General features: G+C 57.6%; 4 protein-coding genes across 21 annotated transcripts; 3 read left to right on the top strand and 1 right to left on the bottom strand.

The window, feature by feature from the left end:
* The first annotated feature begins 346 nt into the window (after window positions 1-346).
* ZNF512B (zinc finger protein 512B) lies at window positions 347-11198 on the top strand. 7 transcript variants are annotated; one of them, XM_032461624.1, is made up of 16 exons: window positions 347-404; window positions 2344-2469; window positions 2735-2877; window positions 3189-3317; window positions 3436-4076; window positions 4182-4408; window positions 4508-4579; window positions 4679-4825; window positions 4939-5228; window positions 5440-5538; window positions 5620-5790; window positions 6035-6229; window positions 6410-6511; window positions 6813-6875; window positions 7380-7478; window positions 7727-11198. In XM_032461624.1, exons 2-16 carry the CDS (start codon window positions 2346-2348, stop codon window positions 7973-7975), a joined length of 2751 nt encoding a protein of 916 aa, XP_032317515.1. In that variant the 5' UTR covers window positions 347-404; window positions 2344-2345; the 3' UTR covers window positions 7976-11198. The 7 variants fall into 7 exon arrangements, with proteins under 7 accessions (XP_032317515.1, XP_032317517.1, XP_032317516.1 ...); XM_032461626.1 differs by lacking the exon at window positions 347-404 and adding an exon at window positions 500-704; XM_032461625.1 differs by lacking the exon at window positions 347-404 and adding an exon at window positions 796-1995.
* A 152-nt stretch (window positions 11199-11350) lies between these two features.
* On the top strand, window positions 11351-23352 carry UCKL1 (uridine-cytidine kinase 1 like 1). Of its 11 annotated transcripts, none has more exons than XM_032461632.1 (15): window positions 11356-11513; window positions 17204-17391; window positions 17690-17796; window positions 18013-18183; window positions 18261-18332; window positions 19261-19450; window positions 19541-19602; window positions 21403-21422; window positions 22004-22102; window positions 22170-22263; window positions 22356-22418; window positions 22496-22618; window positions 22751-22858; window positions 22924-23080; window positions 23161-23352. In XM_032461632.1, exons 1-15 carry the CDS (start codon window positions 11401-11403, stop codon window positions 23238-23240), a joined length of 1647 nt encoding a protein of 548 aa, XP_032317523.1. In that variant the 5' UTR covers window positions 11356-11400; the 3' UTR covers window positions 23241-23352. The 11 variants fall into 11 exon arrangements, 10 of the variants coding, with proteins under 10 accessions (XP_032317530.1, XP_032317523.1, XP_032317524.1 ...); XM_032461633.1 differs by lacking the exon at window positions 21403-21422 and adding an exon at window positions 20212-20228; XM_032461629.1 differs by having other exon boundaries at window positions 17201-17391.
* Window positions 23353-24508: 1156 nt separating this feature from the next.
* LOC116658030 lies at window positions 24509-27625 on the top strand. The gene is made up of 3 exons (XM_032462336.1): window positions 24509-24598; window positions 25365-25501; window positions 26278-27625. The coding sequence occupies exons 1-3, from the start codon at window positions 24509-24511 to the stop codon at window positions 26927-26929; spliced, it is 879 nt and encodes a 292-aa protein (XP_032318227.1). The 3' UTR covers window positions 26930-27625.
* A 1271-nt stretch (window positions 27626-28896) lies between these two features.
* Window positions 28897-58898, bottom strand: DNAJC5 (DnaJ heat shock protein family (Hsp40) member C5). 2 transcript variants are annotated; one of them, XR_004313038.1, is made up of 6 exons: window positions 58647-58898; window positions 34763-34880; window positions 33932-34145; window positions 33380-33551; window positions 33223-33296; window positions 28897-32963 (listed from the first exon to the last, which is right to left on the bottom strand). XR_004313038.1 is itself a non-coding variant. In XM_032461622.1 (5 exons), exons 2-5 carry the CDS (start codon window positions 34867-34869, stop codon window positions 32860-32862), a joined length of 597 nt encoding a protein of 198 aa, XP_032317513.1. In that variant the 5' UTR covers window positions 34870-34880; window positions 58647-58881; the 3' UTR covers window positions 28897-32859. The 2 variants fall into 2 exon arrangements, 1 of the variants encoding a protein (XP_032317513.1); XM_032461622.1 differs by lacking the exon at window positions 33223-33296 and having other exon boundaries at window positions 58647-58881.
* Window positions 58899-60948: the final 2050 nt, after the last annotated feature.

Here is a 60948-nt window from a genome sequence, read left to right as displayed (position 1 = left end):
CAGTTCCTGCGCGCTGGGCTTAGGGGGCAGTACCCAGCGCCTTATCGTGCCTCAGTTTACCCCATTGCCTGGAAAACGCCTCCTGCCCTGCGAGCGGCACAACTGGCCACCATGCACTGGTGGCTCAGCACATGCAGGCAACGGATCGGGAGCCGGGCGAGCGGGCTAGCCCTTTGGGCCCCCTCCCCCGACCCGTCTCTCCCCGTCGCGGAGCGGCTGCAGGAATACCGCGAGAGTTCGCCCCCTCCCCCCCACAGTAAAACTGTCAAAGGTGGGAGGGGCGGGAGCGCGCATGTGCGCAGCGCGGCGCGCAGCCTGCGCCGCCCGGACCCCGCGCCCTGCGCCCCGGCCCGGCCCGGCCCGGCCCCGGCCCCTGCCCGGCCCTGGCCCGCTGCGCGCCGCAGGTAAGCGCCCGGCCGCGCCCCCAGCCGCGCCCCCAGGCCGCCTCCGCGCCGGCCGCGCCCCCGACCCTGACCCCGAGCGCAGGTCGTGGGGCCGAGCCCGGGGCCCCAGCCTGCCGCCCCCGCCGCGCCCGTACCCCAGCTCCGCGCCCCGCGCCCGGCGCCGGCGCCGCGTCCCTGCCTCCTCCTTCTCCAGAAAAAGTCGCCATTTTGGTTCACTGCCTCTGGGCCCCCCCACCCCAAAGGCGCCCGCGATCGGCCCTTCCGGAGCCAGGCCGGGCCCGCACGCGGCACAGGTGACAGGTGGGTGGTGAGGCCAGTCTCCAGGTGTGCGTCCCCTGGCCCGCCTCATCTGCGCGCCCAGGCTTGGGCTGGGGTCCCGGGGCCGAGCGGCCTTGGCCGCGGTCCCGCTGCCAGCGTCGCCTGCTGTCAGCGCGTGGCACCCCTTCCCCCCAGCCCTTCGGCGAGGGTCCCACCTCTACGACCCTGCTGGGCCCTCTGGGAGGGTGGAAGTCCTTTCTCTTTTTGGTGCGCCAGTCACAGGGTCTAGATAGAAGGAGGGTCTCTGACTCCTAGTCCAGCCTCTGCCCCAGGCCCGGGAACTCTGAATTCTCCACCTAAGCTGGAGAAAGACTGGAAAGGTGGGCTCAGCAGGCACCCTCAGCCCCCGCGGCTGGGGTCGTCACGGGGCTGGGGTGACTGATGCTAGCATGTCACCTCAGAAGCAGCAGTGTGAGGACTTCAAAGAAGTTTGTTTCGACCCCTCTAGACCTCCCCCAGGCTCAGGGTATAGGCATCTCCATGGCCGTGGGCAGTAACTTTCCTGATCTCTGCCCAGATGGCCCCTGGACCCTCCTAGGCACACCAGCTCCTTCCCATCCCCTCTGATATGTTAGTTGGAAACCACCAGGGGAGGGGTCACCTGCCCACAGAACCCCCACCACTACTACCTTCTTCAGTGAACTCAGAGTCCCCCAGCTCTCAGGGTGTAGGGACCCCAGCAGAACAGGCCCACAGAGGCCCAGCCTGGGGCAGTGGAATGTTCCCTGTGGCCAGTGGCTGGTGGTCTATGGAGTGGTGCTTGGGGGGCCTGTAGATTGGGGATGGAGAGTCTCTTGAGGGTGGAAATGAGGAGGAGGTCAGCCAGGTGGAGGGTGGCTGAGGGGTCCAGTGTGAGGCCTCCTTCTGGTGGGAGGGCCCCCAGCTGGAAACAGGGCCGAGAAGAGGGTCAGGTAGGGTGATGCAGCTGGCACAGGGACTAGAACCAGGTGCTGCGGGGTCCTTGGTCTGCTCCCCCTGGAGGGGTGTGTGTGCAGTTGGAGAGTGGGCTGGGGCCCTCAGGGCCCACCTTGGCTGCCTTCCATCTGTGTTCTGGGGAGAAGGATGCAAGGGTACCCGCTCTTGTCCAGGGGCATTGCCTTGGGTCTGGGTGGGGCTGTGGGGGAAGGTGTCCCAAGGTACCGGGCCAGCACAGCCTATAGGCCAACAGCCACACCGGTGTAATAATTGGCCCCCAGAGGGGTATTATTGGCCTCCCTCCTCCAGGGCACCGCACCTCTCCCGGGGCCACCCACAGCCCAGCACTAGGTAGGAGGTACGTGATTCTCTGATTCTCGCACTCTCCGGGATTGTGTGTCCTGGAGACAGAGGGAGTCCCGTGGGGCTGGTGAGGGTCTCAGAAGAGGGTTAGATTTTTCCAAGCTGACGGTATCTCCTGGGTCATCTGGGTCTGGGGAGACTTTGGCTGGGCAGCCCCTTCCCTAAACCAGAAGTACCCCTCACTCCATCACCTGCTTCCCTTGTGGCCAAAAGCACAGGTAGGTCGGCTCCCCTTCCTTGGGCCAAAGAGTGGACCTACCTGGGGGCAGGATTCAAGAGCAGCCCATTTCAAGTCCTGAGTTGGGCCTCATGGGCCTCATAGGTCTGTTCACTTGCTCTGCAGAGATGACCGATCCTTTTTGTGTTGGAGGAGGCCGCCGGCTTCCAGGGTCCAGCAAGACTGGACCTGGGAAGGATGGCAGCCGGAACGAGGTCCGACTTCCCATGCTCCACGACCCTCCAAAGCTAGGTAAGAAGAGTCAGGCCAGGTGGTCATGGGCAGCGGGGCTGGGTCTGCACCTCCGTGGATGTCAGCTTCTAGGTGCCCAGCTGGCCGCCTGGGCTCCTAAGAAGCTTCCCAGGGTGGAGGCAGCCCAGGGTCCTGGGTTCTTATCCTTGGCTGCCTGTGGCCTCCTGCCCCCCATGCCCTAGCTCCAGGCTTGACTAGCCCCCTGGGTGGCTAATGAGGCTGTGGGGAATGCAGCCTCTGAGCCTCGGTGTGTTGTGTGCTGCAGGGCTGCCGATGGTCCGGGGTGGGCAGACGGTGCCCAGTCAGGGCCCACTCTGCCTTGACTCGGGAAGTTCAGCCAGCGACAGGACAGAAGGGAAGAAAAAGGGGCGTCCAAAAGCCGAGAGCCAGGCCCTCCGAGACATTCCTGTGAGCTCCCTGAGGGCTGGGTGGGGCTCCTGGGGGGTCTGCCTGGCACGCCCGCTGCCTCGCCTCCTGCACGAGCAGCAGTGAGCCCTCAGCCTACATCAGCCGGCCGCTCTGTGTGTCAGGGCTTCAGGGCAGAGCCTGGGGCCTAGTGGATCGTGTCTGTGGGGCTCAAGGAACAGTCTGGTGCACTGAGGCTCCTCAGGGGGCCTGCCTCCTACTGTAATCCAGGGTTGCAGGGCTCTGGCCTGGGGAGGGCGCTGCAGAGGCCTGGGCAGCTGTGGGGTCAGCAGCCTGGCCTCTCCCACGCCCAGCTCTCCCTGATGAACCAGTGGAAAGATGAGTTCAAGGCGCACTCGAGGGTGAAGTGTCCAAACTCTGGGTGCTGGCTGGAGTTCCCCAGCATCTACGGGCTCAAGTACCATTACCAGCGGTGCCGAGGGGTAAGGGCTGCGGCTGGGGAAGAGGAGGCCTGGGGCCTGCCCTGCCCTGGCTGTGGGCTCAGGGGTGTCTGGGCAGAGGCCTGGGCACCCCACCCCACACCTGCCCTCTCCATCCCAGGGTGCCATCTCAGAAAGGCTCACCTTTCCCTGCCCCTTCTGTGAGGCCGCATTCACCTCCAAGACCCAGCTAGAGAAGCACCGGATTTGGAACCACATGGACCGGCCTCTGCCTGCCCCCAAGCCTGGGCCAGTTAGCCGGCCGGTCACCGTCAGTCGGCCCGTTGGGGTCAGCAAGCCCATTGGAGTGAGCAAACCTGTCACTATCAGCAAGCCTATCGGCATCAGCAAGCCAGTGACGGTCAGCCGACCTGTGACAGTCACCAAGCCAGTGACGGTCAGCCGGCCTGTGCCAGCCACTAAGCCAGTGACGGTCAGCCGGCCCATGCCAGTCAACAAGCCTATACCTGTCACCAAGTCTGTGCCAATCGCCAAGCCAGTGACAGTCACCAAACCGGTGCCAGTCACCAAACCGGTGACCATCAACAAGCCAGTGCCGATGACAAAGCTCGTGACAGTTACAAAACCCATGCCGGTCACAAAGCCGGTGACGGTCAGCAGGCCCATTGTGGTCAGTAAGCCAGTGACGGTCAGCAGACCTATTGCCATCAGCAGACACACACCGCCCTGCAAGATGGTGCTGCTGACCAAGTCTGAGAACAAGGCTCCTCGAGCCGCGGGGAGGAGCAGCGGTAAGAAAAGGTACGGGGGCTCCTACTGAGTTGGGGTTGGTGCCTCCAGCTGCAGCCTGGGGGTCACAGGGCCCAGAGTGGACTCTCCTGTCCCTCACCTCCCTGCTCCCTGCAGGGCTGCAGATGGCCTGGATGCCTGCCCCATTCCACCCAAGCAGGCGAGGCCGGAGAACGGGGAGTATGGCCCAGCCACCACCGGCCAGAGCTCGGCCCTCCAGCAGAGCACAGAATCCAGCAGCAGCCCCCTTTCTCTGGGCAGCAGGCCCTTGGGAGGCAAGGAGGCGCTAAGGGCCTCGGGCTCTGTGTCCCCGCCTGAGGAGGGTGCGGAGCGCACAAAGCACAGTAAGATGAGGGCGGGGGCCAGTGGCTGGGACAGGGGCGGTGCCTCCCGATGGTTATTTGACCAGAGTCTTGGTCCCTGTTTTCTCTCCCCCGAGTCAGGAAGGAAACAGAAAACACCCAAGAAGTTTACAGGGGAGCAGCCGTCCATCTCAGGGACTTTCGGACTCAAAGGTGAGGCCTCAGGCCAGCCAGGCATCTGCGGGGTTCAGCACATGTACAGGTGTGCCGGCACCCTTGGCCCACACCTGCTCCACCTACATGTGCACACAGGCCTAGCCAAGGCGGAAGACAAATCCCGCATTCACCGTGCCAAGAAGCAGGAGGGGCCGGGCCCCGAGGACATGCGGAAGAAGGTGCCGGCCCCCACCAGCGCTGTCAGCAAGGAGGTGCCGGCCCCTGTGGCCCACCCAGCCCCAGGTGGGGGCTGCCATGTGGTGGGGCCCAGGCCAGGTCTCGACTGTGGGGCAGATCCTGAACCACAGGGACGGAGGCTGAGTGTGGGCCCTGAGGCTCTGGCTCTGACCCTACAGGTGGCCCTGAGGAGCAGTGGCAACGAGCCATCCACGAACGAGGTGAGGCTGTCTGTCCCACCTGCAATGTGGTCACCCGAAAGACCCTCGTGGGGCTCAAAAAGCACATGGAAGTGTGCCAGAAGGTAAGGCTGCCCCCAGAGTGCCGGGAGGGGGCACCCCGGGGCCAGCTTCTCACAGGTGGGTCCTGGCTGCAGCTGCAGGATGCACTTAAGTGCCAGCACTGCCGGAAGCAGTTCAAGTCCAAGGCCGGCCTCAACTACCACACCATGGCTGAGCACAGCGCCAAGGTACACCAGTGGGCCCAGCTGCCTTCCAGCCCCGCCCACTGACCGCTGTTTTCCGACCCACCCACCTGCCCAGCACTGACCACTCACCTCTCGTCAGCACACCACTGCAGGGCTTAGTGGCTCCCATACCTGACCGGGGATGCCCGTGCCCCAGCCGCGGGACAGGGGTCCTGTGGGGGCAGGGGGCACTGAGGCTGGGCCTGCCCCCTAGCCCTCGGATGCCGAGGCCTCAGAGGGGAGCGAGCAGGAGGAGCGGGAGCGGCTGCGGAAAGTGCTGAAGCAGATGGGGCGGCTGCGCTGTCCGCAGGAGGTCAGTGGGCAGCCCGGGTGTGGGCACCGTGTAGGATGCGGCCGACCCTCACTGGCCACTTACCTGACCCCGGAACCCTAGGGCTGCGGGGCCGCCTTCTCCAGCCTCATGGGCTACCAGTACCACCAGCGACGCTGCGGGAAACCGCCCTGTGAGGTGGAGAGCCCCTCCTTCCCCTGCGCCCACTGCGGCAAGACCTACCGCTCCAAGGCTGGCCACGACTACCACGTGCGCTCAGAGCACATGGCCCCGGTGAGCGGCCGCAGCCCGGCTCCCCCATCCCTCGGGCACTGGGCAGACATGTCCATCTGCTGCCTACTGCGTTTGCAGTCCCTTCCCTTCCTGCCAGCCACCTGTACCGGGGCAGTGAGCCTGGATGGGCCCCCGTGTCCCCAGCATGCTTGCTCATGTGTTCCCTCTCTGTGGCATGTGCCCCCAGTCCCCACACCTCCAAGCGCGTGGCTCCTGTGGCTCACCTGGCCTCCTCACCCTGCAGCCCCCTGAGGAGCCCGAGGACAAGCCCTCCGAGGCTGAGGACCTGTTGGGTGTCGAGCGGACCCCCAGTGGCCGCATCCGCCGCACGTCGGCCCAGGTTGCCGTGTTCCACCTGCAGGAGATCGCGGAGGATGAGCTGGCCCGGGACTGGACCAAGCGGCGGATGAAGGATGACCTGGTGCCTGAGACCGCGAGGGTGAGCCACAGCCTCCTGGTCTCTGAGCAGGACATGCCCCAGCCTGAAGCCCCCTGTGACTGGGCTGTCTGCTCACCCCCTGGGCAAGCCTCCGGTCCATGGAGGACCCAGCTGAGGACTTTCTCAGAGCAGCTGGACATGTCGGTTGGCGCTCACACTGGTGCCCGTTGGCTTCTGCAGCTCAACTACACTCGGCCAGGCCTCCCTGTGCTGAACCCCCAGCTGCTGGAGGCGTGGAAGAACGAGGTCAAGGAGAAGGGCCATGTCAACTGCCCCAATGATGTGAGCTGGGGAGGCTGGGGTGGGCTTGTGGACACTGGGAGTTGGGATGGAGGGCCCAGATGTGGCCTGGAGGGGAGCCCTCCACGTGGCCCCCACAGGGGCCTCAGATGGAATCTTGCAGGCTGAGAGGCCTCGACCTCAGTCCTCATAGCCTGGCCTGCCCACACCTCATGACTCCTGGGGTCAAGCCTGCCACTTGCCCCAGAGGGACCCCAGGTCCCAAAGGCTGGAGCAAGGAGTGTCCATTTGTGTGGGGGTACCTCCAGGAAGGCCCTCCCCGATGGTTGCCCTTTGCCCCCAGTGCTGCGAAGCTATCTACTCCAGTGTGTCTGGCCTCAAGGCCCATCTGGCCAGCTGCAGCAAGGTCAGTCCACAGGCCCTCTCCTGGGCACGATGTGTCCTCAGTGCTCCCAGCTCCCCCTGGGGTCCCCACACATTGGGTGTGCGCCCTGCCCCTGTGGGGCTAATGGCCAACCCAGCCCAGGACCCGCACCACCCCGAGCCCTAGCTGTTGGCCAGTCAGTCCTGGGTTGTTGTCCCGCCATGGGGGTTCCTTGTCTGTACCGGGACAGGTGGGCACACCGACCTGGGCTTGGGGTGAGGGCATTCCCTGGGACACCTGCCTCTCCCTACCCTCTCCTCGTCCCTCTCCTCCCCCGCATCAGGGCAACTTGGTGGCCCTGCCAGAGTGGCTTTGTGGGTCCCTGAAGCCCGCCCATTGGCTACCTGTCCAGATAAGCTGCAGTTGCCCCTGACCCTGTAGCCAAAGGGGTAGGTGGGGGGTCCTGGCTACATCTGGGTACTTCTGGTCCTCCAAGGGCTGGGGTGGGCGCCAACCTCTGGGGCCAGACTGCCCCTTGCCTTCCAGGGGGACCACCTGGTGGGGAAGTACTGCTGCCTGCTGTGTCCCAAGGAGTTCGGCTCAGAGAGCGGCGTCAAGTACCACATCCTCAAGACCCACGCGGAGGTGGGGCAGGGACGGGGTCCTGGCGTGAGAGCCCTGCTGGGCCTGTGGCTAGACCAGTTGGCCCCATGGAGGGGCCAGGCTGGGTGAGGGGTGTCCGGGTGGCAGCTCGTGTGGTCTTTGAGCAAGTGGCATCTGGCTTCCCTGGAAGTGCTGAGAGGCTTGGGAGCCCCAGACCCTGGGTCCCCGGCCGCTCAGCCCTTCGGTGTCCTCGGCCACAGAGTCTCTCCATCACTGCTCTTCTCTCCCAGAACTGGTTCCGGACTTCGGCAGACCCGCCTCCCAGACACAAAGGCCAGGACTCTCCGGTGCCCAAGAAGGAGGAGAAGAGTCTGGCTGGTGGAAAGAAGCGGGGCCGCAAGCCCAAGGAACGGCCCCCTGAGGAGCTGGCACCCAGGACACCTCCTCGCCAGGACGACTGGCCCCCAGGAGGCAGAGACAAGGGGGCCCGGGGCTCCGCTGGCCGGAAGGTGGGAGCCAGCAAGGCACCTGAGAAGTGAGCTTGGAGCTTGGCAGGTGGGTGGGGCCCAGTCCCCACGCTGGCCAAGCCCCTGTGTCCAGGGTGGGGCTCTGGAACCTCCCATCCTCCAGGTCTCCACCCCCCACCCCTGCCTATTCATCTGTCCAGTGGGGGCGGCCAGCCCATTCTCTCTCTCCCTCGAAGGTGGCCCTTCCCCTGTATAGGCCACTGCAGGGCACGCTGGGCTGGGGCTGCCGGGCAGGGGCTCCCGGTGCAGTAGTCTGCAGGGACGTTCCCAGCCGGCAGAGTCTGGTCCTGGATGGCCAGGAGGAGGGCCTGTGGCCTGGGTCTCAGTGCCCTGGGGGCAGCGTGGAGCGGGCAGATGGCCTTCTGGCCCTTGGTGTGTGAGCTTCATGCCCTACCTGCTTCCTTGGGCCCAAGGCTTGGGAGTGCCTGGTGCCCTGTGGTTCTGGGCTGCCTCACTTCTTGACCTGACACTGGAACCCCAGCACCCCACAGCTACCTCCCAGGACAGACCCCAAGTCTGACAGCTGCCGTGCTGATCTGACAGCCCTCCCAACTCTCCACCTCCCACCTCAACTGTGCCCCGCCCCATCCAGCCCTACCCGTCCCCCCAACCCCCCACCAAGGTCCCTCCTCCCATGACCCCCCCACATTCCCCCAGCCATCTTCTGGTTCCTGCACTTCTCTCTACCTCTCTGGGCCCACCCTCCCCTGCTGTACAACCCTTGCTGGGCCCGAGCCCCTGTCCCACTGGCCCGGTGGTGGGAGGCAGCCCTGCTCTGCCATCCCCAGTAGCGCTCCCTGCTTGAGGCAAGAGAGCGGCTCTGCTTCTCCCACTGCAGGGCCGCGGGAGCAGTGGTGAGGGGCCCCGTGAAGCCATCTCTGGTCTCAGCCTCCAGCATTGCTAATGCCATTGGCCTAGGTTGGGCAGCCTGCTGGGTTAGGGATGGGCCAGGCTGGGTTCTGGAGTCATGTGGGGCCCACAGCCATGTGGGGCAGGGAATGGGGGCTTGGCTCTGAGTAGTGACCACTGTGGGAAGCAGCCTTCTGCCTGCTGGTCTGGGTTGGCCCATGGCCAAGCTCCCATGGGCGCCTCCTTGCACCCTTTTTACCTGCTCTTTCGTTTCTGGTTGTGTGGCCTTTTGAAATGAGAGCTGAAGGCTGGCAAGGGAGCTTGGCCAAGGTCACAGCAGGGTGGTGGCAGCTCCAGGGCTCTGTCCTGGCTCCCTCTGCTGCCCCAAGGATGGTGAGGTCTGCAGGTTGGTTCAGGTGGAGTCCAGGCACCCTGAGGAAGCAGCCCCATGGATTCTGGGCTCCTGCCTGGGCCCCACGTTCCGATGTGGCATTGCAGGGACGGGGGATGCTCAGAGCCGCTGAATTTGAATGGAGCCTGGGGGGTGGGGGTGGGCTGAGGGCTCGGCCTTGCCGATCCTGGATGATGTGAATTTTGATATTTGCCCGTGTGCGTGTGTCTCCTGGGTGTAGTGGATGCCAGTCTTGTGGCTGTGACAAGTGACAACCTTTTTTTTATTCTGTTTTTTATACAAAAATTCACAACAATCTGACATTTTGGTGCTAAGGGTTTCCTGGTGCCGACGGTGGTTCTGGGGGCTGGGCTGGGGTCCCTCCCCTGCTCAGGGAGGCAGTGCTGACTGGGCAGCCCTCTGCCCCCAGCCCCTGGAGAGGAGGGGCTCCAGTGTGGGCTCAGTTCTCTTCACCCTGCACTCGGAAGACAGTTTCCAGGAGGGCTCTAGGGCTGAGTTGCCATGCTGCCCGTCTCCGGCTTCTTCCTTTGGTTAGAATGCTCTGACCTAAGGCCGTCCTGGCCCGATATGTGGGGAGGGGAGAGACGTGGACTCCCTGGCACCTGATGAGATCCATGGGTGGAGGCTTGGGCAGATGGAGGTTTGGTCCAGCATCGAAGCTTAGGCAAGCGGCGTGGGTTTTGGGGCAAGAGGGCTTGCTTTCCTGTGTTCCTGGGTGTCACTGGTGTGCAGCTGGTGGAGGTAGAGGTGGGTTGGGCAGCTACTGCAGGAGCAGCCTCGTTGTGGGCCGGGGAGCAGGTGCTGGCAGGAGCCCCACGTGCCCTTTGTCCTTGTCACCGAGGGCTGGAGAAGGTGGGACCTCAACACCTCTGCTAGGGACAGCCACCCACCCTGGCCTCTCAGGTACTTGTTGGCCCTTGGAGAGCAGGGGCTGGTTTCGGCTGGGGGATGAGTTTCATTGTCACCCCCTGAAGTCCACGTGTGGTCCCTGGCACGGGAACCCTCCGAGATGTGTGGGAAGAGGTGGGATCTTGGGTAACTTAATGTTTAGCACTTTAACCCTCTTCTTTGTCTTTAAAGTGGGCATGGGGACTGCTGCCAAAAGTGGGCTCTCCCTCCCTTTTCCCTCCCTGCTCCCCCTGCTCTGGCTGGTGGGTGGCAGTGGCTCGCTGGTGTGCAGAGCCCTCCTCCCACTGAGGCAGAGCCCTGGGTGGCTCAGTGGGATCTGCCCACTTCCCACACTGGTGGGAATGCAGCCAGGTAGCCACCTGCCCTTGACTGACACCTTCAGCGAGAGGGACCCAAGTGGCAGACCCCCCTCACCAGGTGGGCGTGGACTCTGCTTGAGACCCAAGCCTAGGGCACAATGTCAGGTCCCTTTCTGAAGATCTACCTCTGGCCCAGCCCACCCCCTTGCCCTGAGAACAGGAAAGGGATGACTCAAGAGACCGACACTTCACACAAATAGGATGCACTTTTCTGCTTGTGCAAGGGCAGACAAGTGTCCCCTGGTGTGACTGGTGGCCCTCGCAGTGGTCGCCCCCCTCCTGTCTCTCTGTTTGGAAGGGAAAGAATGGGTGCACCCTGGCCTTCGGGGAGGGGGCCTGTTCTCGTGCGCCCCCTCGAAGGGCCCCAGGCAGCTACCCTGAGGGCCTGGGGGCAGCCAGCACCTCCAGCGTGGCAGCCACACATCCTGTACTTTGGGTTTTCTAATGCCAGTTCTCCGTAATAAGTGCATTTCGAAGAGAGGTTCCAGCTATCACTTGTAACCATATATATACATATATATTCTATCTACAAAGTGTTTATTTGCAAGATGTTTTGACGGTGAGCTCGGGCCCTGCCCGCCTAGTGACCATCTGTCCCCGGTCCTCGTTCCCGCCCCTCGGTCCCAAGTGGTGCGGGGGTGGGCCATCACCTGTATGTATTAAAAATGACTGTATCAAATAAATGTTTATTGATTTTTTTTCCAGGGGTTTTGTACGTCTGAGTTTGTGGTAAAGCGCGGGTTGGGGGTCCTTTCTCCCATGGCCGTAGCGCGGCCTCCCGGGACTTGTAGTCCGCGGGGCCCTCTGGCGAGCGCTCGGCGCGGAGCGCTGAACCACAGCTCCCGGCAGCCTGCGCGGCCGGCCCCCGAGCCCCGCCCCGCCCCTCCCGCGGAGAGGCCCCCGAGCTCATGGCTGCGCCCCCGGCCTCGGCCGACGCCCCCCGCCAGGCCTCGCCGCTCCCCGCGGCTGGAGACGGGCCGAATCGGCCAGAGGGGAAGACCGAGACCGCGTGCGAGGACCGGTAGGCGCGGCGCGCCCCTCGCGTCCTGTGGGAGGGGCGGCCCCATGAGCAGGGCCTGGACCAGCGGAGGGTCCGCAGGGCCTGGCAGGGGCCGGCCCTCGCGGACGGCCGTGGGAAGGGGCCCGTGAGCAGGCCCTGCGCGGGGCCTTGGTCTGTCCCGAGCGGACGGCGTGCTGGGCCGGTGAGCGCCGGGACTGGTTTGGGCGCCCGGCGGAAGCTCCCAAGTGGTCAGTCTGTTCCGGGACCCGCATGGACTCGGCCCTGCCCCTGCCCCTGCCCCACCCGAGGCCAGGGGTTGTGATGCTGGGCGGCGCCTTCCGTGCCTTCCGACTGCCCGCCCCGCGGGGACCCTCGAGGCCCTGGGGGCTTTTTAAAAAAGTGAGGTTGTTAAGGGGCGGGGATGGCGGCTCCTGCTCGCAGCATTTAGGGTTCGGCCCCAGAGGGTAACGCGGAGCAGTGCTCAGGTGAGGGCTGGCTCCTCGCTTCCGGATCTGAACTGTCCCTTAGGCCAGGCTCAGTGGTGGCTGCAGAGTAGGGCCAAAGGAAACCTTTCCAGCCCGCCTGGTGAATGCTTTGGCCTGGACTCTGAGTGCTGCCCGCCCACAGAGCGGCCGGATGGTGGGGGTTGGAATCGCAGGGTGCACTGCTGCCTCGGCTCTCCCCCAGGAGCTGCGGGCAGGAAGAGGCTCCCTGGGCCTGAAGGAGCGTCTTGAGTTCTTCCAGGCTCACACCCTTCCGGTGAGCCCCAGTCTGACTGGGAGCCTGGCGCAAGGCGACAGCGTGGAAGAGGAAGGTCCTGAGTCTGACACCTGCCAGTTTCAAAGAATCTTTGCTTGAGCTGGAGACCAGATAAGCTCCTGAGAAAAGCACTCCCCGAAGACAGACTGGTGGCAGCTACAGTCTGGGCCCTGCCCTGTGCACAGGCTACTTAGTGGGCACAGGGCCCCCATGGTTGTGGGGAGGCAGAGGCCATCCCCTCCTCAGAGCGTGGTCCCCAGCGGATGGAGGTGGGGAGCCAGGACTCGTGGGCAGTGTGTGGAGACCACAGCACTTTTCTGCAGAGGCCCATAGGCCTGCCCTGGAACTGCCTCAGGATGTCCTGGGAAAATCTCCCACACGTTGTTCCCTGCCTTCTCCACCATGTTTCTCAAGCATGTGACCTCCCTTCTCACAGTCCTGGCTTGCCCCCAAGGGTCCAGAGCCGGCTCCAGTCAGTGTCCAGGTGTCAGTGCAGCTGCCTCTGAGCTGCGGTTCTGACTGCGGTTGCAGCCACACTGGTATGGTCAGTCCACCTTGCTTGGTTCCTTGTTTGCTGGCCCCTTTAGAAGGTCAGTCTCGTGAGGACAGAGACCTCGGACTCCCTTTGCACTAGATGCTCTGGTGGAGCACCTAGTGGTGGTGACAGTGCACCCCTCAGGCTGTCTCCTGCTGTGGTCCAGGTAGACCCCGCTGTGGGTGTGAAGGGAGGCTGGCTGGATTTGCCCAGGGCAATGAGAAGGAGAGGATCCTGCGGGGGGGGGGGGGGCGGTTCAGGGGTAGGATGGGGGCAGTGCAAGTACCTGGAGCCAGTTTCAGCCCCTTGAGAGCTCCAGCCTCCCAACCCCACCCCTCCTGCCTGGCCCCAGTTCTCTATCTGCTCTAAGAAAGCTGCCCTGATATCTCTGTCCCTGAGCCAGTCTGGGACGCACCACCCCCCCCAGGCCCCAGTGGGCCAGCTCCTCCCTCCTCCCTCCTCCCTCTGGCCCCATCTTACTCACCTGGTAAACTTCCCTAACCCAGGACTGGGTGTCAGGCCGAGGCAGAAGCTGCATGGCCCCTCTCTGCAGGCCTGCCCTGGACAGGTTTTGTCCGCTGTTCATCTGCCCAGGGCCAGGGGTGTGGGGAGAGGCTCTCATGGGCTGTCCTGCCTCCAGGTACCTGTTACCTGGGCGGCCAGGGAGGCTGCTCCCAGGAGTGCCTCCCGCGTATAAACTCAAGTGGAATTCTTTCTCCCCTGAGCCCCTGCCAGCCATCTCAGTGTTGTTGGAAGCCGCGAAGAGAAGCTGGCGTGTGGGATGGGTTGATCACGGGAGGGGGCCAGGGACCTGGGACTTGAGGGGAGCTCCTGCAGCCCCGGCCCACCCTGAGGACCTGCTCTTCCTCCGGCGGCCAGACCCTGCGGCCAGACTAGGGCGTGGCTGTGTCCCCAGCTCAACACAGAGCCTGGAGGCCTTGGGGGAGGGGGACGTGTTGGAGCTTACGTGGAGGGGGTGGGGCAGGCAGTTATTCTCGGCTGGAGAGGGTAGAGTTTCAGGTTGTTTATGCCTCTAGGAGGCACCTGGGGGCAGGGGGGTGCCCGGCTCAGCCCTGATACTCAGCTTGGCTTGGCCAAGAGACACCTCAGATTCCCTGTCCCCTGTCCCACTGGTGGGGGCTGGGGGGTTGGCCCTGCAGCTGGCAGGCCAGGGGCCTGGAGGTTTCTCCAGGGTTTTCTGGGAGGGGGCATAGTGGTCCTCAGCGGGCAGTGGGCCAGCCCGAGCACAGGAAGGCAGTTCACACCCGAGGGCTGCCTGGCTATTCTCTGCAGCAGGGTCAGTGCTATTAATATCGGGCGAGCGCACAGCCCCCCGCTGGTGATCCTCTTATGCCTGTGCCCTGGCCTCTGAGGCCAGCACCAAGTGCTGTTCCTTCGGCTCAGGGGCTCCTGGGGCCTCTCCTCTGTTGGCCCCCTGCCTCCCAGCAGGCGCTCTCTGCCAGACAGGGTTCCTCCACACAACGGAGCTCCCGAGCTGTCCTGCGGGGCCACTGTGGGTCTGAGAGGCAGCGTGGTGATGCCCCTGCACACACCTGGGATTGCTCCTCCGTCCTGGTCTCCCCGGCGTCCCAGTCATGAGCAGTCCCCCAGCTTACCCAGGCATCAGGGTTTCGGGGTGCTGGAGCCTTGGAACAGAAGGCAGGTGAGTGGCAGGCCTGCTGTCACCCGGTGAGGATGCCTCGGCCCGGTGAACTGTGTCTAGTGGACATCAGGACGGGCAGGTGCTCGTGGGGGCCAGGCAGGCCTGCCGCCTGCAAGGCTGGCTTTGCTTGAGGCTGTCAGGTGCTGGCGGACCTGTGTCTCTTGTGCTTGTAGTCCTCTGGTTTGAAATTACTTTTTGTCGTCGTGGCCAGCAGCACCCTGTGCATCGTGAGCTGGGAGACATGGTCTTGTGTGACTTTCCCATCTCGAAGGTGGTCTCATGAAAGTGGGGAGAGGCTCACTTTGAGGACACGGGGTGGCTTTGTTCCTGGAGAGAGACCAGGCTTTGGAGAAGGCAGTGGAGCTAGGCTTGTCCGCAGACCTGGCCTGATGCTGGTCAGGGCCACCACAAGCCCCAAGTGGGCGGGTTTCTGTTCAAGCCATCCCTCGCCTACTTTCAAGTCTCACCATTGCACGGCACTCTTCTCTGAGAAGGTGTCTGTCCCAGGCTGTCAGTCTGTCCTTGGTGGCGGCGGTGGTCGTTACCTCAGCAGGACCGGGAGCCGTCATGAGGGTCCAGGCCTGCAGACGGGTGAAAAGCAGGGGTCGGGAATAGCGCCAGCCTCAGGCCTCCTGGGTCCCACGTCGTCCTGCAGGGCAGCCCAGCTGTGCGCGAGTGTGGTCAGCACAAGGGCCGGGCTGTGGGGGTGATGAGGTCTGGCTCCTCTGCAAACCCGGTTTTCTGTGTTGGTGTCTCCTCCCGGAGTAGGAGGCAGAAGAGAGGCCTGGCCTGTCCTTTTTTGCCTGCTCACTGTGGCTTCTGGGGCAGAGCAGTGATCCCCTGCTTCTGCGGCCACTGGCGGGGGGCTCACTGTTGGGGGATGAGTGCATCCCGGCCTGAAGACACCCCTTCTTGTGCCCGGTCCACCTCCTGCTTGGTGGAGGGAGGGTGCGGGTGGCAGTCATCTTGGTGTCCCTCTGTTGTTTGCACTTGGCTCCGCGGTAGAGTAATTGCTGCCTCCAGAGCCGCAGAGGCAAAGCGGAGCACACAGACGGGCTAATTATTCTCCACGCTGCCCCGATGATGAGGACGGGCCGCCGAGTGCCCTCTGTCCCCCGGGACGGCCGGTTTTCTCTGCCTTCACTTGTGCTGACATCGCCCTCCGTGCCCTCGAGAGCTGCTGGTGTGACTTGTCACGTGTTAGACCTGAGCTAATTCCTCCTGCTGCCCCCGCTCCCCGCCCCACACACATATGCATACAGACACCCTCCTCCCAGCTTTTGGAAACTGCTAGGAGCCCTGGGAGCATTGTGCTGCAGGGGCATCGGTGTCCCCGGGCCATCCCAGGCGCCTGTCACACCCTGGGTGAGCTAGCCCTGCCTTTGGTGGGGCGTCTGCCTGAGGTCAAGTTTGAAGCAGCCGGTGCCCTGGCTGCAGCTGCAGGCTGTTGCGGTGACAGCGGGACAAGGAGCTTCGAGGACAGACGGAGGCTTGCTTTGGTTTTTGGTGATGAAGGGGCGTGTGCTTGTAAAATACTCAGATACGGCAAAGATCCTGGTTCCAGGTCTGTGCAGCCAAGGTGGCCCTGGCATGTCTGCCTCTGGCCTTCCACGTGCACAGCCATCTCTCACAGGCACTCAGATACACGTGCGTGCAGGTGCGCACCCTTCACTCGCTGGTCTTTACGTAAACGGGATCGCACCTCACCTGCCCGTACTCAACACCTGTGTGCGGGGCCTTCTCGGGCTTTCCTGCTTGTGTTCCGTGCAGCTGTGGGTGGATGCACATCCTGCCAGGGTTGTCTGGTGCCCCCCCGGTTCCCCACAGTCTTCTAGCCTGCGGGGGCTCTGTGGTGGCCACACCTGCTGGGGACCCTCTGGTTCAGGTCTGCAAGCTGATGCTGTGACCAGCCCAGTCTCGTTCTCAGGCGGCAGCTAGAAGTGCCTGCTGCTTGACCTTGCCCTGGCCCTCGGCCACCTGTACGCCCAGCTCTGCGTCCCAGCCTCCCAGCACAGCCCACCTGTCGGCTTTTTAGCCCGCTGTCCCTGCAGGGTTTGAGGCCTTGGGCTGGTAATCACGTCCATGCCCTTTGGGGTAGAAACTGACAGAGGAGTCAGCACAGCTCAGCTGTGATGCAGCATGGGGAGTGCAGGCGCGGGTGGGGTCTTCTCCCATGTTGTTTCCCACCCTCTGGCCTTTGGGGGCCTTTGCCCCTCTCCCTGGAGTTTACAAGGCGCTGCTCCTGGTCTCCCAGCCCCAAGTTTCCCTCCTGGTCTGTCCATGCTGCCGCCTGCTCAGCCCTCCTGTCAGCGGCCCCTCTCTCCAGGAGCCCCTCTCCCTGCATGCCCACAGGGTGCAGGGTTGGATCTTATGAAACGGAAGGGCCGCCCAGAGTGTGTGCTGGGACGGAACACAGTCCTTGTGTGCGAAGGGGCCTTGACTGTCCTGGGCGCGCCCATCTCTCGTCTCCTGGGGCAGCAGGGGCCCTACCCAGCCCAGCTGATGCCCAGTCCCCCTGTGTCCCCATTGTCACTGCTGTCCCTCTGGATTTGTGGGCAGTGACAGTCCGAGGCCATAAGCCCTGCGGTTGGGTAGCCCCGGGTTCCTGTGCCCCCAGTTGGGTCAGCTCACTTTGGCCGAGGCCAGTGCCTGTGCGGGGGCATTGCCTGAACCGGTCACGCCAGACCCAGCATGGGGTGGTGGTGGGCTGGTGGCCCAGGGTCAAGGTGAGTGTGTACCCCTCCTCTGCAGCAGCAACGCAGAATCCTTGGACAGGCTCCTCCCCACCGTGGGTGCTGGGCGCTCGCCCCGGAAGCGCACCACTAGCCAGTGCAAGTCTGAGCCGCCCCTGCTGCGCACAAGTAAGCGCACCATCTACACGGCGGGGCGGCCGCCCTGGTACAACGAGCATGGCACACAGTCCAAGGAGGCCTTCGCCATCGGTGAGCACGGGTGGTGGGGGTGCGGCTGAGGCTGCCGCTGGCCCTGACATCTGAGCGGACAGGTCAGGCAGGGCCCACTGTCTGACGCCCTGGCCAGTGTTTCTGCTGACCTGCGCTGCCCTGGGTCCCCGGTCAGATGTCGGCCGGGGCATGAGGGAGGGAGGTTGGCGGCTTAGTTGGAAAGGGCAGTTTGGTCCCTGTGGGCAGAGGCAGCATGCTGGGTGACGGGCACCCCTGGGACCAGTCTGTGGGGCTGGCCGGGGACACTCTGCTCAGGGTCTCCTCTCCCTTCCCACAGGCCTGGGAGGTGGCAGTGCCTCTGGGAAGACCACTGTAGCTAGAATGATCATCGAGGCCCTGGATGTGCCCTGGGTGGTCTTGCTGTCCATGGACTCCTTCTACAAGGTGAGGATGTCCCGCCTGGGCAAGCTCTGCCCCTGAGGCCCACAGCTCCTGCCCCCATGTGGGGCCTAAGCTTGCAGCTGTTCCTCCTCCTGCAGCTGCTCCTCCTCCTCCAGCTGCTTCTCCTCCCCCTGCAGCTGCTCCTCCCCTGCAGGTGCTCCTCCTCCTCCAGCTGCTGCTCCTCCCCCTGTAGCTGCTTGGCCTCCCCCCCCACCGCAGGTGCTCACCAGGCAGCAGCAGGAGCAGGCCGCCCACAACAACTTCAACTTTGACCACCCAGATGCCTTTGACTTCGACCTTATCATCTCCACTCTCAAGAAGCTGAAGCAGGGCAAGAGTGTCAAGGTGCCCATCTATGACTTCACCACTCACAGCCGGAAGAAGGACTGGGTAGGCTCCGTGGGCCCGGCTGCATGGGGCTGGTGCTGGGCCATGCAGCCGCCTCAACACACGCGGTTCCTTTGCAGAAAACGCTCTACGGTGCAAATGTCATCATCTTTGAGGGCATCATGGCCTTTGCTGACAAGACGCTGCTGGAGGTGGGTCCTGCCTGGCCCCTGGTCCTCCTGTAGGACTCGCCCTAAACTTGCCTCCTGCGGGTGGGCCCCAGCCACGTGTCCTGTCCCTGTGCTGTGCTGTCGTCCCAGCGTCAGGTGAGAAGTGGCCTCTCCTGATTCTCGCTCACCCCTTCTCATCCCTGTTTTTGCTGCTGTTTCCTGGGGTCAGCGTGGTCACCAAGGTCAAAGCGATGTCGGTGGGAGAGGCTTCACTTGCCCACGCATGCGTTCTTGTGTGGGACGGAGCAGCCTCCCATGTCTATGCTGCCTTTGCGGGCATCCTGTCCCCTGCGAGGCTCTGGGCAGCTGCTCCAGGTGTGGCAGGCTGCCGGCCAGGCCATGCCCCAGGAGGCGCCCTCTCCGGCCCCGCCGAGGCCCCAGGGAGGCCTTTGCCAGCCATGCTCCTGTTCTCGTTCCTTGTGCTGGCTCTGAGTTTGTGCTCAGGCACAGTGGCCCCTGCCGCCCGACACGGCCCCTTCAGGCGTCACCTGCCGTGTGCTGAGTGTGGGGCCAGGAGGCCCTGCGCTCACCAGGCCTGAGAACTGCCCTGTGGGTGTGGTGGGAGGGACCAGGCCCCCAGACCCCTGGAGTTTGTGAGCGCCCACAAGTGAACTCACACGGATGGCAGCTCCCCAGGCAGCAGTGTCCTGGCAGCCTGCGTACAACTGGTGTTCTTTGACTGAAGCCCCTGCAGACAGCACCCAGGCACACCACGCACAGCCACCACTGTCCACACCACACGTGCAGACAGCACCGTCCAGTCCTGTGAGGTGCCCCGGGGGCCCAGTCTGCTCCCGGCCATCACAGCCAGCCCTGCAGGAGGGGGTCCCGTGTGGCCCATGCTGGCCCTGCTGGTGTCAGGGCCTTGGAGCCCCTCATGCCGGGCCCCCAGTGACTCGCCCCTCTCCAGCTCCTGGACATGAAGATCTTTGTGGACACGGACTCTGACATCCGCCTTGTGCGGCGGCTGCGCCGAGATATCAGCGAGCGGGGCCGGGACATCGAGGGTGTCATCAAGCAGTACAACAAGTTTGTGAAGCCAGCCTTTGACCAGTACATCCAGCCCACCATGCGCGTGGCGGACATTGTGGTGCCCCGGGGTGAGCTGTGGGCCCGCCGGTGTGGGTGCGGGGGGTGGGGTGGGGCCAAACCTCACCGCCCCCACCCCGTCCCATCCTGCCCCGCCTCAGGGAGCGGAAACACGGTGGCCATCGACCTCATTGTGCAGCATGTGCACAGCCAGCTGGAGGAGGTGAGCCAGTCGCCGAGTCCCCCCACCGCTGTGGCCCACCCCCCTACTGTCACCGCCCATAGCCACACGGCTCATGCAGCCCCTGCAGTTACTGTCCCCTGCCACAGGCTGGCCCTCCATTGTCAGCCCTGTTACCTGCCGGCCCCTGGCCCTTTGTGCCGCCAGAGGCTGCTGGGCTGCCTGAGGAAGCAGGGGGCACAGAGATGTCTCCTGCACTCCCAGCCTGAGCTGGGCCTTGTGCAGGGGGGTATGCCCCTGTCCTCCCTGTCCTCCCTGTCCCTCCCAGCCCTTCTGGGCGACGGTTGGGTTTGGTGCTGAGTCCCATGTCTCGAGCATCCTGGGAGGCCACACACCCGGGGCCAGCCATGGGCACTGCCCACTGCTCTGGACAGGCTTCCTCATGGGGTGCCTGCGGCCTGCAGAATACAGCCCCGGGGGTCCTGGCTCCCCCGTGGGGCTGTGGCTTGTCCATTTCTGGGTGGGGGTGGCCTGGCTGGCCGAGGCACACGGTGGCGACTGGCTGTGCTGTCTGGTGACCGTGAGGTGAGCAGTGCTGCCGTCACTGATGCCCGCCCCGTTCCCTTGTGTCTCCCTGTGTTGCTGCCGCAGCGTGAGCTCAGTGTCAGGTAAGACTTCCCACACCTGTCCACATGGACAGAGGCATTTCCAACGTCCACAGGGAGCTCAGAGTCTGGGTTGTCACCCAGGCAGGCAGGCAGGCAGTTCCCCTCCCACCACATCTACCCCCTCCACCACTGCTTCCACCTGTCCTTGCCAGCAGTTGAGGAAATTAAGGCCCAGGGAGGTTAAGGGACTTGCCTGAGGTCACATAGCACCCTGACCCTAGCCCGGTGGGATCTCTTTGAAGGCTCTTGCCTAACTTGGGGCTGGTTGTATGGGGTCTGGCCTGAGGGCACAGCTGCCCTGAGCCAGCACTGCTGGGTCCCCAGGGTGGTGGCCACAGGCATGTCTATCAGTAGCCAGAGAGCCTGGGTCTGCAGCAACTCTACTTGGTCTGAGAGGCCAGTCTTTACTCCCCCAGGCGGTGGTGAGGCCCTAGCCACAGGCCTCCTGGCCGCCCTGGCCCTGGAGCTGAGGCGCAGAGGCAAGGAGGAGCTGTGGGTGGCAGGGCGGCCTCGGAGCCCTGGGGCTGCATCTACGTCCTGCCACGAGGCGGGTGAGCACCTGTCCCCACACGGAGGTCAGCATGAGTGACCTGCCCTCAGCCGGCACCCTCTGTGGACTTGGAAAGTGCCAGACTGAGCCCCAGAGCTCGTGCGGTGTTGGAAATGCCTCTAGGCCGGTTGCCGGCCCCTCCAGCTACCTGCCCTGGCATGAGTCCCTGCTCAGCTCTCGCCAGACCAGGGCACTTGCAAGTCTTGTCACAACAGGTCCTCTGGAAGCCTTTGTTCTGAGAAAAAATTTCCAGGGTTTCAAACTCGAGAAAACACCTCCACATAGCCAGCTTCAGTTTCCTTTCTCTGGTCAGCCAAGGAAGTGGTGACCAGCGGCCACCCGCCCCGCTCAGCCCCCGGAAGTGCTGGCGGGTGGGCGGGCGGGGGCCCGCTGGGCAGCGTGGTGTCGGCTCGCTGGCGCCCACTGGGGCGAAGGCTGGAGGCGTCTCCCCGCCACCTGCTACCTGCTCTGCTCTTCCTCAGGCCGGCAGTGGCCATGGGGACCACCGATGCTCCCTGCTGAATGGTCTTTTCTCTTTCTTCTTTCCTCTTTTCTGTAAACCCTTGGGTTTCCTGCCCTGTTCCCTCCCCGAACCTCCTCTTCATCTCTTCACCTGGCGAGCAGAGGAAGCTGCGCTGGGATATGTGAGGACAGAGTGCTCTGGTCGTGGTGCCGCCTGCCTGTCCCTGCGCTGTGTGCCTGGCCTCGCCTGCAGGCCCCTCCCCCCCACCCCCAGCTCCTCCTCCTGCTCCCCCCAGGCCCTGGCAGCAGGGGCACTAGGCCAGCTTTGCCCCTTCCTGAGGGGCTCAAGCATCACCTGGGGGGAAGGGGTAGGTGGGGCTTGGCCCCAGTGCTCAGCTGTTTCCCCAGGGAGAGGTGTCCTGAGGTGGGGACCAGCTGCCCATCTTGGGGGCTGAGGTTCATCCGACGTCTGAGCCCTCCCACTGCCAAGTCCTGCAGGAGGGGATCTGGACCCGGTGGAGAGGGGAGGCTCACACCACAGCCCCTGCTTTCTGTCTAATGGTCAGCTGCTCTGTCTCCCACTGTGTCCTTTAACCTTTGCCTGGCTGTTAAGGGGGAGGGCATCTCGGGGTGGGGCCCTCCCTCCAGACCAGCCACACACCCGCTGTTCCCACCACAATCACCCCCCACAGCCCACAGTGGGAGGACGGGGCTTGGGGAGAAGACATACCTTCTTGAGTTCCCCATCGGTCTGTGTCCCCAGGGCTGCGCTAGCCTCGGCGCACCAGTGCCACCCCCTGCCCCGGACGCTGAGTGTCCTCAAAAGCACGCCGCAGGTGCGGGGCATGCACACCATCATCAGGTGAGGGCCCTCCTGCGGGGCGGGGTGGGCGGCTCTGGCCCTTCGCTGAACCCATGGTGGCCCCCAGGGACAAGGAGACCAGCCGTGATGAGTTCATCTTCTACTCCAAGAGGTTGATGCGGCTGCTCATCGAGCACGCACTCTCCTTCCTGCCCTTCCAGGTGTGCGGCAGGCAGGGGCCGGGAGGCGCTGGGGGCTCCGGGAGTTGGGGGAGTGCGCTCCAGGCTCACCACTTCCTTCCGCTCTGTTGCAGGACTGCGTGGTTCAGACCCCACAAGGGCAAGACTACGCGGGCAAGTGCTATGCCGGGAAGCAGGTACCAGCGGCTTAGCCTGGGGGTGGGTCTGGGGAGGCAAGAAGGGTGGTCCGCCAGCTCAGCCCCGTGCTCCCCAGATCACAGGTGTGTCCATCCTGCGGGCGGGAGAGACCATGGAACCCGCGCTGCGGGCCGTGTGCAAGGATGTGCGCATCGGTACCATTCTCATCCAGACCAACCAGCTCACCGGGGAGCCCGAGGTGGGGCCGCATACAGGCGTTGTGGTCCTGGGCATGAGGGCATGGCAGGGGCGGGGAAGAGAAGGGGGTAGGGGCACTGGCAGCCCAAGGTGCGGCCTTTGGTTTGGGCTCTGACCCTGTGGCCGCCCGCAGCTCCACTACCTGCGGCTCCCCAAGGACATTAGCGATGACCACGTTATCCTGATGGACTGCACCGTGTCCACCGGCGCTGCGGCCATGATGGCGGTGCGGGTGCTCCTGGTGAGTGGCGGAGGGGGAGGGGGACTGGGCAGCAGCTGGGCGGGGCTCACTCCCTGGCTGCGCAGGACCACGACGTGCCTGAGGACAAGATCTTCCTGCTGTCGCTGCTCATGGCGGAGATGGGTGTCCACTCGGTGGCCTACGCATTCCCACGCGTGAGGATCATCACCACGGCGGTGGACAAGCGTGTCAACGATCTCTTCCGCATCATCCCTGGCATCGGTGAGGCTGCCCGGTCCAGGCAGGGGCGCTCCGGGGGGGTGGGCTGCATCCCCACCACAAGGACCTGCCTCTTCCCTCAGGGAACTTTGGCGACCGCTACTTCGGGACTGACGCCGTCCCCGACGGCAGTGATGAGGAGGAAGGGGGCTCCGCTGGTTAGTGCCCCGTTGGAGCCTTCTCACCCCACCCCCACCCACCCACCCACCTCCTGCCTCCTGGAGCTTACAGAGCAGAGATGACTTATTTTAATTAAAAAAGGTGTTGCCAATGTAGCTTGTCTATACATTTTGTGAAATAAAACTGTTGAAAGTGAAGCTGTGATGGGTTGGCTGGGGCCCTGGAGTGCTATCCTGCCTGGGACCTGGGCTTGCAGTGCCCGCTAGGGCTGTGAGGCCACCGTGGGGAGGGAGGGATCGAGGAGCCTGGCCTCTGCTGGGCCCTGCCCTCCTCCCAGCACAACAGGTGCTCCTGGTCTTGTATTTGACTCCTTGCAGCCCAGGCTCAGGGCCTGCAGCTCTGGGCTCTGCTCCTGGCCAGCTAGCCCGGAACTTGGGCTCCGGGTCTCAAAAGATGTCAGCAGCCTCCACAGCCACTTCCCCCTCCTCACCACCACGTGTCTGTCCCATGGGGGTGGGGGCGGAAATCGGCGCATGGGCGGCTGTAGGGGGAGTGAGGAACTGGTCTTGGCCCCCGGCAGGAACCCTAGTTGCAGGGGAGCTGGCCAGGGCCTGAGTGAGCCAGCCACACTGCTCAGGGTCAGAAACAACGTCCGGCCCTGCCGTCACTGCTCTGGGCGAGGGCACCCCGCGAGTGCAAGGACGCTGGCGGGCCTGGCTAGGTGTGCACTCCGGGCTGCCGCAGTGGGGCTGGCAGATGCCCTCAATCTCCCTCCTCCTCCGCCTCGCAGCCCAGCTCTTGCCCCTTTCCTGCCCCACTGGTCTCCTTTTCCCCCAACTCACAAAGGCCATGTCATGGAAAAGCTGGTCGTGTCGTGGGGCGGGGACAGGAAGTCACTGGGTTGGGGCCAGGCCAAGGACAGCAGATAAAGGCGGGAGCTTATCCAAGAGGTGGCCGGGCACCAGGGTCAGAGGAGCAACACTGGCCGACATCAGCAGGAGGGGCCTCTCCTCCCCAACCTGGTGAGTGGACCCTCTCCCACATCTCCAGGGCCCCCATTCACTCATTCATTCTTGTGTGTGCGCCTGGAGCCTGGAGGCTGCTGCAGGCCGGGCCAGCTCAGGTGGGGACGATGCCATTCTGTCCAGTCCGATCTTCCCAGGTGAGAGATGGGGCAAACAGTTCATGAGGAGCCGGCAGGGGCTAGGTCATTCCTGGGAGGGCCCCCCTGAGTCCAGCTAGAGGCTGACCGGCTCCCAGAGAATCAGTCAAACCCACACGTGCACAAGCTTGTGCCACAGCCCCCAGCACATGTCCATGGACGCGCGTGAGCGAGGCCCTCTGGCCCGGAAGGAGAGGGCCCAGTTGCCCGCACCCCACTCAGCCACCAGCCTCTGGAGGGTGGGGAGAGAGCTTCCTCCCTCTTCTTGAGGGTCAGTGGTGGCCTAGGGCAGAGCCCTGCCCCCTCAGGCTGGGGCTCTCTCGTCAGACGAGGTCACAGCTTACGGGAGTTCTTGGGCCATTTCCTGCCAGGACCCCATGGGGTGGTGGAAGTGGGTCACCTTCCAAACAGCTCTGAGGGAGCATCTTTGGGGTGCCACCGGGAGGAGAGGCAATTCGACCAATCCCAGGGAGCCTCCCAGGCCCAGAAACAGGACCAGGATCTAAGGTCCAAGACTTTCTTGGGAACGGCGGTGAACACGGCAGCTGGAGACGTCAGGGGCTTCCAGTCTGAGAAGACGAGTGGTGTGCCCTCCAGGGACAGATGAGCCCACCCCCAGGAACCTCTGGCAGACTGCTCCAAGGCTGGAATGGACCAGCGGCCCCGTGTGGTCGCCTGGGCCTTTTGGGCACCTGGGCTCCTTTGGGTGCCAGTCTGAGGTGTGGCCTGGAGGCCTCCTGGGAGCCTCCCAAGTGGGCGGGATGCAGACCTAAGCCCCTCCCTCACTTGTCCGGAAGCTCCTGTGACTCAGGGTTGAGGGTTTTCAAGGAGGAACATGCCTGCTGACGGGTCAGCTGCCCCAGGGCAGTGCCTCCAGGACTGTCTGACCTGAGAATGGTGTGTCGGGGTCAATCTCAGGTTCGTCAGCCCACGAGGTGCTGCCCCTTTTCCAGCAGCAGCTGCCATGGGGCAACTGTCACAGGTACTTAAGCAGGTCAGCAGTAGGGCTGGAGGTTGGTGTGGCCTGAGGAAGGACTCTGCCCTGCCTGTCACGGTGCCTCGCTGGGCCACCTGGGGTCAGGAAGCACCTGCAAGACCCTGTATTTTTGGGCCCCAGCCGTTGCAGCCCGAAGCACTCCAGGGTGAGTCCCGGGAAAAGGGTGACCACACAGGTCCCTGGGCCAGGCCTGGGGCAGGAGGCAGCCACGGACCATGCAACAGGCTGGAGCGGTTCAGGCTCTCCCAGGTCAAGCTGAGGGTGTGGAGGCAGCAGGAGGGGAGGGGCAGCGGATTCAGAGGTGTGAAGCAACAGAGCAGGGGGCAGCAGATGGATTGTAGCCCTGCTTAGGTCAGACAGGCTTCTCGGGGTTCTAGGTCTGTGACCACAGGAGGGGGCCCGAGGAGGGACTGGGTTGGGAGCAATGGCGACTTCAGCAGTGACACATCCGCTGGGGCGCCTGGTGATGGCTGGGCCTTTGGCGTATGTGGTCACCAACCGGATTCCAGCTGAGGGGGCCTAGAACCACCCCCACATCATGTGTCGGGGGGGCGGGTGCTGGGACTGGCTCCGACTCCCCCCCAACTGCTACCGCGCTCCCCCCAGGCCCTGCACAAGCAGAGCCCAGGCAAGCGTGACCCGGGCCAGGCCCGCTGGGCCACCTCACACCTGGACAGAAAGGGGCCCGCGCTGGGGGCTGGGGCAAGCGGACAGCGGTGGAGGGAGCCGTGGTCTGGGGCGCTGGGGGGTACTGCCTCTGGGACTCCTGGAGGCCTAGGAAATCGGCAGCTGAAATCAGGTGCCAAGCAGGGGATCTCCCTGAGGCAGGCAGGGGGCCTAGTGCCTGGGACTTGGAGTGGGTAGGTGGCCGGGTGGGCTGGGGACAGGGGCCGCCCCACAGCGACGGGTCCCTCCCACCAGGACAAGACAGCCCGGAGTCTTAGGGGCCCCGAGCCCGACCGGCGGAGGGTACGAGCACTCGCCAGCTGGGCCGCTTCGCGTGCAGGGAGGTGACACCAAGCTCACTCTCGTGGGCCGGGGCTCCCCGGTTCCCCGTCCGGCCCGCTCTCCCCACCGCGCCGTCTCACCGAGTCGCTGCCGGGTTTCCCAGAGCAAGACCCCGGACGCCTGCCCCCGCCCCTCCAGCTTCTGGAATAAAGCGCCCCTGACGCTTCCGACGCTGCCGCGGGGTGGTGCAGCGCGGGGCCAGGACGCGGCTTCCCACGGGGTCCGCTCAGGCGTCATTGGAACCCCGCAGCCCCAGGACTGCTCCCCGCTGGGACAGGCCCCAGGCTGCTGGGTCCTGCTGCGGGCGGGGAGCCCACCCAGCGCGGCCTCGCGCTCACCTGACCCTCACCTGACCCCGTTGGTCCACCTGGATGCTAATCACCTCCGCCAGGGCCGCCGGATGGGGGTGGGCTCGTCAGCTGCCGCCGTCCACGCTCTCACAACAGCCCCGCTCCTCCTTGTGGCCACGCCCTGCGCGCCCGGATGCCTGCGGGGCCGGGGCCGGGCCGGCGTGCACAGAGGACCTGCCGGCAGCGGGCGAACGCGACCGCAACCAGGAGCCTAGGTCACGGGAGGGCAGGGGGCGCGGGGCGGACGTTCGCAATCGTCCACAAGCGCCGTTCGGCCACGCCCTCGGCCCCCCTAAACCAGGGCCAGGAAGGGAGGAGGTGCTGCTGCCCACCACCCTGAATGTCCATGAGTAAGGCGTGGTGTGACATTCTGTTTCTCTGTAAGCACCTCATAACGAAAACAGTGAAAATAAGCATGGACGCTGATTAAGAAAAACAACAAGGAAAGCACCTGAGGACTGGCAGGGAGGTGGGAAGGGGGAGTGGAGGGGCTTCCAGATCCTGCCCAGCTGCAGCCCCCGCGAGGGCAGGGCAGCGTGCTTCACCAGCCAGAACTGAAACCCACCTGCGTCCTCAACCAGCACAGTCCATCAGCCGCTTGTGGTTAATTCACGCGATCTGTGCTGTACAGAAATTAAAGCAAATTAACTGGACCTAGATGTAGCCGCATGGATTTTTTAAAAAACCCTACACTGAATGAACCCTCAGTGACTGAGCGTAGTACGATTTACGTAAAAGCTTAGAAATCAGTGGAACATGTTATTTAATAGATGCCGAGACCGGTGGGCGTGGTTAAGACCATGGACAGAACTGGACTGAGATGCTGGGGCCACTTCGACCTGGGAGAGAGCTGCCAATGTTTTATGAAAAACCTCAGTTACTTCGTGTTTGTGATGTCTGAATAAAGAGTTTCAAGGTGCTTGTTACATTATTCTGTTTTTTTTTTCTGCTTTTTTTCCCCCAAACATTTCTGCCTTGCCCTTAGCTAGGACCAAGAAGGAAGACCCAGCACCCCCATCTGAGGCGGGGTACAGACCTCAAAGGGTGTTGAAGGTGGCACCTGCAACCTGGGCTTGGTTTTTCTGGAGGTACCTACTGTCCACAACCCTGTGGGGCCGGGTGGTCAGACCTACAAGCCTCCTGAGTCAGCTGCCAGGGTTCCTGGGCCTGAGCCCCGCGTCAGCTCCAGATCCACCCCGATGTGTGCAGATGGGCACATGTGGCTGGACGTGAACCGCGGGGGCCCAGGTGGTGCCTCTTGTAAGAGCTCAAGGCTGGATCCAGCCTGTCTCAGAGACACAAAGGCACGTCCAGTCCTGCCAGACACCCCAGGCTTCCACCGTGTCCAAGGGTGCCCTGCTGGGCCAAGACTGTTCCCTGCTTCTCTCTCCCTGCCATCAAGGTGGTAGGGGGAGGTGACTCGCAGAACCCCCAGGGGCCAGGTGGGAGGGTGGGCCCTACCTGGGAGATGCCAGGGTGCAGCCCTGGGCCAGCACTGGCTTGGAGATGACCCAGGAAGACAGAACAGCAGTGTCCATGCATGAGGACCTGAGCACACTCCACACCGATGCCAAGGGGGGAGCAGGCAGAGGGACAACCAGGGAAGCCTGCCTCCGAATGACCAGGAGCAGAGCTGGACATGGGTGGAGCTGCCCGAGGGGCAGAAAAGCTGGCCAGCCTACACCGGGTGCCCTCTGCTGTCACCCCTTCCCGACTTCGTGCTGCCAGCACAGGGCAGGCCCAAGGCCAGTGTGCTGCTCCAGCTGCAGCCCTGCTCCTCCACCTGGACAAACTGCTCACGGGCAGCAGGCAGGAAGCGAGTGGGGTGGTTCCCAGGGGCTAAGGCAGGAGGACAGGAGGGGACAGCGGAACCAGCAGTGCTGGCCACTGTCTCGCTGGCCATGTCCCTCCCAGGAGGACTCGAACCCATGGTCCCAGTTGCCCGAGGCCTGGGGCTCTCACAGCTCACCCGCTGCTTTCTTCCCTCCAGTCACGGTTAGAAAATGGAGGTGAAAACAGACCAAAGGGGAGGGGCCCAGTCCACACTCGGACCAGGCAGGTGGGAGCTAAGTCCCAGCCCCCCAAGGGACTCAGGAGGGCCTCTAGGGTCAGCCGCCCCCAGACTGCAAGACCCCCCAAAACAGGATTGCGTGGGGGCCCCTGATGAGACACACAGCTGGTCTGCAGTGAAAACATTTATTTTACAAGTCATCTTCATTACAGGTCAACATCCAGACACAAGGGACGATCACCACAGGAGACCACCGCGCCCCGAGCCGGCCCCAGGTGTGCATGGGCTCGGGGTGGAGGTTGGGTCCCAGCAGCAGGACGAAACCAGCACACGGACGACTGCTGTCCCTGCACCTGCACTGGAGTTTCTCACACGTGTACATTCAGTGTAAACTGCCTTCCTGGTTCAGAACATCGTCCCACTTTCTAGGGGGACAAAATCAACTAAGAGCTGCTGCCCGAAGGACCCCAGGCCCAGCCCTTCCTCCCCGGGGACCCCTCCAGGGTGGATCTGCAGTCAGGACAGAAGCCCCTTTAGAACGTAGCTTTGTCACTGATTGTACCTGATGCTCAGAAAATTGGTTATAATGTTTCAAGGGAAGGAGGGGTTTTCAGCCACCTCTGAGTGTCATGGGGGACACACCTCTGGGTCAGGTGAGCATGGCAGAGGCCCCCAGGGATGGGTGTGGCCCCTGTGACAGACAGTCACCACCTGGGCAGCCCTGCACCCTAACCTGGAGAGGCAGACACCAGCAGGGGAGGCTGCCATGGCACACTCAGGCACTGGCCCGGCCATCCACCCCCATTCCAGGCGCACAACAGGCTGGTTTCCTTCCGAGCACCTGGTGGGGAGCTTGCCGAGACCCGCTCCTGCCTGGCTCGTCAAGAAACCAGGGGCCGTTCTGGAGCCAACTGTCACTGCACCTGTTGTTTCACCTGGACAGCAGCAGTCACGCCTGCTGCGCTATATACATATACACATATGTACACACACTGCCCACACCCACAGCTCAGACGCCAGCCGTGCTTGAAAGGACAGGAAGAAGGAGCTTTTGCCAATTTCACAGGCGATGATTCACAACCAAATAGCAAAACAAACAGGGAAGTCTTGTGTCACACGGGCTCACAGCTCAGAATACAGAGAAAGGAATGAGACCGGTCACTTTCCACACCCCACACGCAAGCCCCCGGCAGGCCATGCTGAGGGCCAGGGCAGGACGGACGGGCCCCCCAGCTCTGCCCACGCAGAGCCTGGCCCCTCCAGGGAGAGCCTGCGTGCCAGCGCCCGCCCCACGTACTGGTGGCCTCACCAGGTGCCGAGGAGGCTGCACGTCTCCCTGGACCGCCAGCTGCAGCGGCGGGCTCTCCCCAGGCACAAGCCCACCTGGAACAGACCGCTCGCAGTTAGAACGTGCAAGACCGTCCCGGCAGGGCCTTCTCAGGGAGCCTCGTGACCAAGCCCAGTGTGCTCCCACCGCCAGGTTCCAGCGGTGCTGGCTGCTTGACTGACTAGAGAAGCAGGAAGGCTCGCGTGTGAGCGGTAATATCTAAAGCAGTTTGAAAACAGAATAAAGCCAAAGGAAGACAAGAAAAGACCACACCACTGAGCGGACTGACACCAACACACCAGCAGCTGCCCTCGGGTGGCGCAGGCCTCTCCCACACCTTAGGCCGCAGGTGGTCAGAGCAGGCTGGACCCCCCTGGTGCCTGGTGGTGCACCCAGCTCTGGCCACAGGGGACAGCCCGAGAGTGAGGGCCAACGAGTGCCTGTTCCCGCCACAGCAGACAGAGGGTGGTTCCCACCTAGCACACGAATGGGGGCGCCCTTTCAGAGAACACTCTGCACCAGGCAAACAGGTGGACCACACAGGGAAAAGGGAAGCTGACCAGGGACTTGGGTCTTCGGTCAAGAGGAGGGCCTGGAAGTGCATCCGGTAGAAACTTGGAAAGGGCTCCTGCCTCCCGACCACCAAAGTGGAGACGCTTCAGGGTCAGGAGAGTGTGTGTGTGGTGGTGGTGGTGGTGGGGGGGGTCCAGACCTGCCCAGACCCCGGACTCCAGCCTCGAGCTGCCACTGCTGTCACCTGGGGACTGTCAGCATCACTGCCATGATTCACTTAGCTTCTCAGAGATTCCACGGGACTGGGCTCAACAAAATTCCAGACGTGCCCCTTCAGAAGGGCTTCCCACTCTGGCCTCCAGGGAAGCCTGACGTTTCTAGGAAATGACCAGTAAGATTCTGTGACTGACGGACACCCGGCCGGGGGCCCTGGCGTGTGGAACAGGCCTTGAGTCCTCTGGCCACAAGGCAGCAGCACGGCGGCTCCCACCTGCAGCCCAAGCTCTGACCTTGGCTCTTGGCCACCCTGGGGAGAAACAACTCATTTCCTAAGTTACTTCCAGAAACAGCAGGAAGCTGACGAGGGCCTGCACCTCAGGCTGAAGTGCTGGGACTGTCTGGCCTCCTCTCTGTCTCAGGGCGGGTCAAGCTGTGGACTTCTTCCTCTCGCGAGGCCTGGCTTTAGACTACCTCTCAGTTAGCATCAGTGCACACTCGCCCCTCACTGCCTGTCTTCACCGTCTCTTTCACAGGCGAAAACCAAAACAACATGGTACCAACAAGTGCCCGCAGCCCTGCCGCCTGCCCGAGCCGGCCGGGCACCCCCACACAGAGGCTTTCTGAGCACAAGGGCCGCGGGAGAACGGAGGCAGTGCTTCGGGAAGGGGTCCTGGTGCGTCCTACCAGCACGTGGGCGGCCCCTCCCTGTGCCCCCAGGGGACATTCAGGAGCCCAGTAGCCACAAGGTGCGTTCTGCGGAAACTAGGCCCACTCGGGCACCGTGGGTCTCCAGTGCCCGGTGCAAGTCGAGCAGGGAGTCACCCCGCCGCAGCCAGGTCTCCAGGTCCTTCCAGCAGGGGCACCACCCACAGGCCTGGACGCAGACAAGGCTGGCTTCTGACACTGCATAAAAGGTGCTACTGAGACAGTGAGAGGGGCTTCCGTGGTCAGGCTGCTGGCTACCGAGCCCAGGGGCACCAGGGCCTCCTGGGGACCCGACCCTCTAGCCCAGAGTGTGCCTTTGGTCCAGCTGGTCCTTCCTCTGCCAACCTGCTATCTCCAGCTCTGCCTAAACCACCTGCCCAATGGCCAAAGGGAGCAGGCGAAGGAAAGGAAAGCGCAGAGGGGAGGGCCGGGCAGCCCCTCACCACCAGCAACCTGGACCCTTAGCTCCTTTGCCTCCCATGTATTGGGCCACTGCTACCATCTGTGGTTCTTAGAGGTCCAAACACAGATACAAGGCCGGGGGGCCTGAAGGAATGTGGAGGAGATGAGGGGAAGGGGAGGGTGGAGGCTGCCGGGAGGGCCTGTCAACCCAGCTCGGGGCCGTTGGAAAGTGCAGGAACCTTCCCACGCCTGGCGAGGGCACACTTGAAGGACAGGGGCCTCAGGTCAGACATGGGCAGGGAATGTGGTCTCAGGACCAGGAGAGCCTCCTACGCTGTCCACAACAAACCCAAACGGGAAGCACCCTGCCACAAGGCCAAACAAACGAGGTGACCAGATCTCACAAAACTGTCCTCAATACGGATGCCATGGAAGTGCTGTTGGCAGGGCGGGTAGGCCCAGCTCCCTCCTGGCAGGTGAGTCCAGAGCCCCTGCTGGTGGTCACACAGTCAGTGAGCAGAAGGCAGGAGGCTGAGTCCACAGCCGCCGCCAGGCAGCGCCTGCCTGCCTCAGGCCCCTGAACACATGGGAACGGAGGGCCCATTCGGCCACGAGGCCGACAACCCACAGCAACAACCTGACCAAGCCCTGAGGCAGCTCCCGGTCCGGTGAATGTGGTCCGTGGCCCCAGGACGCCCACAACACAGACAGACATGGAACATAACCCCACACATGCTATTAAAAAAGGAAAACAACAGAAGAAGAAGACCGTAGCTAAACTGCTTTAAATACTGCATGCTACGCACTTCACGTGTCGGGGGTCGACGGACGGGCGGGCACAGAGGCAGGCTGGCGCGGCCCCTCCAGGGCCAGGGCAGCGCCCGCCCCATCTCTGTGACTACAGTTCATGATTCTAAGGTTGAGTGGCCGGGTACTGACTTATCCTCTAATCACAGCTCCTCCTGGACTTAATTGAACCCATCGGTGTGGTAGCTGGGGTGGGAGTCGGCCGTGAGCTGGGTGGTCTCTGTGGCGGACGCCGGCTGGATGACGACTGGCGTGTCTGTGGCCTCTGCAAGCAAGCACACGCGCGAGGCATGAGGCCCAGCCAGCAGCCCCGGTGCCGCCCAAGTGACACCTCGGCTGCCTGCTGGCTCTACTGGGGTCAGAGGTCGCAGGGCAAGCGCTCAGAGGGGAGAGGCTACTGCGACCTTCACCCCACACAACCTTCCTCCGTGGCCTCGGCCCTGGGCCCCTCCCCACCTATCCGGTCCCTCGTAACTACGGCTACCACAGTTCGCGGTGGGGACAGCCTCTGCATCTGCTGTTACCTCCAGGCTCCACGTCACACCTCAACGGGCCCAGCTGCCACCACAAACACTCCCGGCCCAGTGTCAGTGCCCTCCTGTTTGACGAGACGGGTGCACACGTTCAGGGCCCGCTCCGGCCGCGCCCCACGCGCACACTGGGCCGGGCGGCGGCACTCACCCCGCTCATCAGACTGCAGCTGCGCCTCCAGGTCCTCGGGGGACACGTAGAACTCGGGCTCCTCGCCCTCGGGCGCCCGCGGCTTGCACTTCCCGCAGCAGCAGTTGAAGCAGCAGCACAGGCAGCAGCAGCAGTAGCAGCAGGTGAGGAGCCCGCAGACGACGAACAGGGCCTGGGGGGACAGGCGCTGGCTGTGCTGCCCAGGCCGGGGCGCCCCTGCCCGCCCCGCGAGGGCGAACGAGCTCTGCCCCACCCCGGGATCCAGAGGCGCCGCACGTCAGAAGGCACCCCAGCTGGACGCTTCGGACGAGTCCTGCCCAGTGACGAGCTAGACCCGCCCAGAGCACCGTGGAGGGAGGGCCCCCCGACTCTACGTCCCCTCAGGCTCCCGTGGAGGCCTCCTGACTCTACGTCTCCTCAGACTCACAGTGATGCCTGTGCCACCGCCCAGCGCAGACCCCGCGCTGTGGCCCCTGCCGGCAGCCCACCCACCTCGACCGCCGGGACCGGGCCTCATGCGGGGCAAGGTGCCGCCCGAGCCGGCGCCCTCACCTTGGCCCACCAGCTGGAGAGCACGAAGTAGGTGTTGACGTTCTCCTCCCCGAACTGCTCGGCCACGTACAGCCCCAGCGAGCCGTACTTGTCGTAGATGTTTCTCTTCGTGGCGTCCGTCAGGATGGCATGGGCGCTGTTGATCTCCTTGAACTTCTCCGCGGCCTCCGGGTTATCGGGGTTCTTGTCTGGGTGGTACTTCAAGGCCAGTTTTCTGCAAACAAAACCATCTCTTGGTCCCGCACTCGAGTTCACCTGGCAGAAGAAACATTTACCCGCCACCGTCTTGCTTCCCAACTCCCCGAAGAACTCGAGCACGCCGGGGTCAAGAGGAGTCTCTGCGAGTGTTCCAGGCCCACCTCCTGGCCCAGCGTGCCTGCGGAGGAGCATGTGCCCGGCCCGGCCCGGCCCGCCCTGCTCCATCTGAGAACTTCCACCAGCGCCGGGGTGAACCGGGCTGCTGCCCTCAGCATCCCAGCCGCTCACTGCAGTCGCCAGGGGAGCAACACAATATGTCTGACAAGGAAACAACGCAGAGGACCCAGAGGAGAAGTACGTCCTGGATGACCGGTGACATCTGCCTCCCACAGCTGGCACTCGCAGCTCGGCATGACCTGCTCCCGAGGAGCTGCCTGCTCCAGGGTAGAGTTCGCGTTATCCAAAGCGCTGTTTTTTGTTGCCAAGAAAGCATTCAGGTAGCAATTTTAAGCCATACGTTGACTACCCACACAAAGATATGATGGAGCTGCTACCAGCTAGACACTGAGAAGACCGGGGAAAACCACGTGTGAACACAGCCACAGCCTCCTGCCCGGGAGCAGGGCCTCTTACCGATAGGACTTTTTAATGTCATCCGAGGTCGCATTCTTGTCCAGGCCCAGGACGTGGTACAGCGATTCCCCGGAGGTAGACAGGGAGCGCTGTCTCTGGTCGGCCATGGTAGGCTAAGCTGCAAGAACACGGAGAAGACACTGAGAAGCATGGACAAAAATTCCAAGCGCAGGGCTGATGGACTTTATTCCACTTGACTGTGGAATTTCATTTACTTTGACTAAACAAAAAGTCACAACGCTGTTTGTGGAGGTCACAAAGTACACAAACACAACACAGTCGGTCACAGCAGGAAGGAGTAAGGAGTGGTCCCACAAGGGGGTAAGGGGCAGCTTCTAACCGTGCTATGATATTGTCACCCTAAGTGGACTGCAGAAAAGTGTGTTTATTGTAATCCCTAAAGCAACCTCTAAACAAGAATGCAAGGAAGCATATCTGAAAAGCTGAAAGAAAAGTGAAAAACTCTTCAGACTAAAAACTCCAATGAGAGGAAGGAGATTGTCAGAACGGATAAAATGCAAGACACAACTATACCGTGTGCAAGAGACATATTTTAAAAACAGCCTCTAAATACGCAAAGGAAGTACTGATTGAACTAAAAGGAGAAACAGGTAACTTCAGTCACAAAAATCATGACACTCCTCTGTCAGAGACGGACAGAACAGACAGACACACGAAATCAGGAAGAATGCCAACAATCTGAGGAACACCGTCAACCACCACGACCTGATGCCGGCATGACACCCACACGCGTGGAATGTGCACATGTGAGACACACGACATACTGAACAAGTTTCAATAAATGTAAATGGACTGAAATCACACACAGTATGTCCCCGACCTTAATAGCATTAGAGACCCAAAAGGAAGATGTCTAGTATCTAGAAAACCTCAAGTATTTATTTTTAAACAATACAATTCTAAATAACATGTAATTCAAAAAGAGAATGGACATAATTTCTAAATTCATTACTGATCTAACAATCTATATTTACTTAAAAATAAGTTGACATAGTCAGAGCTGCCAAAACTCGGAAGCAATCAGGATGTCCTCCAGCAGGTGAACAGAGAAACACACGGTGCGTCCAGACAGTGGAGTGCTACTCAGCACTAACTGAAATGAGCTGTCAAGCCATGAAAAATCCTGGGGGAGACTTAAATGCATTTAACTAAGGGAAAGAAGCCAGCGTGAGAAAGTTGCAGACTGTGTGAGCCCACCTACTCGAAACTGTGGGGCAGGGCCGAGCTCTGGAGAGGTGAAGGGTCAGGGCTTGGGGTGGGGGTGGGGGGCGGGGCCCCAAAGGTTTCAGGTCAGTGCCACCACCGCGGTGGACGCACCATCATACGTGTGTCAAGACACACAGAACGTGCAGCACCAAGAGTGAGGCCTGACGTGAACCGCGGACTTCAGTTAGCACATACCACTACTGGATCACCACTCACGACCACGCAGGCTGCACGACCTGTGGGACTGGGATCCTCTCCGCACAGGCTGCGCGACTTTCGGGTAAACCTAAAACTGCTCTAAAAAAATCGGTCATCAATTAAAAACAACAAAACACAAAAAGCAGCTGATGTCCACAGAGGAAAAGCAGCAAGTTCTGCTTTTCAGTTCTGACATCCTCAGAGCGAGAGACGACACTAAGCTGTGACGACAGAGGATGCGACAGTCTTTGGAAACAGCTCTGAGAGTGAAGTCGTCAGAGAAGTCGCGGAGATGCTGAAGGCCAAGGCGCAGAGAAGACGCAGTCAGGAAGTGCCTGGGGAGAGTCAGCACAGGCAAGACCCCAGAAAGGAGACCTGTCTGGCGGGAATTTGAAAGGCAAAGAAAACAGCCCACTGAGAAAAAACAGTCCACTGAAAAGAAAAGAAAACACAAGCGTGCAAACCAGCGCCCGTCCAGGACAGGCCACACATCAACAGCTGGGCAAACAGCGCTGCCCTCATCAGGAAAGTCTGAGTTCTAAGAAGAAGAGACTTTCAGGCTAGAATTCCAGCACCGACCAAGCGCAAGGTCAGAAGAACGCATACCCGCCAGAGTCTGGGAGAGGCGCTGGTCACACATCCCGAACATCACAATGGTCTGAGGAGCATTTCAACAAAATGAGGAAGGAAATCAAGAAACAGGAACACATGGTAAGAGGAGAGGGGATGTCTTGGCCGCAGTGGGGAGACCAGGAGGCCCCCTCCTCAGGGCACAGGGTCACTTCTGTGTCTGAATCACGATCACGACACATGTGCTCTCCCTCCAGACCAGCCCCTGGCCCCGCACCCCAGCGAGGCAGGCATGATGGCAGAGACCAACCAGAGTGGTGAGGCCAGGATCTGAAACAAAGGTGAAGGGCATAACGTCTTGGCCCACAGACACCTGGCAAGTCGGCCTGGCCCTGAGCATGGGACGAGGGTGTGGTGTTGAGGGCAGAAGATAAAGCAAGCCTCAATGCCATCCGAGGAGCGTGGGTTTGCAATCAGGGTGTGAGGACTCTCAGCCCGGTTCTGAAAGCTTCCACATGGTCCACGTGGTGACACCAGCGCAGTGGCCACGCCTCCCCCTCACCTGGAGATGGAAATGCAGACAGCCCCTCCCTCCCAGGGCGGGCCTGCCACAGGGCCCGGGGTCCTGGGTGAGCAGCAGTGTCTTTACTGGAGCCAGTGGAGTGGTGGGTTCTAGTCCACCCTCTGTCACTAAGTGTTCGGTCCAGTTAATCTACAACAGAAGGTCCATGGCTTGGTCAAGTTGAACTACTACCTGTTAAGTAATTTTTTTGGTCTTTCTTTGGGAACTGTTCTAGAAAATACAAATCTGACAAACCATTTTTTATTCTCAGTGCCTACCACACAGCTGACTTTTGGAGCCCATCCACAGGACAGGAACAACAATCAGTGCCTTTGCGCCTGCTCTGTAAAAGTGACCGCCCACTGTCTGAGACACCCAGAGGCAGCCAGCTACTTAATCTGACTGCAGAGAACTCCCTGTGGGTTGTTCGCATTTTGAGTTCTGATTCACCAGCACCACTGAGAAGCGGGCGAGTGTGTCGGATGGTAACAGGCATTACTGCGCCGAAGGTCAGCACTTCCTGGTCTCAGACAAGAGGCCACCTCAGGCGAGCCCGACATATACCCGGCTTAGCTGCTGGGTCAGCTGATCGTTTCAGTTCATTACTTGGTTCTTAACAGGTGCAGATAAATCATGACTTCCAAAATCTTAGAGTTAATTTTCTTAGTTTTTACGAATGGCCAGTAACTATATCCAAAGTTACAAGGCTTGTACTTGTTTAATAATAAACACATGTCAAAACCCGCGCTGCGACAAGCAGCCTTCTCTCCCCTCACTGGAGCAGCAAGAGCCTGCGACGCGCAGCGCCAGAACGCAGAGGAGTGACACTGGGCCGCTTCTGACCCAGTGACGCTGTAATCAGGCCAGTTCTCCGCAGACAGAGCAACAGATTCATGTCCACGAGCACATGAGAACTTACGGAACAAAGAGCTCCTGGGAAAAGACGCCTCGGTGATAAAATGAAGACAATGAAGACATGAACCAAAAGTAGCCAAAAATGGAAACCAGGGGCAGCAGGTCTGCAGGCAGCTGTCAAACCCACGGAAATGCAAGAACTAGGCTGAAGAACAGCAGAGCCGCAGCGACGGACTCAGCACACACTTCACCCTGAAGCCGTGCGGCAGGCGGAGGGAGGGGAAAAGCATGCAGCCCCGTGGCCCCGCGCCACATCTAGAGCGGAGCTGGCCCCGAGGCCGGCACCCTCCTCAGGAGAGCAGGCTTGCTTGCACTGGGGGAAGCAGCAATCTCATTAGTGTCACCTTGATTTTTCTGTTCACCAAATTCAAGGAAAATGGAAACAAACCCCTCTATTTACAAGATTATCTGAGACACAACAGTGTAAAACGACAATACTTCAATAAAAATATATTAAAAAAAAAAAAACAAACAAGACTATGTGAGTATCTTCAGAAGGTACATACCCAGTGATCTGGTTCTTTCTGGGAGAACCAGGGCACAGAGGTTCCTTCCCTACTCCCATCTGATTGCTTCATTTCTAGACTCATGTACTTCTGTAGGCTTTTCTGCATTGCTAGAACTTTTTTTTATAACTTTATGTATCATTTTTACAAAAGCTACAAAGTTGCCATTCTCATCATGCTTCCAGATGCACGAGTCACATCCAGGACAGTTTGTTAAGCACCTGCCAAATATTATAGCTTCAGCTTGCCAGACCAGGCCGTTGGGGGTCCTGAGAACCAGCCTCCCAAGCCAACACTGTCCTTTTGACCCCAGGGGTCTGGACCTCATTCCCATGGGCTGCTTCCTTCTTGGAACCAGCAAGTCTCCGACAGTCCCTACAGAGACCCTTCTCATCAGAGCTCAAGAGAAAGCTGTTCATCTCAGGACCTGTTTTGGCCACTGGCCAATCAAAGGGACCTACACAGAGAGTCCAGTCAATCACGGTCTAGTCAACTCCGAATTCTCCTAAGAACCAGCAAACATCCTAAGATGGACTCCCTCCAATCCAGTTTTCAACCAGTTGAGTTTTCTGACACCACGGACCTTCCTTTATTTTAATGAAACCAGTGGCATCAGTGACGGACCTGCACAGCTCAAGCCCGATGTAACTGCACCACAGCCGAGGAGTCGAACACCAGAAACGAGCGAGCTGGGCCCAGCAAAAGCCAGCACAAACTTTGCCACTAAGGCTCACTTGGCGCGATTCCTCAGAGGATCCTTATGCTAGAAGCCAGCACGCAAGCTTTTCTGTAAAAGGCAAGACAGTAAGTATTTCAGTCTTGCGGGCAGGTTCCCAGCTCCGCCTTTGAGGCAGGAAAGCACATAACGTGTACAAGAGCAGGCATGGCCGTGTGCCCAGGAAACCTGATTTACCCATGGAACAGGCACAGCCCTGCCCTAGAGGTCAGGTAATGGCTCTCCTGTGACTTATTTAAGGGAAGTGGGAGCTTACAGATGGTCACCCCATCTGTGTGCTACAGGCATGTGCAGGCTTAGTTACCACGACTCCTCAAAAGTAACTCTGCACAAATACAAAACAAAGACGCAGGCAGGAAATGTTCTGAATACGTATTTCCAATCAAGACGACAAATACAAGGGGGGACGATGTAGCTCAAGTGGTAGAGCAGCGTGCTTGGCATACACAAGTTCCTGGGTTCAACCCCCAGCACCCCCTCCAAAAACAAAACAAGTAAGTAAACCTAACTACCCCTGCCCGCCCCCAAAATTTAAAAAAATAAAATAACAAAGACGGCAAAATCTTAAGAAATTTGTCGTGACGTGGAGCAATCGGGCCAGACGACAGTGAGAGTGCCCCCCCACCGGCAAATCTCCCGGGGAAATCGCTGGAACAGCTGGCGGAGAGGTGACGGCATTTTCAGCACAGACCATCCAAGAAGGCGCCCTGTTACCCCCATCAGTTCATTCCTCTTTCTTTTGGTAACGATTTACTCACCGTCTGCTCTGACAGTGTACCTGCAAAGGCACCGCTCGGCTAGTGGGAAACCTTAAACCATAAGGCAAATCCAACACCACCCTTGCGGTTGTGACAACGTGGTCCGAGGACCCCCAGGTGGGCGCAGCACCCTAGCTGGGAGCCTGTGACCTGCTGCATTGCTAGTCAGGCCACCTGGCTCCCCGACACTGCTCCGCACATCCAGGGCACCAGACATTCGGGCGGGCAGAGGAAGACAGACAACACGCCACTGGAACCACCACCGCTCACACGCCAGACACACTGACCCCCAGTCACATGCCCTCAGCATACTCCGGGGGTTGTCCAACCGGGATCTTAATTAAATTTAAGTTCCCACGTAACATGGAACCACTGCCCTGATAACACTTTCATACCAAAGAACAGAAAAGCGCCCACTTTGCAAGTCACTCTACCGTCACGAGGGGAGTGGGCCGACTGCCTCAGACCCGGGCTCCGCAGGGAGGCGCCCCACCAGACGCATCCCTCCCGTTGCTGCCAGAGGCACGGTCACAGCACAGCGCCGCGCAGAGCCAAGGCCTAAGGAACAGAGGCGGTCTCACGTGCTCTGCTGGGCTTCAGTACACTCCCTCTGTTCACAGGACACACATCTGTCCCGTGGGGCCTTCATCCTCCTCCAACACCATGGACTCCAAAGCAACTCCTTACTGGGTTCCCCCACACGCCGGGGGCTGGGGCACCTCGATGAGCAGCAGACACAGCTGGGCAGAGAGACCCACGCAGGACGACACCTGACGCGGGTGTGAGCACAGTCCCCGAGGACACAGTGTATGGGAACAGGCAGGAGGTGTGTTTCAGGTCATTCTGGCTGCAGAGCACAGAACTAACCAGGAGAGAATCGTGCCCAGACACACCAGAGTCTCCCTGCCGAAAACCGAAAGAGAGAACATGGACACATCCCAGAGGAGCGAGCGCTTCAACACACTCTCCTCGTTAGGAGTCCTGCTGACCAGAGGACAGCGGCACAACTTAAAGTGCCGAAATCAAACACCTGTCAAACCAGAATTCTCTCTCTAGCAAAAACGTCCCTCAGAAACAAAGGTGAAATGAAGGCATTTTCTGACAGAGACGAAGGAACCATCACAAAGACCTAAAATACAGGAAATGTCAAAGAGGGTGACCTGCGCCAAGGGGAGGGGCACCGGATGGGGACTGGCATCTCTGGAAGGACAGAGGCCACTGGAAAGGGTTAGCATCTAGGTAACAGTCAAGCTTGTCCTTTTTATTTTTAAAAAAATACACAGCACCGCTGAGAGCAGAAATTGTCAACACTGACTTGTGGAGTTTATAATGCAGGGGAGACGTACCACGCGGACACCTCTGCACAGAGAAGGGAGGTGGGAGGTGAGCCCCACGGCTCCAGGTTCTGATGCTTTACATGAAGTGCTCAGAGCAGAGCAGACAGCCCTAAACAGCCCTGCTGATCATGTGGGGTCTGGTCCACACAGGACATCACTCACCAGTAAAAAAAGGTAACATATTGACAAGAGCAAGCAATAAGTAAATCTCAAATACACTGCTACGCAAACAAGCCAGACACAAAATGACTCCATTTACACAAAGAACAATCTGTCATCACAGAAACCAGAAAAGCGACTTTCAGGAAGGTAAGGGAGAGGAATATTCTTTTTTTTCTTTCTCTTTTCCTAATGGAGGTACTGGGGAATTGAACCAAGTACCTCGTACATGCTCAGCGTGCGCTCTACCAACTGAGCTACACCCCCACCCCCAGGAACATTCTTAATTTAATCGGGGCAGTGATCTCACGAGTGTATATACTAAAACTCACTGAAACCCAGGCAAGACTGTGCCTTTCACTGAATGTCAATTCTACCTGTAGTAAAAAGAGCTCTGTTGTAATTCAAAGTGATCTGTTCTCAGTGTAAATGAGACGCTACAAGAAAACCAAATGAAACATAAAATTCTCCGATCTTCCAGAATAGGCTGCTTGTTCACAAACCACTTCCACTGAGACACAGACGCACCCCTTTGTCTCTGTCTGTGGCTGCTCTCAGCAGAGACCGTGCAACTTACAAAGCCTAAAATACTTACCGTCTTAGAAGTATTATTCTTTAAAAAAAAAAAAAAATAGCTGTTCTGAACAACTATTCAAACTGGTATAATTTTGAGACAGAAGATGAAATAAATGCTGTTCAAACATAAAAATCATCAAATTTATTAAATTTAAATTTCTACACCATTTTCACACACATCTCAGACGTCAGCATTCTGTTTGCTGCCAGGAAATACACACTTGCACGTTCATGCTCAGTTGGGACATAACCTTGTGACCAAAAGATGGATGGATCTGATACCATTGTTAGTAGGTATGAAACTGAGAACTGCGTCTGGGAGTGTCCCAGGAACAGACTGTGGAAGATAGTTAAGGGGAGAAAGAATAATCAAGTTTGTGGGGTTTTCTAAATCATTAAAATCAAATTTTGAAAAAAGTTACCTTAATATTTTATTTTCCTGAAGTTCTATAATGAGCAGGTATACTTAAATGATTTAAAAGAAATAAACACTTTTCCAATATAGAAAAAAAAGATCATCTTAAAAATGCAGCCCTGTGCTATGAACTGAAAAGCGCTCATTTTGCACCTGGTTAGCGTTCTAACCTCCTAGCGCAGATTTCTTTCGTTTTCTGTGAGCTGCCGTCTCCTTCACTCCTGTTTCCTTCCACCTCCCAGCACTTGGCAGCACAGACACACAGCTCCAGGCTCAGCACTGCAGAGGCCCCACGTGAGTGTCACAGGAGGAACCCAGGCCTCCTCCAACACCAGTCCAGGGATGAGCCGGTTTGCTGTGTCCAACCTGCTCCAGTGTCCGTGTGTCCAACTCCCTCAGGTGTCTGTCTGTCTGTCCAAGCCCCTCAGATGTCTGTGTGTCGTGGGGGTAATGAGTCCAGTAGTCCACCATCTGCTATTTGAAGCAGCACCTCAGCATTCTGAGTTTCCTAGACCTGTTTCAGATAAATTTCAAAGGCACCCCAGGCCCAACTGAGTGTTGGGGAACAGCCGCGCCTGCCGGTGCGGCACCCACTGTCACGGGGCGCTGCCGCCACAGCTGCCTTCTGGGTCCTCGTGCCGGGAGGCTGAGCCCAGTCTGAGGCTGCATCTTCTGTAGTTGCAGCACACCTTTAAGAACAAACAGCGGGCAAGTGTAGTGCGTCCTGGTGTGTGCTGCTGACAGGAGCGCTAGGGCCCCTCCTTCCACGTCGCGGGGCACACACGCAAGGGAACAAGGGGCTCGGCAACAGAGCTTGCCTGGCATGCGAGGCAGGGTCCGGCAGGCAGGAGGGGTTTCCAAGGACACACATCAGCCCTGCCTCGCGGCGGCCAGGGTGGCCCATGGAGCACGGCTGTGCGCCCATCACCACCACACTCAGGTCCTTCCCAACAGCCCACTGGGTGCAGCATCCAATCCCAGCTCCCTGGCCTGCCCTCCAAGGTCCTTCTGGATGAAGGCCCCACCCAACCCCAGCCTCCTTCCAGCCACTGCGCCCATGGGCCTCCTGGTCTGGCAATTCGCCCTCAGCTGCCAGTCCTGAGGACCCAAGCTCCCCTCCACGCTCTGGCCTCTCCTGTGTAGGGAGCCCTCCTGGGACCTCGGGACCCTGCGGCAACAACCCCGGTCCTGGAAGGCCTGTCCTGGTCGTCTGCTCCATGGACAGAAAGCAGAGCCTACCACATTCTACAGTGCGTGTCTGTGTTGCCTGCTTGTTCAGCAGATGATTACGAAGCACCTGCCAGGTGCCATGCTCTGCTCTCAAAGCTGGGGATTTAGCAATGAACAAAATAAAACACAAAAACTCCTGTCCTCGTGGGCCACATCTGTGCTCCACAGAGGACTTAAAGATCTTCGGGGAAAGAGACGTGCACTCTGACTCCTGTGTCTCCAGGTACCGTCTCAGCGTGAAGTGGCTGTTTATAAAGAGCTGCTGTTGAATTCAACCTACTGCTGGAGAAAAAAATCATACGCCAACTTTGGAAGAACAGATTTGAAATATCTTAAAAGGAAGGCTATTTTGGCTGTTTTAAGTATTTTACCATGTAATACTCGATGCACAGAAAAGAATATACGGAACATAAGTCACGATGCACAGTGACAAACACCACGATCCCACCCTTCAGTTTGAAAAACAGAAAATTACCAATAACTGTGAAACTTCCTGCATTCTCCCCACGTGCATTACCTTGAATCAGTGTTTACTACAATTCCTTGCTTTAAAAAATCACCTCATATTTCTCTCTAAAAACTACTTACTTTAAATTTTTTTAGCTTAAAAAAAACCTTAACACAATATATGCAGCTTTGTGACTCCCCTTTGAAACTCAATATATCTCTAAGAATCACTCAAACCGCTGCACATAGCTGTAATTTGCTCGCCCCCAGTACCGGACAAGTTCCACCTGGGGGCAGGCCACTCTCATGGATCCATTCCTCCACTGAAGGGTGCCTGGGTCATATCCAGGCCTTGCTATTACTAGGCTCCCCTGAACACTCCTGAGCGATTCCTGGTGTGCAAAGGCTTTTTAGGGCAGTGCAAGGTCCAGTGGGTGCCGGCTTGCACAAGTGATGAGAGCAGAAGTTAACAGACGTAACCACGGGTCTCAGCAAACGTGCACAGGAGAAGACACGCCACATCATTACTCATGTGGGAAATGCAAATTAAAACGACACGAGCTACCACTGTACACCTGCTACAGCACCGAGTGCTGTGGGTGGTGGTGAACACCCTCGTCCTGCTGCTGGGACACGAAATGGGGCAGCCACCCTTCGGAAGAGGTTGGAAGTTTCCCATAAACTTAAAAACAGGCTTTCACGTGACACAGCAATCCCACTCCTAAGCATGTATTCAAAAGAAATGGGAACTGACGTCCACACGGAAAACCAGTACATGAGTGTTTTATAAACGCCAAACCCAGAAACAGCAGGCATGTCCTTGTGAGTGGAGAACAAGTGAAGAGGTTGACACGACGGAACACCACTCGGCAGTGAGCAGGAACGGGGCACGCCACACAGCTCCAGCAATTCCCAGCACTCCGTTGACGCTGATGGAGAGAGGCCAGCCCCAAAGGCTATAAGCTCCGTGACTCCTGAGAAGGTAAGGCTGTCCCGGGGAGCAGCGCAGCAGCGTGGGGGCGGGGGCGGGGCTGACGGACCCACCCTGAGCCGGGCGATGGTCACACCAATCAGACAAGTGTACATCAAAAAGGTCAATTTTATTACCATTATATGCAAATGATGTGACACTATCTATAGAAAACCCTGAAGACTCTAGACAAAACTACTAGAACTGACAAATGAGTTCACCAAGGCAGCAGGACACAAGATCAACACACAGAACGTCACACAAAGCAATGAAATCTGCTGCCTTTCTTCCCACTAACAATGAAATGTAGAAGGTGAAAACATCGATAAAGCAAACTGAAAATGAGGCAAGGGAATGGAAAGACACCCCACGCTCCTGAACTGGAAGAATTAATTTTGTTAAAATGGCCACAGCACCCAAAGCAACCTCGAGATTTAATCCCTATCAAATTACCCAGGACAGTTGTCGCAGAACTACAGCACAGAATCCTACAATTTATATGGAACCATGAAAGACGCAGAATTGCCAAAGCAATCTGAACAACACTGGAGGCACAGCCCTCCCAGACTTCAGACAACACTACAAAGCTACAGTAATCAAAACAGTGCAGTACTGGCACAAAACACAGATACATAGATCAATGGAGCAGAATACAGAGCCCAGAAATAAACCCACACACCTATGGCCAATTCATCTTGATCTTCAACAAAGGAGGCAAGACTATACAATGGAGAAAAGACAGTCTCTTCAGCAAGTGGTGTTAGGAAAGCTGGACAGCCTGACTTTGTGAATTAATGACGTTAGAACACCCCCTCACACCATATACAAAAATAAACTCAAAATGGCCTGAAGACTTAAATATCAGACGAGACACCATAAAACTCCTAGAAGAGAACACAGGCAAAACATTCTCTGACATAAACTGCAGCAACGTTGTCTTAGGTCAGTCTCCCAAAGCAATAAAAATAAAAGCAAAAATAAACGTATGGGACGTAATCAAACTGACAAGCTTCTGCACAGCAAAGGAAACCATCAACAAAACGCAAAGACAACTTCCAGGATGGGAGAAAACACTTGCAGATGATGTCACCAACAAGGGCTTAATTTCCAAAATATACAACCAGCTCATACAACTCAGTAACAAAAAAACAAACAACCCAATCAAACAACGGACAGACCTAAACAGACATTTCTCCAAACAAGACATACAGATGGCCAATGGGCACATGAAAAGATGCTCAACATCACTAACTATTAGAGCAGTGAAATCAGAACTATAATGAGGTATCACCTTACACCAGTCATCATCAAAAAGCCTACAAATGATAAATGCTGGAGAGGGTGTGGAGAAAAGGGAGCCCTCCTGCACCGCTGGTGGGAATGTAAACTGGGGCAGCCACTACGGAGGACAGTATGGAGGTTCCTTAAAAAACTAAAAATACTTACCGTATGATCCAGCAGCCCCACTCCTGGGTATCTATCTGGAAGATGAAAACCCTAATTTGAAAAGACACCTGCACCCCCAGTGTTCATTGCAGCACTGTTTACAATAGCCAAGACATGGAAACAACCTAAATGTCCATCTACAGATGGCTGGATAAAAATGTAGTGTACACACACACACACACACACACACACACACACACACACACAGAACAGAATGTTACTCAGACATAAAAAAGAATGAAATATTGCCATTTGCAGCAACATGGATGGACCTAGAGATGATCATACTAAGTGAAGAAAGTCAGGCAGAGAAAGACGAATATCACATGTGGAATCTAAAAAATGATACAAACGAACTTATTTACAAAACAGAAACAGACTGACAGACAGAAAACAAACTTACCGTTACCAAACGGCAAAGGGTGTGGGGGAGCGGTAAATGAGGAGTTTGGATTAGCAGACAAAACTACTATACATAAAATAAATCACAAGGGAACTACATTCCATATTCTGTAATAAACCATAATGGAAAAGAATATGAAAACATATACATGTATTACTGAATTGCATTGCTGAAACTAACACAACATTGTAAGTCAACTATACTTCAATTTTTTAAAAAAGGTCAATTTTATTGTGTTTATTTTAAAAATTAAAAGAAAATCTGGGCTTGCATTTGTTTTGTTTTATTTGTGATTTATTTTTCTAGTTAGTCATTTTCATTTTAGTTTACAAAACTATCAGTCTGTGACAGATTGGAAATTAAGAAAAATAAAATCTGGTCCCTCAGCACAAAAGAATTGTTCCCCTCTTCCTAAAGAACTGTCGTAGGGTGTGGACCTGACAGGGGAGCTTAAGGGTCCCAGAGAACGGGCAGGTACGCCCACCGCCGCCCCAATGACTGTGCCGCTGCTATGACTGGCACTGCTGAGACTCGATCTCCACCCACCTCTTTTTACTTATTGCGAACACAAGCTCACATTTTCTACTGTAGTAAAAACCATGAAATTTGCCATCACCACCACTTGTAAGTGCAGTCAGCGGTGTTAAGTATACACACGTTATTTTGCAACAGGTCTCACGATTTCTTAACTTTTAGGTAACTGAATATGTCAAATCTTTGTGAACTTATCAATCTATTTTTTTTCTTTTTTGTTCAATAAACCCTTCTCAATCCCAAGATAAAAAGTAAATTCTCCTACACTTTAAAGTTTTGGCATCCACAGGTAATCTGCTTCATCTGGAGTCAGTGTGGGCCCAGCATGAGACACACCCAGCTTCAGCTCTCGGAGGGACAGCAGCGCCCAAAGCCCCAGAAGCCCCGCAGAATGGCCTGTCTTCCCTGCACCTGCAGGGTGCCTCCGCGTTACCACAACAGCAGCGTGTGAGATCTATTTGGGGGCTATTTTGTCCCTTTCTTAGCATATTTTATTCAAAAACCTCTGAAATTATCTGAGGTAGTCTCAAACATTTTTACAAAAGCAACAAATTCTTTGGGATTTCTACACACATCACTAAATACTACTACTTAAAACAACTGTGCTTTAATGCAAACGTCCTCTTGGACGAGAGGGTTTCAAAAGCAATCAGAGCCACACCTCCTTGGCATGCAGAGAGGCTTGCTCCCAGCATCCCCAAGCCCAGGCTCTCGGGCCAGAAGTCTGGTGGTATTGCTGAGCAATGGTGTCAGGAGTGGAGTGAAGGCCACATCAAGGACTTCTCGCTGTCTCTGGGGACCTCCTCTGAGATACAGAGGTTCCAGGGCGGCCACGCTGCGCTCTCCGGCCTCCTCGCTCCCTATGGGTCGTCCCAGGAATGTGGCTGGACAGGCAGCCTTGAAAGCCACTGGGTCGCCAGGGGCAGGAGGACAGGGTGCCCAAGGGAAAGTTTCAGGCCACAAAGATAATACATCAAATGATGGGCAGTCTGGAAACAGAGAAGCTAAGAAAAAGGCTAATTACATAAGAAAAAGGCTTTAAGTAGCCTGGGGAGAGAGGGGCACTACTCTAGATAGAAAACGCCATCAGGGCCAGGACCCAGGCTCTGCAACAAATACAAATAGTAGAACAACAAATAGTAAAAGCACTTTATGGATTTTTCAGCAATAAGCTTACAGACAAGCAACTTTGTGGTTACAAAATACAACGTAAATTTCTCTGCATTGACAACCTAAAGGTAAAAGGACAGACAACAAAAGCCAGAGGAGGAGAAAGGCCAAAACCCTCCAGGTGGTGAGATGACCATGTGTGTCACTGGTGGACCAAGACAGAGTCACCTCACATGGGAGACAAAGATGCTGCTGCCTTGAGTCAGGGCAAAAGGAACAGGCGATTCCTTAGGTGATGAGTCAGGAAGCAGGGGCATGGCACAGCCCGCAAGACACAGCCTGCGAGGTGAGCGGCCACCACCAAGCATCTTGGGGACACGTGGAGAGCAGCCTGGGCAGGCACGGCCGCTCTGCCTCCTCCACCCGGGACCCAGCCCCACAAATGAAGAGCTTTGCTAAAAAGAAAAACACGAAAGACAAAATACAACTGGTGTTCCAAAGACAGCTGGCTTCTCTTCTTTAAAGGAATCTTCGGGGGGGAGGGCACAGCTCAGGGGTAGAGTACAAGCTTACCATACACGAGGTCCTGGGTTCAATCCCCAGTGCCTCCATTAAATAGATGAATAAACCTAATTCTCTCCCCACTAAAAAAAATCTGCCAGACACTCAAGCAGCAGCTGGGTCTGCTGCCCCCGCCTTGGGCAACAGGGGGCCGACTGCTGCTGCTGCTGCTGCAGGGACAGACCCTGGCTTGGAAAAGGAAAACTGAATCCACGTTTGGATATTCCAAAAGGAAAATATTAATTAATACACGTCAGAACAGGAGGAACTGGCCGCCAATGAGCTCCAGAGACATATCTGAGGAAATGACAAGCAAGAGTCAACAAACACGGAAGGCATAGAGGGATGATGCCAGCTGCCACAGTCTTCCGTTACCTTCACGCTAGCTTAAAATGAATTTCAAATGTAAAGAATTCCTAAACTCTTACAGATGCAGAAATCCTCAACAAAGTATCAGCAGACAGAGCCCAGCAGCACGTAGAAAGGGTCAACACTATGATGAAGCTGATTGATTCCAGGGTCCTGAGGGAGAATGGAAATGCTCAGCCCAGGGCCACACCAGAACCTTGGGTCTCCTAAGTGTAAAACCACTCGTGCAAGAGGGGTGTGACGGTTGCCGAGAAACCAGAACCACCCAGCACCGGAAGCCCTTCTAGCTGACAACGTGAGTGAGAACCCAAGTCCTGCAGAACCCTCAGTAAATGTTTGCTGAATTACGTTTCTAGGGAGGGGAGTGAGGGGAAAAGGACGTAGCGAGGTTTGTTTGTTTGTTCTTCGTTTAATGGAGGGACTGGGGATTGAGCCCAGGACCTTGTGCAGCTGAGCACGGGCTCTACCCCTGAGCTGTGTCCTCCCCGCTGAATTACTTTTATCAGTAATGACTTCTGTCCAGAAACCGAACAGGGATTTTCTTTCGTAAACTGATGCTTACATACAATAAGTCAAAAGGAAGAGGAGGTCAGAAGTTGAGCAAAAGAACTATAAATATGTGTTTAAATAGAAGGAAAGTCAAAAAGAAGTGAACATTCTCAAAAGCCCATTACTCAGAGAGGAGGTTACCTACAAGCCACCTACAAGCCAGTTTGGAAGGGAGCACCTTACTTCCAACCTTGCCCCTGGTCCCGCCTACTGCACCCCTGGGTGCAGACAGCAGAGAATGAACCCGTGGGACATGATGTGAGGTCCTGGGCGTGACGGCAGGGCAGACTGCCTAATGAAGTTTCTAACCCTTCTGCGTAAAGGGGGCCAAATAAGCTAGAACCCCAACACCCAGAACATGACGGGGAGATACAAGTGGCATTTCCACCATCACAGCACTAGAGTCAACAGGTCCTCACCGATGCACCTAAAAGAAGATTCTAGGACAGATCACTGCTGTGACCAAATGTTTCCAGAAAAGCTTAACATATTCCCAAGTCTAAACATGAAATGAGACAGTGGGAGACAAAAGTGTTTCTCATAGAAGTTAACGAGCAGTGGAGCTTTCTGGTTGTTGGTTCTAACCTCGCAAACCTGCCATCTCAGGATGTGGAAGTCACAGCACTCTTCAACCCAGAGAACCCCTGAGTGGGCTGGATGGCCCAACAGGGCTGACTCCAGAACGAATGGAAGCTTAAGACACACACAGAGTTCATAAAATGCGACAGATGTGGCCACAATGTCTTCTGTGTCTCCAACAGGAACATGTCCCAGAATGCGTCTGGAGAAACTGCATGACTGCCTGCAGTGTGATACCCTAGCTAGGGCCGTTCTGTGTCAAAGTTCCCAGGGAGGTGCCCAGCCCACTGCTTCCCACTGGTGGACGGCCCTGATGAAGCAGATGGACATGGCTACAGAGTGGCCAGCTCCCTGCAACCACAACCAGGTCGAACTATTCCACCAGAGCCAGTGTGAAGTCAAGTACACGGTGCACCAGTTACACCGGGACAAGCTGGATGAAGAGGCACCTGACGTCAGGCGCAGTGAGTGTCAGTGGTGGATGAGTCTACTCTTAAAGTTGAATACACTTTAAATTTATTAAATAATAAGTCAGTCGAATGAAGGGTACTCTGAAGGTGTGTACTTTACCAAACCGGAATCAAGGAAATATACACAACCTGATTACATCAACAACCAAGGAAGAAACCTCGCGAGGCAAAGTCAGAAACAACCGGTCCTACGGCGAGTGCAGGCCAGGTGAGGCACAGGACAGCTGTGCAGCTGGTAACACAGCAACAGAAGCCAGGCACAGCCCTCATACCAGTCAGAGTTTATAACTGGTCCCTCAGAGAAGTCAGGGTTGGAGACCACACTCCCATCCAGAGTGGTGACAGTGTAAATGGTCATTCAAGAACTGCATTCTCCATTTGGAGCAAGAAAACAGAATTATAATGTAAGCCCCAGTTTGTGCAGGCAAAAGCTCCCATGCAAGCTCCCAGTTGGGAGCGCCAAGCATGAGAGGCAATGGCCAGAGGAAATGAAAAAAGAATAGGAATATATTAAAAAGAAATGATTAACCATCAAAAAAAAAAAAAACAAAAAAAAACCAGCAGCGAGTTTCAAACACATGCACACACTGTCACAGCTGTACTGGTGCCAGGACCTGTGATTACTGCTCCAACTGTACCAACCTAGTAGCTACGCTCCAGGGAGCACTTACCATGCGCAGGCGTTTAGGGGATCACCTGCCCTGGACCCAAGAAGTCTGCTGGACAGGTGCTCAGTGCCATGGGTGGTGGGAGGTGGGAGGGCAGCTCTGGGGCCACCTGTCTGGGCTGGAACCTAGCTCTGCCACTCACTGGCTTAGTGACCTGGGCACGTTACTCCCCTCTGTCCACTGGGGATGGAAACAGTCTAGCATGGTGTGTCTGTGAGCCAGCTCGTGTCGAGTGCTCAGAACAGTGCCAGGGACACAATAAACATTAGCTACTACTATTGTGATCTCCAATTTACAGACGAGAAGACTAAGGCTCAGAAACACTGAGTGACCCCCCTAGAGGTCACTCTGCCAGGATGACAGGGCTGGGATTCAAATCCAAGTCTGACTACCAAGTGCTGAACAACTTGACTGATTCTCAGTAACTGTTCTACAGACGGGAGTAATTTTTCCCTGCTCTAAGCACAAATACCTTATCTTCTTGTACTAACATACAAACCTTATCTGAATAAGGTACAATATTAACCCTTCACTGTACTTTTAAAGTAAAATAAATACATACATAGACAAAGTTTATAATACTGAATAAAAGTCATGTTGGTAATACTTTTATTTCTCAGGTTGAACACAATATAGTTATTGTTACATGCATCTTAGATGTAAAATCCATAGTTCAAAACTTTGCCTTGTTGTCACTTACTTTTTAAAAATACAGAAAAAGACCTGCCTTCAAAGCTTTAGGGGGCTAACATCTAATCAGGCAAGGCTGTACCAAGCTGTTGTCACTGAAACAGCCTCCACCGCTGTGGCTACCACAAACAGGTGAGCTGGACGGCCCTTCTGGGGTAAGAGAAGGACATGCACACTGGCTCCTCCAGGGAGCAGAGTGTGGGTCTGATGGACTGACAGCTTTGCCTCACGGCACCCTGGGACTCTGTGCTCAGTTTAAGGTGTGCCACAAGCAGAAGGTCTAAACCACAGAGGCTTGAGAAGGTTGGCACAGTTCCCCCAAAGGAGAGCATGTCCGAGAGCCCGCCGGTGTCCTGAACGCTACCTGCACTGCAACCCATGGGCCTGAGTGAGGACGAGAGGGAGTTAAGAGCAGCTGGATAGGCTGGCCCACTCGGCCGCCTGGACAGCCCCTCCGGTGTTATGTTATGGCCACCCCTGTCATGGGGTGATTTTTATAAAAGAGGTGGGGCAGATGAAACAAGTGTAGGAGCCAGGTTGACGCTGCTCACCAGGACAGGGACGCTGCTGGTAACCATCAGCTGGGATCACCCAACTAGGCAGAATGATGCAAGAGAAAACGATACCCACAGAAACGGCGTTTTAGGAGGTAAACCCTGTGCTGTCACTCTACAGTGTGTGGCGGCATCACCAGAGGAAACATGGAGAGCTCAGTCCCTGTGTCCCCACAGCCAGGCGAGTGCTCCCTGCAGGACTATCCAAGGGACTACAGCCCTGGCCTGCTCACGAACAGGTCATTACAGGGGGGCCTGCCGTGGGGGGCATCCTCTAAGTGAATTTCAGGAGAAAACATACTGTTTCAAACAGGAGACAACTTTGCTTGGTCAAGTTAAGGAATACTTCATAGATGACCCTTAAATTGTAGGCATTCTAGTTTCATCTCAAAATGAAACTGGACCATTAAACTGCCTTTTTAACTTGACATGAGATGAGCCTCATGATTCAAAGTAAAAGATAAATAGTCCAGTAAAAACCACTGTCCAGAACACAACTTCTTTTTCAGTTAATTTTAAAAAACAGCTGTGGAACGGTTTCATGCACCTTAAAAAGTCCATTTACCACTACATTATCACCCTTTATTTCTTACTTTAATTTATTTAAAATTCTTATTTTAAAGGACACAGCAAAATTTACTGCAACTGCCAAAAAAGAAAAACGAAAACAAAAAAACCTCAAGATTCTAATAGCAAAACAGTAACTAACTGAGCAGCAAAATATAAAGTGTTAAAATCCTGTGTCGTGAAGAAGACAAGACACACACTGCCGGACTGAAAATAAATTTGGTAATATATGGCAAAAATAATAAAGTCTGTACTCTTTGACCCAAAATTTTTCATTATTTATGTTAGAGAAACCCCCTCACAATTAAAGACACCCCTATTTAATAATAAAGAAAACTTCAAGGGGGCCGCCTAGCTCAAAAATCAAACATTTGCTATGCTGCTAAGCCAGTCCAACAATAGAAGGAAAAGCCAGAGCCAGCGTCGGCACGTGCTCCCTCTGGAGAGCCGGTCCAGCCAGGCCAGGCTGGGAGCCTCCACTCTAGCTGGGGCTGGGATGGGGGCCCATGGTCTTGGGCTCTGAGCACCTGAACTCTGAGGTAATGCAGGGTCAGCCCAGCACAGGGGATTTCATTTCTGATGCTTTCACTGTAACACACTTCCACTCCATCCAGGGAAAATGACAGAGGCACAGGGCAGGGAGAGGTCTCTAAGAAAGGGCTGGCCATCCCAGAGATAGCCAGGGTGGGGCACAGCCACAGGGGTAGCAAGTCAGCATTCCAATCCTCTGACTCCCAGGAGTGAGACTTTATAACCAATTGGCATAGAATTCCTTAGAACACAACAATGGAGACAGCAAATGACTGTACACTTCATCTTGTAAACCCCCATGTTCGCCAGTGTTACATGTTCAGTGCAGAAAAATTTATAAAGGACAATAAAACTGTAAATAACCCACGATGAATAAGATTCCTTTACACTCATACATTCAAGGAATAGTCACTGACCACTCACAGTTTCACACAGTTTAAAAAAATATTAGTTGGGTTTAATATGTCACGAATATAAGACTAAGGTTTCCGCTACAGAATTAAGTTTTGAAAACCAGTTACGTAGATAAACATACAATGGAGAGTGATTTTGGACTGAAGTGGGCCTTCAACGTATACTGAAGACTCTTGAAAAGGAAACCACTCAAATGGCATTTTCAGTGACATCCCAAACCTGGTCTCACCACGCACTCTCTTCAGAGAATAGTTGCTGTGCTTCATTTCTGCAGTTTCAATGTTAACTACCAGTCCGTCTGTAACACTCTTAGAATTTGAAACAATTCTTGCCTGCTAAAGACCTAAATCTATTAAATGTCTGCCAGTACCAAGAACTGAGGCACAATGTACCACTTCCCTGTTACAATATACTCAAACAAAATTAATGGAAAGAATGCCGAAAGACGAAATCTAAACTAAAGGTTGTTTGTTAATCTAATCCTTAAATCTTCCCAGCTGAATTCCCAGTGACAGACTACTGTTAATCCTCTTCGGGGGATGTCATTATCTGAGAGCTGGCCCTGGTATCAGGACAGCAAAGGCATAACAGTTCCCTCTCTTAAATCAGGGGCAGCATTTTCACAAAACATGACTATTACCATTTTCCAACCTCTTTGTCACCAGCTGATGACATACTTCCCATTTATCATCTCCTGTATCCCCCACCAGGAAGGGCGGGCTGGTACTGTGACCCCCATTTTAGTGGGGCCCCATCACGTGAGCGCCAGTCTTGTCCTCTTTCAGGAAGGAAAGTCTAGCACAGATTCTGCTGAGATACAGAGTGGAGGGACTGTGACAGAGCAGGAGAGTCTGCAGCTCTAGAGTGCTCTGAGCTGACCATCCAACAGGAATAAAACAATGAGCCCATCGGGGAAGGCTGCAAACATTACACCGAGGGCACCTCGAGACCCGCCATGGCATGGCCAGGAGCTGACTCTCCTCCGGCTTCTGGTGTGAGGGCTGTTGTCACACCTGTCCCCTGAGGACACAGGGACCTGTTTCCTTACTGTAAAACTGGCTGCCTTCCCTGGCTGAGATACGGTTTGCCTCGAGCATTACACGCTCCAAGCCCTGTACAAAGCATGTTATAAAAGAGCTAAGGAATTTTTCAAGGGTGATTATATCCATGCTTAGCATGCTCATTTTACAACCTGACTTCAGAAGCAAACTCCCACCTTAGATAAAATTCCACTTTATCATGTCCCCTAGCCTCACTGCATTTTAGTCATTCATTCTACAAACACCTGCTAAGCACCTACTACCCTCTAGGACCAACGTAAGCATCTCACACTTGGGGTCTGAAGATGCACCATCAGCAGCTTGTTAGGACTCTGCACGGTGGGGTCAGGGAGGTGGTGGGCACAGGAATCGGTATAGAAGCCTGCATTCCAGTTCCAGGTCTGAGGCTGCTCAAGGCACTGATTTCCAGGGCAGCTCACCACCAAGCGCAGTCACCCATCCCTGCAAATGAGGGGGCTCAAAAACGAAAAGGGCCGAGAGATATGCGGTATCTGTTCAATTCCAGCACCACAGTAATACAATGAATGAAAACCCAAGAAAATAAACCCCCTCTGAGTTCAGGTTCTGGAAATGACGCGAGTCCGTTAGTTACAAAGCAGGACTCAGGGCAGTTCTGTCACAGCCCCACAGTCGTGAGCCTAAGGCTGGGGCACCAGGAATGGCTCGCTGCTAACAGATCACCCCACCTCACTCCACTCACCAACAACTGTCACTGAGCATTTGAGACTAGCATGTGGGTTTTACTTTTGAGGGGGTTAACCAAAGAAAAATTTCTAAAAGCATTACTGCCAGAGGCAAATCTGGCAAAATACATTTTATTTTGAAAAATTACAGCCTAAAAGTGGCAAAAGATTTATAGGGAGGTCCCAAGCACCATTCTGATCTGCCTCTTAACTAGCTGTCCTTTTCCAAAGGGAGGTGACTTGCCAGGCCTCCCTCAGAACCCAGAACTCCTAAGTGCTCAGTACTCACCTGCAGTGACTTCCAGGTGACAAGGCTGTTGTACTGCAGAGCTGTTGCTAAGCTCATCACTTTCACTCATTCAATCAGTACTTACTGGGTACGCAGTAGTATGTGGCACCAACTGTTCTCTGCACCAAAAAGCCTCCTTGTGGACCTTACCTCATAGTAAAATATTAAGTATAATAAATGTATGAAATATGACATTAGAAAAATTAAGTGCTGGGGGAAAATTAAGCAGAAAAGGGAGACAGGAAACAGGAGGTGGTGAACTGAAAGTCTAGGTAAGGTAGTCAGGGAAAACCTGGCCTCACGAAGCGTAAGGGTAAGAAAGTGAGTGATCCCAGCAGACCCAAGGACAGACCATGTGAGTCTCTTCAGAGACCAGGAAAGAGGCCACTGTGGTGGGGGTCAGAGTGAGTTGGGGGGCCAGTGGTAGGAGACTGGTCACAGAGGAGTGGGGGTGGCCGGACAGGCATCCCTCCACCAAAGGGGTCCCCACCCAAGGCCACGGTGGATCCACAGCTGAGGTCCCTCAGCAAGGCTGGGTCCCCTCCACACGCCCACCTAACTGCTCACCATACAACCTCCGGGTGTCTGCTTTCACCAGGGCCAAGGGTGCCAGGCCTTAGGGGTCCTACAACACACGTCCCTCAGAGCCCAGTGCTAGTGCAAGCACCTGCCACACAGCCAGTCAGCCAGAGCCAGCTCCTACAGCACTGGACTTGGCCACGTGCCCTCCAGAGGGGTGCGTCCCTGAACCCTAACAGGGGGAAAGGAGCACTGCATGCTCTCTACTGCAAAATTTGCCAGAACCTAAGTTCTGACGCATAGTTTCATCTCCCGTTTGACAGATGACTCGACCCGGAAACTCAGCCTAACATTTAAAAAGAGAAAAGCAAATAAATGAACATAAAATCTCAGGAGCTTTGCCTTTAGGCAACTAAATCATAGGTGGGGCAGTGTAACTTCTTGCCGTTAAGTTTTCAAACAGACAACTAAGTAAGGACAAAGGTGCCCAGCAGCTCCCACACACCGCCTATCAGGCTCCAGCCAGCTGGTTAAACTGTTCCCTGTCACGCCTAGGCCTGAAAACCGAAATAAAACTGAAACTTTGCTTCCCTTTCCTGCATGGCACAACTGAATGCATTTTGAGAAATCACCTCTTAGGCGCATGAAAAAGGGAGTCCTTAATCCAGCCATTCAACGAACAAGTTGGAACCTGAAGGGATGAGTTCCTGATGCCCGCTCCTGAAGACGACAGCACAAAGCACCGCTGAAAGAAATGTCCTTGTGCGCCAGATAAAACACTTTCTCTTACAAACAGAATGATCTGCACCTACGAGATTAATTTACAGCGCGACATGGAACAAAGCTCAAGTCCACGAGCTGTATGAGTAATGACCCGGGGACAGGTTACGTGGCTGCTGCAACCGGCGGCTCTCGCCTTCGCGGCCCCCGGGACGGGAAAGACCCTGCCCAGGGCCGGGGCGCCTCGCGCAGACCCCGGCCCCGAAGCGCGAGCTGCCTCGAGGGACGAGCTCTCGCGGCCGCAGGTCGGGGGTCTCGCCGATCCCAGCGCGGGCCCGGGCGGCCTGGCCACCGCGCGCGGCCTGGGCCTTCCTGCCGCCTGGGGCCCGGCCGCCGCCCCCGTCCCGGAGGGTCGCCGCCATTTCCGAATGCGGGCGCGCGGCCCCGTCCCCCCGCACCGCTCGTCCCCCACGCCCCTCTCGTCCCCTCACCCGCGCCCCCGCCACCCAAAGTCCCCGCCCGCCGGCCCGCCGCGAGGCCGCCGGCTCGCCGCGAGCTCACCTGTCCGCGCGCCCGCCCGCCCGCCGGCTCCGCGGCTCCGCTCTTCCCTGCGCCGCGCTGCTGGGAGGCCGGCCGACGCGCTCCTCAGCGGGGGCTGCGCCTCGGGACCGGCTGCGGCGGCGGCGGCGACGGCGGAGACCGCGGCGGGGGCAGTGGCAAGAGGGCGCGGGAGTAGCACCGGCAGAGGCGGCGGGGGCGCGCACGCTCACGCACGCTCACGCACGCACCCGCATCGGCGGGCGCGCTCCCGGAAGGACGGGGGCGCCGGCGGGTCGGAGCCGCGGGCTGGCAGGCGGCGCGCGCGCCCACAGCGCTGCCCGGAGGCTCCGCCCACCGGGGCGGAGCCGTGCGTGACAGCCGCGGGTCGAGACTCCGCCCAATATGGGGCGGAGCCACCAATGACAGCCCATGGGCGGGGCCGGGGAGTTGTGGGCGGAGCTCGCGCCGCAGAATCGGAAACGTCGGCCGCCCTGCAGGGGCGGGGCCTAGACGCGGGGGCGGGGCCTTCCCGCTCGCCGGTGGGCGGGCAGGGGCTGCGGCGGGCAGCACGGAAGGAGAGGTACGGGGACTGGTCTTGCAGCTGCGTCCGCTCAGCGCTTTACATAAGATTGAGAAAACGTAGTTGTTCTCGTCAAAGAACGGGAGAGGGAGCTGCTGGGAGCGGAGCTGACCCGGAGGCTGGCGGCCCCCTGAGCCACTCTTTGGGACGGACATTTGCTCATCCCTGCAGCGCGGAGAAGGGACTTCCTGCCTGCCTGCCCAATCACCGAAGTGCCACCGCCATTGTCCAGCCACCCTCCCAGAGTCGCCTACAAACTGGCTTGGAAGGGCAGGAGAACCAACTTCCTCTCACGTTCCTCCCCGTCCAGGCTCGACCCCGCTCATCTCTTTGCCCCCCTGAGGGAAGGGAGACATGCTCGGTACCCTTCCCTTTCACCCCCTGTAACAGAAGCAGTTGTCCCATTCAGTGAATGCCTGCTCTGTGCCTGGTCCACCGGGATGTGCCAGTTTTCACCCTAGAAGCCATCCGAACCAGATCTTTCTGTTCAGCACTCCTGCCTCCTCCCTTGCACACTTGCTCGTTGGCCACTTTCCAGTCAGTGGAGTCGTCTTAACACAGACATCCAAGGCTCCTTTGACACACTGACTAAATCCAAACTCTTTGCTCACAAGCTCTCGTCCTGTCTACCTCTGCCCTCTTCTTACACCTCTGCCATCAGGCCAGCCTGGAACTGCCCATTTGTCCCAGGTTTGAGGCCTGTAAGTGGAGACAGCTCAGAAGTCTCCTGGTGGTCAATAAGTTGTGCAGCATGAAAAGGCTTACGAAAACCAAGCAGCAGAAAGGCCAGATTAACCTCTATGTCTGTTGATTCAAGAGAATGAAGGATTTCCAGCCAGAATCACAGGAGGAATGAGAGAACAAAGTGGACCTGGTACCAGTTTCAGACTGCACCTGTGTTCAGCCTGTGCTGGGCACCGCAGGAATGAATGAGCAGGCCTTCGTGAGTCCCTCCTTGACCTCACAATTCCACCCGAGGGATAGTCTTCCTAAGAAAATGTTTCCCAATACAGAAAAGAGGGTATGCACTAAGCTGCTCCTGGTGTTATTTGTAACAGTGAAAATGGAAATCTGCCCAACTGTACAAGTAAGCACACTCAAATGGGACAACACAGTTATAAGAGATGTAAACAAAGGCTACCTAACTGGCATCAAAAAGTTGTGATAGCTCCTGAAAGTAAGATGGGCAAGATGCATGATCTATACAAAAAGTACTCCAATTGTGTTTATAAACAGATCAAACTGTGTGGAGGAGATAAGACAGGGAGGACACTGTCAAATGCCGATAGTGGCTGAAGTCCAGCCCCGTGCCTTGCAGGCCCTTTGACTGGGCGAGGCGGGCCCTTCATCCTCACCCCGAGGCCAAGAACTGAGATTTCAGGGGAGCAGGTGCCACAGCTACCCTCCAATGCCAGCCCCGCAATTGTGCCCATGGCCCACCAGCCCCGCGGCTTCCTCCAGTCCTTCAGGCTCATCTCACAAGTCAGGGCTGAGGGCTGGGTCCATGTCAGCCATCCTTGTACCCTGCAAAGCCTAGCAAACTCTCACCCACAAGACATCAAAATGTTTAATACATGAAAACCACGCAGAACCCATTTCCAACGTAAACATTAAATGTTGACTGCAGGCAGTGGTTCTTTTCCAGCTTGGTACCAGTTCACTGTTGTGCTGGACTGTGGTGCTGGGGCGCGTATTTCATATCAGTTCAAGTCAGTAACTTTCCCTGCTGTTGCATCTGGGGCA

Source organism: Camelus ferus, chromosome 19 (assembly GCF_009834535.1).
Source record: "Camelus ferus isolate YT-003-E chromosome 19, BCGSAC_Cfer_1.0, whole genome shotgun sequence".
NCBI lineage: Eukaryota > Metazoa > Chordata > Mammalia > Artiodactyla > Camelidae > Camelus > Camelus ferus.
Note: the sequence above shows the minus strand (reverse complement) of the source record. Positions and strands in the feature narration are given on the sequence as shown.

What these genes read in the sequence shown, in the direction of transcription:
- DNAJC5 (XM_032461622.1), bottom strand. Translation starts at nt 34,869, where the DNA reads ATGGCCGACCAGAGACAGCGCTCCCTGTCTACCTCCGGGGAATCGCTG. An exon ending in GACATTAAAAAGTCCTATCG is followed by an intron (nt 34,146 to 34,762) that starts GTAAGAGGCCCT and finishes TTTTGTTTGCAG; the next exon opens with AAAACTGGCCTTGAAGTACC. An exon ending in GCTGCAGTCTGATGAGCGGG is followed by an intron (nt 32,964 to 33,379) that starts GTGAGTGCCGCC and finishes GCTTGCTTGCAG; the next exon opens with AGGCCACAGACACGCCAGTC.
- UCKL1 (XM_032461629.1), top strand. Translation starts at nt 11,401, where the DNA reads ATGGCTGCGCCCCCGGCCTCGGCCGACGCCCCCCGCCAGGCCTCGCCG. An exon ending in CCATGGACTCCTTCTACAAG is followed by an intron (nt 17,797 to 18,012) that starts GTGAGGATGTCC and finishes CCCCCACCGCAG; the next exon opens with GTGCTCACCAGGCAGCAGCA. An exon ending in CTGACAAGACGCTGCTGGAG is followed by an intron (nt 18,333 to 19,260) that starts GTGGGTCCTGCC and finishes GCCCCTCTCCAG; the next exon opens with CTCCTGGACATGAAGATCTT.
- ZNF512B (XM_032461623.1), top strand. Translation starts at nt 2,310, where the DNA reads ATGGGCCTCATAGGTCTGTTCACTTGCTCTGCAGAGATGACCGATCCT. An exon ending in GGCTGCGCTGTCCGCAGGAG is followed by an intron (nt 5,539 to 5,619) that starts GTCAGTGGGCAG and finishes CCGGAACCCTAG; the next exon opens with GGCTGCGGGGCCGCCTTCTC. An exon ending in TCCTCAAGACCCACGCGGAG is followed by an intron (nt 7,479 to 7,726) that starts GTGGGGCAGGGA and finishes CTTCTCTCCCAG; the next exon opens with AACTGGTTCCGGACTTCGGC.
- LOC116658030 (XM_032462336.1), top strand. Translation starts at nt 24,509, where the DNA reads ATGTCCATGGACGCGCGTGAGCGAGGCCCTCTGGCCCGGAAGGAGAGG. An exon ending in CAGCCACCAGCCTCTGGAGG is followed by an intron (nt 24,599 to 25,364) that starts GTGGGGAGAGAG and finishes GGTCAGCAGTAG; the next exon opens with GGCTGGAGGTTGGTGTGGCC. An exon ending in GCAGCCCGAAGCACTCCAGG is followed by an intron (nt 25,502 to 26,277) that starts GTGAGTCCCGGG and finishes CCCTCCCACCAG; the next exon opens with GACAAGACAGCCCGGAGTCT.